The sequence below is a fragment of the Homo sapiens genome, chromosome 9, assembly GCF_000001405.40.
Source record: "Homo sapiens chromosome 9, GRCh38.p14 Primary Assembly".
Lineage (NCBI taxonomy): Eukaryota > Metazoa > Chordata > Mammalia > Primates > Hominidae > Homo > Homo sapiens.
In genome coordinates this window covers 7,740,060-7,811,256 of record NC_000009.12, presented here as the reverse complement: position 1 = coordinate 7,811,256, position 71,197 = coordinate 7,740,060, and the positions used below count along the sequence as shown (strand labels likewise).

Genomic DNA, 71,197 nt, shown 5'->3' with positions numbered 1-71,197 from the left:
ATAACCAAAAATGCTTCCTTCTATTTCCAAATGCCCTCAAGGGTAGTAACCTCAGTTGTGAACCAACTGTATCAGTCAAAATAAGCTAGGTTATGCTGTAGTAACAAATAACTTTAAATCCCAGGAACTTAATACAACAAAAGTTTATTTCTCTCTCACCCTACATATCAAAGCAGGTAATGAGGAGTATCTGCTCATTCTAATTACCAGGGACCAAGGCTGAGGAGGCTTCATTGCAATCTGAACACCTGCAATCACTATGGCAGTGGTGATCACATGAGGGTGTGTTGGAGAGAAGAGACAGCAGAGCAAGGGCATTTCAGCTGCAAATATCAGAAAGAGTCAGCAAAGCATAATTCTTGAAGGTGAAGGGCACACTTTGAGATGCAAAACATTAAGTCCTTAGTTCCATAGACACAGTTTTGTTCCATGAAGAAAAGAAGGTAGAGTTCCACAAGGAAACCCACCAGCCAAAAAGAAGGCATGTACCCAGGAAGCACATGGTTTCTGCAGCAGTGTAGAAGAAAAAAGGCTGAGTTATAAAATCCCAAAGCTGCCTATTATCACTCACTGAGGAGAAAAGAGGGCTATATGAACTCACACACCACTCCCTGAACTACAGGGAAAATCTCAGCCTGCTTGAAACTTGGTTCTGTCTCTTTCCTGATATAAATCTTCTTTTATAGCTGGGAAATCTCAACCTTTCAAAGATGCTTAATTTTAAAAGGAACCAACACAGGATATTCAAAGGTATACTAAGAAAAAAAAAGGGAAAGAATGAAAGAAATAAGAAACACAAATGGTAGATTCATAATAACATCCAGAAAAATATTGTCATGGAGCATATAAACATCATGACCAAACATTTCTCCCTGAATTTTAAAAACGCAAGGAAGCAATCAGGTTTATGAAGCAAGAACTCAAAGCACAAACAAAAGAACTCAGAATGAGATGATTAGACAGCAGGAGACAATAAAATATGAGTTGTCAGAGCTCAATAAACACAGTGGAAGAAAAAAATTAAGCCATCTCAGTTATAAGGGCAAAAATGGAGAAATATGAAGGAAAACAGACACTTGTACAAGCATATTAAGAAGCAAAAAGAAAGTAAATGAAATGAATTAGTGAGAAAATGAAAGAAGATATAACAGTGTACATAATTGGAATCCTTAAAGAAAAAAAACATATAACGAATGTTTAAAGTGCATGCCCAGGTTGGCGACAGTACAGGAAGAAGTGATGTGACTGTTATGCCCCTGGGCCCATGCCAGGCTCTGAGTGCAGGGGACAGGGGCTATGGCATGCCACGCTCCCTTGTTACTCCCTTTTCCTGTACCAATGCTACAACCTACCACTCTCAGGCCACCGCTCACCCCAAAGTCTATGGAAGTAATGAGGATTCCCAAGGGAGACATACTTTTCTGAACCTATGAGCTGACAGGGTCTGGACAGACATGTTTATCACTGGAATTACAAGGAGACCATCACATAAAACAGCTACTGCTCATTCTGGAAAGAGAAAAGACAAAACCTTGTGAACGTATGAAAATCTAGCAGAATATGGACAAAAATGTAGCTCCTCATCTGCAATCTCTTTCTTCTTTAGAAATGGAGGCCCACGACAGAGACACCTGCAGAAATTTAGGGAGGTCTTTTAGAGTGACCTATTTTTTTTTTGCATCAGCAACAGAATAAGCTAGGAGAAACATGTATTAGAAGCAAAGCTCCAAAAGGTGGCAAAACACTTATAAATGCACACACAATAAAAAGTGTTTATCTAAGGAGGCATATGGAGCTCCTTGAGGCTAAGAATGAAAGAGTATGGAAAAAAAAATAAACAACCAAAGACTTAAAAGGCCAGTCTTCAAAAAAGATCCAATAAAAAAGGAGCCATAGGTAGATACTGAATTTGTAGAAAAACATCAGAGTTACAGATCTCGTCACCACATTTAGAAACTTCAACAACCTCATTAACAGCAGAGGTTTGCAACAACTATAGGCAAAGCCAAGGAACTCTAATACCCAGTTTTCTCTTTAATTTTCCATCTCAAAACTTCCCTGCTTAGAGAAATTCTTAAAGGAATATTCTTCTTGAGCATATTTGGAAAGGACCTCTAATTAAGTAAAATGGAAGGGCATACAAGAGGAAGGGAGGAGAGATAATATAGTTCATACACAACAACAGCACATGGAAAACTACCATGACAGGAATACTCCAAGAAGTGCATCATCTGTCAGTATTTCAGGAGAAATGGCAGATTCATGACTTTAGGAAACAGTCACCGTGAAATATGAGGCATAACCAATTCATTGACTCAAGCTAAGGTGTTCAGATTTGCTAGACATTAAACTCAGAAATTCAGCTTATCCTATTATAAAACAAATGACTACGGAAATACCTTTTCAAGAAGCAATTATTTTTCTTTACTCAGGGTTATAAATTTATAAAATATGTTTTATGTAATAATTAATCTATAATGTCATAAAAGATAGCTCAACATCAAATTTTAATATGCAAGCCTAAGGCTCTCTGTATTCATTTTATTATGCAAATTTTCTTAATTTATATGAGATGTATAAGTTACATACCTTTCCAGATGAAATTATATGTACCACACTTTGCACTAGTTTAATATAAAGATGATATTAAGACTAACAGAACCCTTTCAACTTCTATTTTATAAGGAAAGAAACAAATGATTAATTCTGCTCTTTTTTAATGATCAGTCTACATAATTAATCAGGATGCTTTGTAAATTTAACTTTATTGTTTGTCATATAGTGCATTGTTTAAAATTATTCAATAAATTGTCCTTTGTAATGATGAATGAGTAGAAGTAATGCGAGTTAGCTGTATTTGGTTATAAGAAAGTAATAAAATAATTGTGTTTTTAAGAAGATATAATTCAGATAAACATTCCTGAAATAAGTGATAAGAATCTATTTATATAGAAAGGGTATTGCTTATGCCTGGGAAAACTGAACTAGAATAGTCAGCAAAGATTTTACTGGACAATTTAAGGAAGGAAGGAAGGAAAAAACAAAAGTGAGGGAAGGAAAAGAAAATCATTTGGGCATTCAGGCAAAAAGATCTAGTCACTTACATCAGAAAATAAATTGGCCTGGCCTCAGAATTCTCCACAGCAATGTTCAATGTCAGAAAACAGTAGAGGAACACAGAATCCGTAAAGAAAGAAAATGCTGTCCCAAACAGTTAGATATACTTTGCTGTCTGAGCCTAGGTTTCTGAGTGCAGTCTTGAGACAATAGTTTAATCAAGTGCATTTATTATTAGTTTCCTGCAGCCACTGTAACAAATTGCCACAAACTTGGTGGCTTGAAACAACAAAGTATGTTCTCTCACTATTCTGGAGGCCAGAGTTCAAAATCAGAATTGCTGAGCTGAAATCAAGGTGTCAACAGGGTCAAGTTCCCTCTGGAGGGTCTTGGGAAATGTTGTTCCTTGGTTCTTCCGGCTTCTGGTGACTGCCAGCATTCCTTGATTTGTGGCTGCCTCAGTCCAGTCTCTGCTTCTGGGGTCACACTATATTCTGTGTATAATTGTTCTCTGTGTGTCTCTTATAAGGATACCTGTGACTGCATTTAGGCCTGACCAGAAAATCCATCACAACCAACCCATCTCCAGATCCTTAATCACATCTGCAATGATCCATTTCCATATAAGCTAACATTTACAGATTCCACACTGATTAAATAAATTAATAGATTAAAAGAATTGCTGGGTACTGTCTTTTCTACTTAATACAAACAAACTTATTTTATGGGGGTGGGCAGAGTATTGCTCTGTCACTCAGGCTGAAATGCAGTGGCACAATCATAGCTCACTGCAGCCTCAAACTCCTGGGCTCAAACAATCCTCCTACCTCAACCTCCTGAGTAGCTAGCACTACAGGCATGCATCACAATGCCCGGCTAATTTTTTCATTTTTTCATAGAAATGGGGTCCTGCTGTGTTTCTCAGCCTGGTCTTGAACCCCTGGCTTCAAGGGATACTCTCTCCTTAGCCTCCCAAAGTGCTGATATGACAGGTGTGAACCATCGTATCTGACCAATAAAAACAAACTCGCAAACTACTATGAAATTGATAATATTCCAGAGATGTATAATTTGTAAAAACAAACTGCTAACAGAAAATTTAAACAGCTTTCCAAAATAGAAAGGAACCTCTTCAAATAACCTGCTTGCCCCCACAAAGAATAAAGTGACTGAACTAGACAATTTAACAGGGAAATTCTGCCAAAACTTTTAAAAAGCAGATAATGTTTAAACTGTTCCAGAATCCAGGAAAAAGGAGTATCTCCAAATTCTTTTTATGAAGTAGACATAATAGTGATCACCTAAATCAGCAGATTGTGTGCACACACACACACACACACACACACACACACACACACAAAACTATCAGTCATATTTCAGAGGTTCATCAGAATGCATGCATAATTCAATATTAGGATTTCTGGAAATCATGAGCCTTTTTATAGTTAAACTACAATCAATCAGAAGATACAGCAGAAGGAAAAATCCCTACTTTCAGTAACAACACAAAAGATAAAATGTCTGAAATAAAATGTGTGAGATCATTATGAAAAGACTTTAAAATGCTACAGAGGAATACAAAAGACATGAATGAAAGAAAAAGCATTCCATGTCCTTGGATAAGATGACCCCACATCATAAAGATGTCATTTCTTCCTAAATTAGCCTACAATTTTAATATAAGCCTAATAAAGATGTCATCATCTTTTGTTATAATAATCAAGCTGAGTCAAAAGTGCATGTGGAAAAATAAACAAGCAAAAATAGCCAAGAAAAGTCTGGAAGAGAAGATACGGGCAAACCAGTCTCCAAGTATTAACACGTTATAGAGATTTGGCAATTAATGTGATATTGGCATAAGAACTAATAGGCAGATCATGGAATAGAATATGAAGTCCAGTGATAAACGTAAATATATATATATATGGATGTATATATAGATAAATACATATATAATATAGACATATATACATAAATATATATAAACATATATTTACATATATGGTATTTTTGAAAAATAGCATTTAATTTTTTAAAATGTTATTTATTGATTGATTTTTAATTAAGTTTTTTAATAGAGACAGCATTTCACTATGTTGCCCAGGCTGGAGTGCAGTGGCTATTCCTAGGCATGATCATAGTGCGCTACAGTCTCTCTGATCCTCCCACCTCAGCCTCTCGGGTAGCTGCAACTATGGGCTAAAAGTGGCATTTTAAATAGGTAGTAAAAAGGTGGATTACTTAATAAATAATACTGAGACAACTGGGTAGCCTCTGAGGGGAAAAGTCTGATTCTATTATCGACACATAATAACAGGATAAATTTCAAATGTATTAAATTTTTAAGCATTAAAAAAAGGCTGAAATACTGGAGAAACCATAGATGGTGGAGGGCCTTTCTAAACATGACATGAAACTTAGAAGCTATAAAAGGAAAGATCGACTCAAGTATATGTTTAATAAAATATGCATAGTAAAAAGCAAAACAAAGTCAAAAGACAAATATCAAATTGGGAGAAAAATATGCCTACTTACATCACAGACAAAAGGTTAACTCATCTAATATGTAGAGTCCTGAGAAGTCAATGAGAAAAAGGCAATCTAATGGAAAAATGGATAAAATATGTTGACAGTTCACAGAAAAATAAATATGAGTTGCCCCTAAACATACTTAAGAAGCTCACTCATAATAAAAAAAGGAAAATGAAACCATTTTTCATATATTAGATTGGCAGAGATCAAAGATCAATGATTCAATTTTAAATAACAGTGTGAAGAAACAGGTCTTCTTGTACTTGCTGGTGAGAGGGTAAACTGGCACGATTTCTATGGAGGACAATTTGGTACTATCCACCACGCTTATAATTACCATACATATCTTTAGAATATGTCCTATTCTAAGATATACTCATATGTTTTTGATATGATGTATACACAAACTTATTTATTGTGACACTATCTATAGTAGCAAGAGAGTGGAAGCAGTCTAAATGTCCATTAGTGCCCACTGATATGAGGGCACTCATATAGTATGCTCATAAAATGGAATACTATAGACCCACACAAAAGCATAAAGAAGTTCTTTACATATTGGCTGATATGCAGTGAACTCTAAAATCATTGGAGAAAAAAAACGCACATAAGCAAACATCTCTGAAAAGACACACAAGAAACTAGTAACACACACTGTCAGGGAAGGAGAACTGGGTGGCTGACAGACAGGAGTGTGAAGCACACTTTCAGTATGTACAGTTTTACATCTTTTGCACTTTTTATATTTATAAATAAATCACGAGATCTTGTGAGTCAAAAGTGCTAAAATGAACTATAGACATAACAAATAGTAAAAGAAATAAACACAATGAAGAAGAAAATGAGGTAAAGTTAGCTTTCAACCTTCTACTAGTTTCCTTCCCTTAAAGACTTCTTCCAATTACAATGCTTGCTTTCATCAGCATCTTCCCTTATTCTCAGGCCCTTCTGTTTCATTGATCTCAAGAGGTGTGTTAATGCTTCCAGTAATTTTCCAATCAAAATTATGTGAGTCCATCTCAATTGCAACATGTGCTATGTAGTTTTAGGATACATAGGCTCTGCAGAAGCCATTGTTGAATTTTGGAGGGATATAACAATCAAATAGCAGCAAAGCCTGAAATAGTTCATTTGAGATAATCATAAGAGAACAAACCCATCTTTTGGAAGGTACTTGAAAGGAACACAAATTAAAATAAAATCTTGCCTGTTGTTCGGATATAGTGTTACAGGGCTATTTTAATACTATTTATTTGGAGAATTAATGATGTTCTCTCCTGATGGAAGATAAGCTTTTAGATAAAACATGAATAAATAAAATCACATGTCAAATAACCATGGTATCCATGGAGATGCACAAGTCCATATATTGTGATGTGAGAAAATATTGAAATTTCTTATTTCTATTATTTTACCTCATGCTTATAATATATAATGCGGTATATTAATATATAATTTATAAATAAGAAACATGCATAAATGATAGTGTGTGCTCAATCTTTTTTATCTATAGGGTTATCAGTCAAAATGTCTGGCAACAATCGCGAAACGATGAGTTTGTTCCTATATAAATACGAAGAAATTACATAACTATAAAGTGTTGTTATCAGGCAGTAAGAAGCAGAAGCCACAATTGTGAATTTCTAAATGAAATACTATTGAATTCATTTGGTATGGCACTTAGTGCAATGCCATCTGAAGAGAGATTCCTAATAAGTAGTTGGATTTTCAAGTCAGGAAAAACTGTTAGAGACCAACTAGTCCAAATCTTATTTTACACATGATTTACCTGAGGTCCAGAGAAGATAAATAATATTTTCTATGTCACATGGGTGGCCCACAGTAATAAAGTAAGGTATCGAACCCAAATCTCCCAAACTCCTTTGTCTTCCTACTACGTGCACACATGCACATACACACACACACACACACACACACACACACACACACACCTTTCTATAGATATAAATATACATAGAGATATGTATATCTATATGTCTCTCTCTCATATATGTGTGTGTATATATAAAGATCCTCCCTAATTATATGTGCCATATAACATATATATAAATAGAGAGCATCTTTGAAGTTAAGCAGTAGGCCAACCCAGTATTCTCACTACTTTATTTTATCCTCATATATCCATATCTTTATTTTTTCCTTTTTTTAGCCTTCCTAAAAATCACATCGCATTTCAGAACATGGAATAGAATGTGTTTATCTTGTTAATTTTTAAAGGCAATCTAAAGGAAAAAAGTTTAAATCCAAAGTTATCCCTATATTCACCCATCTCCTCTAAGAGAAACAAACTCAAAACTCTAAATGTCATTATTTCTTGCTAGTAATTCTCTGAGAACCACCCAACATAAGAAATATGTACTCAAAACCCAAAGAAAATGAAAGGTGATATGAGTTGGGAGTTGATGATACAGAAGTTTAATTGCAAAGACAGTATCATAAGTAAAACATCATTCTTAAGAGATAAGAAAGTAAACCGGCAAAAACAGATTCTGTATCAATTCCTCATATCTATTAGCCTGATTTTGGGGTTGAATTTTTCCAAGGCTCTCAAAAAAACAATGCCATGACTATGACATAATTCAGACCATGTCTTTAAGAAAGAAGCTAAAGAGAAATAAAAAGTATTTATCCAGGTAATTCAAACCAATTTTTAACATCTTGATCACATTTGTGTAGTCTCTTCACAATATGTACAGGTAGTGTTTAAGATATTTGACTGTATCCACAGACACTGGTTTCAACTGTGGCTATGGCAGTTAGCCAGTTTTGTCATATGTTGGGAAAACTTCATCTGCCATGTTGAGTCATGAAGATTAAATGGCATCATGCAGTTAGTTGCTTAGCAAAGGACAGGCATGTCTTATTTCACTATGCTTCACTTTACTGTAAATGGCAGATATTGTATATTTTACAAATAGAAAGTTATGTGGCAACCCTGTGTAGAGCAAGCCTATTAGCATAATTTTTCAAACAGTATGTGCTCACTCATGTCTGTATCACATTTTGGTAATTCTTGTAATATTTCAAACTTTTCCATTACTATTATATCTGTTATGGTGATCTGTGATCAGTGATATTTGATGTTACTATTGGAATAATTTTAGGGCAGAATGAACCACACCCATAGAAGATGGTGAACTTAATAAAAATGTGTGTTTTGACTGCTCCACCCACCAACCATTGCCCTCTCTACTTCTCCTCTGCATTTGCTGAGATGCAAAAATATTGAAATTAGGCCAACTAATAACATGACAATGGCCTCTAAGTGTTCAAGTGAAAGGAAGAGTCAAACTTCTCTCAACTTAAGTCAAAATGCAGAAATGATTATTACTAAGGAAGGCATGTCGAAAACTGGGATAGGCCGGAATGTAGGCCAAACAGCCAAGTTGTAAATACAAAGAAAAAGGAAGTTAAAAGTGCTACTCTAGTGAACACACCAATGATTAGAAAGTAAAACAGCCATATTGCTGATATGGAAAAAGTTTCAGTCATCCGGATAGAAGATCAAATCAGCCACAACATTCCCTTAAATCAAAGCCTAATCCAGAGCAAGACCTCAACTCTCCTTAATTCTACGAAGGCTGAGGGAGGTGAGAAAGCTGCAGAAGAAAAGTTGGAAGTTAGTAGACATTGGTTCATGTGGTTAAAAAAAAATAAGCTGTCTTCATAACATAAAAGTGCAAGGTGAAGCAGCAAGTGCTGATGTAAAAGCTGCAGCAAGTTATCAAAGAGATGTAGCTTAGATAATTGATAACAGATAATCAGTATAGATGAAGCAGCATTCTATTAATAAAAGATGCCATCTAAGACTTTCATAACTAGAGAGGACAAGTCAATGCTTGGTTTCACGCTTCAAATCTGACTTTCTTGTTAGAATCTAATATAGCTGATGACTTTAAATTGAAGCCAGTCCTCATTTACCTTTCTGGAAATCCTAGCATCCTTAAGAATTATGCTAAGGATACTCTGCCTGTGCTTTATAATTTGAACAACAAAGCCTGATGACAGCACATCTGTTTACAGCATGGTTTACTGAATATTTTAAGTTCATTGTTGAGACTTCTTGCTCAGAAAAAAGATTCCTTTCAAAATATTACTGCTCATTGACAATGTACCTAGTTACTCAAGAGCTTTAATGGAAATGTACAAAGAGATTAGCATTTTCATAACTGCTAACACAACATCCATTCTGCAGCCTATAGATAAAGAAGTAATTCTGACTTTCAAGTTTTATTATATAAGAGATACATTTTGTAAGGCTCTTGCAGCCTTACAATCAGAGATAATGATTTCTCTGATGAATCTGGTTAAAGTAAATTGAAAACCTTCTGGGAAAGATTCACCATTCTGATGCCATTAAGAATATCTGTGACTCATGGGAGGAGATCAAAATATCCCTAACTGGATATTGGAAGAAATTGATTCCAATCTTTATGAACAACTAAGAAGGGTTCAAGATTTCAGATGAGGGAAGTAACAGCAGATGTGGTGGAAATAGCAAGAGAACTAGAATTAGAAGTGGAGCCTGATGATGTGACTGAATTGCCACAATCTCATGATAAAACTTGAACAGATGAGGGGTTACTTCCTATGGATGAAGAAAGTGGTTTTTTGAGACGGAATCTACTCCTGGTGAAGATGCTATGAACATTGTCAAAATGTTGGATAAAGGGCTCCAATTTTGAAAGACGTTATATAGTGGTTATTAAAATGCTATAAAACGGCATTGCATGTTGCAAAAAAATCTTTCGTAAAAGGAAGAGTCAATTCTTGCAGAAAATTTCATTATTGTCTTATTTTAAGAAATTGGCACAGTTACCCCAACCTTCAGCAACCACTACCTTGATCAGTCAGCAGCCATCACCATCAAGGCCAGACCCTCCACCAGCAAAAAGATTAGAAGTGGCCAGGTGCGGTGGCTCATGCCTGTAATCCCAGCACTTTGAGAGGCCAAGGCAGGTGGATTACCTGAGGTCAGGAGTTTGAGAATAGCCTAGCCAACATGGTGAAACCCCGTCTCTACTAAAAATACAAAAAAATTAGCCAGGCGTGGTGGCAGGCATCTGTAATCCAAGCTACTCGAGAGGCTGAGGCAGGAGAATCACTTGAACCCGGGAGGCGGAAGTTGCAGTGAGCCGAGATTGTGCCATTGCACTGGGCAGTCTGGGCAACAAGAGCAAAACTCCACCTCAAAAAAAAAAAAAAAAAAAAGATTAGGATTTACTGAAGGCTAAGGTAATCGTTACCATTTTTTGGGCAAGATGTTTTTTAAATTAAGATATATATACTGTTTTTTAGACACAATGCTACTGCACATTTAATAGACTACAGTATAAACAACTTTTATATGCACGGAGAAACCAAAAAAAAATTGCATGGCTTGCTTTATCGAGATATTTGCTGTATTGTGTTGGTCTAGAACCAAACCTGCAATCGCTATGGTATGTCTGTATCTAGCACATGATTATGCACATATAAAACCCAACTCCTTGATTCACAGGCCTCTGGATAGGAGATATGACATGCCCAAGGTCTCGCAGTTCATGTGAGGCAGGAAACTTAAGAGAGCCAGACTTCTTTAAGGAGACTGAAAGGTGATTCATTTAGTGAGTAGCGATTACAGAATTTCTAAAACAGTGGGGGCGGGGGGGGCGGCGGGGAGGAGGGCTGGAATTGTCCTCCAGCGCATACAAGGTTGTTGCTGCCAGAGAAATCCAGCAGGAAAGAGCAGCATTCTTTCACCTTTTCCGCCTCTGAAGCGGAGGAGAACTTCATTTCCCAGCAGCCCTTAAGATTCCTCCGCGCACTGCGCTAGCGTCCCGGCATTCTGCTTTCCGGCGCTCTGCCTTCCGGTGCGTCGTTTACGCCAGTTTGAACCAAAGACGCCCAAGGTTGAGGCCGAGTTCCAGAGCATGGGGTCTCGGTTGTCCCAGCCTTTTGAGTCCTATATCACTGCGCCTCCCGGTACCGCCGCCGCGCCCGCCAAACCTGCGCCCCCAGCTACACCCGGAGCGCCGACCTCCCCAGCAGAACACCGCCTGTTGAAGACCTGCTGGAGCTGTCGCGTGCTTTCTGGGTTGGGGCTGATGGGGGCGGGCGGGTACGTGTACTGGGTGGCACGGAAGCCCATGAAGATGGGATACCCCCCGAGTCCATGGACCATTACGCAGATGGTCATCGGCCTCAGTGAGAATCAAGGCACAGCACTTGGGCGGGTTGGGTATCTGCGGGGTAGAGGAAGGAAACGGAGCAGCCACGTGGGCGGGGAGGCGGGGAGGCGGGGTGCTGCCGCTGGTCAGGTGGTGGGGGCACCTCAAACAAGGTGGGAGAGGAAGTTGTTGGAACGCCTTTCTTTTTTTTTTTTTAATTTTAAGTTAGTATTTCTTGAGAACCCTTATTAGACTCAGCCCTTTTAATTCTCAGAATAGCTGTTAGAAGTAGGTATGATTATAGTATTTACTGTGGAGCAAACCGAGGCAACGAGGAGTATTGTGTTCATGGTCAGGAAATGACAGTCACTTGATCCCAGGTATATCAGATCTCAAAGCCCATACTTTTTCTCCAGGTCCTGGAGAAAGCCTGAGCGAGGGCCCTTGACCTTAATTTAAGAAATTTGCCTTGAATCCCAGATCTTTAGACGTGGATTCTAAGCTCACCTACTTGGTACACCTGGGTAATGTGGCCCACAGCCCCGTTCTGTGATCGTCAAGATGTCATCCAATCAAACGTCATGATTTTTTTAGCTTTCAAACCGATTGTCAGTGAATAGAATTTTAGGTTTCTAACTGTCTTACCTTCTTGATCCTGTATAGGTAAATTCTCCTACAGGATATTCTTTTTTTTCCTGATTTTTTTTTCTTTTTCTGTGCTTCACTTGCCTTATAAGAAAGATACAATGGTAATATATCCTCCAGAAGTGTTGTGAGGGTTAAATAAGATGGCGTATATGTGAAACACTTGGTAAATTTAAATGCAGCATAAAGGTAAGGTATTGTTGTTTTTTTTCTAGGCATTGCCACCTGGGGTATCGTTGTCATGGCAGACCCCAAAGGGAAGGCCTACCGCGTTGTTTGAAAGTACCACCAGTGAATCTGTCTTCTGTCTCTGTCCCTTTCCCCGTGACACACACAGCAGGCATGGAATTTAATGGGTGTTCTGGACAGACACTTGTACATGGACAGACATCACTACTGTGGATACTACAAGACTGAGAAGAAAATCGTATGTTGTCATTCTCTGGCTATGGAGTGTTTGTGGCCTTCACAGATTTCACAGGAACCAATAAATCCCTCAGAGAAGTAAACAGGTTCTTTGTCTTATCTGGGGAAGGAAAGTATAACTTATATTTAAATATAATTGCTTAATTAAGCATTATATATAAACATAATAGTATGTCTTATATAATTGCATGTCATATTATATATAATAAACATAAATATGTTTAGTTATATAGTTAGTATAATTTTTAAAACTTTTAAATACAGCATATGGTAAACCAACGGGAAAATTAGCTATTTTACTTCATTATTTTAAAGAGTTCTTTTTATTTCTTTCATAATTGGATCAACAACTGTTAACCTAACCCTGGGTGGGCATCATGCAATATATAGAAGTACGTGAAATTTTCTGTGTATGAATTGCTGATACTTTGCAAGGCATTTTCAAATCCATCACCTTATGAGAGCTTCACAGCTAGTCTGAGGTAGTTACTTCATTGGAGGTAAAACTTAAAACACAAGAAAGAGCCCACATGATTTGCCTAGGGTCATTCAGTAAGTCCGTGATGGAGCTAGAACTTGTTCTTGTCAGTTTTTTGTTCTAGTCTTCCCTTTCATGGAGGCAAGAATAACCATTATGAAACAGTTAGATAATCATAAAAATCAGCATACAATAAAAGACTTAAATGTCACAAGAAAAATTCAAAACCTTTAGCTAAAAAAAAAAAAGATCTTTTGATTCTTTTTCCACAAGCACTAGATATGTTTCTGTGATGATTTTGAGATAAGTACTCAAAATTACATAGTTCATTTCTAAGAGAAGGCCATGTTTTCTACCTATTGGGTTTTTCTACCCTGAGATACTATGGCTTCTTTGTAAAGGTATATAAAGTGTTTTTCAAAGCGGAAAGATACTGTTAAATTCAGCTGCTAATCATAGTGTATTTGTTTGGAATGACATGTTGAGCAGGTAGTACCTTTACGGCTGTTGCTTTTTGCAGCATTATGTGGAAGTGCCTAAGTCTATTTAGCCTCACAGATGACTTTAGAATCTTGTATTTTCTACATCAGAGTTCATAGCGGGGATGGTGCTACATATATCTATGCAACTGAAAAAGAAAACATTTCAAACCTAAAGTACGCAACAAGATATTATTTATATGAAATCCATAGCTCAGTTATGCTATGTTCATGAATAGAGAAGTTTTAAGTTGGAAGGGACCATGGATGACCCAAAGCAGATACATATGGTCATTCATATACCTAAAATACCTACAAAGACAAGTTGTTCCCTGGTTTAAAAGGCAGTCTGTTCTATTGATGGACTGCTTTAGTCCCTGAACATTTTCTTTGGTTAAACCAAAAACACATAAACCTAACTTGGTCTTGGCTTGATCTACTGGGTAAATAATAACTCTTAAATATATATACAGTTGACCCTTGGACAACACAGGAGTTAAGAGCGCTGAACATTTGCTCAGTGGAGAATCTGCATATAACCTGACTCCTCAAAAACTTAATTAGTAGTTAGTTTACAATTGACTGGAAGCCTTATTGATAACATAAAGCAGTTGATTAACACATTTTTTGTGTTGTATGTATTATATTCCGTATTCTTACAAGAAGGTAAGCTAGAGAAAAAAAAAATGTTATTAAGGAAGTAATATATTCACTATTCGTTAGGTAGAAGTGAATCATCCTAAAGGTCTTCATCCTCATCTTCACGCTGAGTAGTCTGAGGAGCAAGAGGAGTTGGTCTTTCTGTCCCAGTGGCAGAGGTGGAAGAAAATCCACAGATACGTGGACCTGCGCAGTTCAAACCTGTGTTGTTTGGGTCAACTGTATTGTAATAGCATTTTAATGTTTTTCTCAGACTTTTACGAGTATGAATCTGAGCTTTTTCTGAATAAACCTGCCTGCTCACCATTAATAATGCCAAAGTGTGTTTGGTTCTTTCCATCTTGGAATAATTTAACTAAGTATGGGCAAAATATTGTTCTACCATGTCTATAATGTGGGAAGAAGCAAAAGGAAAATCTGCATTTGTTAAAAGTTTTTTTTTTTTTCTTTTGAAGTATACTCCAAAATCTGATTTCTGCCAGTGCTAACCCAGACATCCTAGTTTGTTTTAGGGATGAGTCTGATCTTCTCAGAGAGGTTTCAGAGACAGAGACATCGTCTTAATCCTTCAATACAGAAAGTTCACTTACTGCCCCCAATATCTTTCCTTTTGTTGAAGCTGAGGTGGAGTAAGCAGGATAAATGGGCTCAAGAATCAATGGATTATAACTCAGTCATGTAAGAACACCAGCTTAATTATGATTTACAGACTTTAGAATCCCTTTACAGCATGGAAAAGAGAGTTTATAAAGTCTCATCATTACCTATAGCAAAGAAGGAGACAAGAGACAAAGTACAAAAAGTAATTTAAAATGCACTTATACATTTCTCTAGGATCCAGAGACCAAAATGTGAATGTACATGTGAACATTGGCTTTTATCAGTGTCCAAGATATCGTTAACTCAAGCTATATATAGTGAGTATAAACTTTGATATCTCGAGATATTCAAGAAATCATTACACCATCTTTTGTTCCTATTGTGTATTGTATTGACTAGTCTGGAATAGTGTGATCAGCTAGCAAAATGAACATATTAAAGGACCCACATATAGATTGACCCTCAAGGATCTGGGTAAGATAGGGGAAGGGGATGGGAGATCTCTTTTTTTTTCCCTAGGCCAGTTGCGGAGACAGCTGTTGTTGACAGCCCTGGAGTGTCCCAAATGCAGAGCAGTCTCAAAAGTTTCTGGAGCTTTACCTGGCTGAGACCAGTGCAGAGACAGCTGTTTCTGGTGGCCCTGGAAGTTAGCATCTCAACCATGATTTGTACTTCAGCTCCACCCTTAGCTTAGCATTTGCTGCTTGCTTCTTTTTATTAATGGTTTCTCAGCCTGGCTGTGTCTAAGCTAGGAGGCTCCTGAAAGAAGCCAGTTGATTTGACAACATAAAATACATGCTCTTTAATTAAATATGTTTAGGGCAAGTATATGTTCACATATCCCCTCAAACCAGGCTTGGCCTCAACTGATTTATTGCCAGGACTACATTGATCAAACTGACATTTCTTAAACAATAGTAAACAATTTTAGTTGAAAAGCTGTTTTTTTTTTTTTTTTTTTTTAAGTGACAAATTCTTGTCTTGACCCAATGATTATGTAGGTGTTAGGGGCACAGACTTAAAGGTGAAAGACCCATAATTACACATCATTCTAAAATGCATATCTCTTGGACTTTGAGGTATTCGCAACTTGTCATTCAAATATAAATGGAATGTAGAGAAATAGCCAGAGGGTCAAATGTTAAATCCAGCCATGCCACTAAAAATCACTGCTCAGTCCTGTGACTGAACTTGCAGGGGCTTCAGGAATGTGGTAGGAGGGTCTTGAGATGGTCCCTGTCTCCAGCCCCTTGGGGTACACACACCTCCCAGTTACTCAAATCAAACACCATTCTAGGTGCTGGCTGTGAAGGGATTTTGCAGGTGTAATTAAGGTACCACATCAGATGACCATAAAATGGATTATCTAGAAGGACTAATCATATAAGCCCAATAAATCTCTGTCTGGAAGTCAGAGACAGAAGTCAGATTAGAAGCATGAGAAGGATTTAGTGCTCCAGAAGTTCTTTGCTGGCCCGTAGAGAAAAAGTTCACATCTATGTTGTGAACTGCCTCTGGGGGCCATGTGGTAAAGAACTGCAGGCAGCCTGAAGATGCTGACAGTAGCCCCCAACTGACAGCCAGAAGGAAAATGAGGACCTCAATTTTACAACTGCAAGGAAATGAATTGCTGCCTGTGACCTGTGAACTTGCATGAGGGCCCTATGAGAACCAAGAACCACTGCTCCGACCAGCAGCTTGGCTTCAGTCTGGTAAGACCCTAAGCTGAGTATCAGTCATGTGAAACCGAGATAAATTTATGTGAAGTTGCTGAGTTTGTGATATTTTTGTGTCTCAGCAATAGAAAACTAATATAAGGAATTAGAGGTGTTTTGTGGTGTTTTAGTCATAGTAGGTGACGTGTCAGACTAAATACCATTCTGTGTATTCAGGAAGTAGCAAGAAAAAGCCATTTATTTGAATAGCATTTGTCTTCCCAGTAACTAACTTCACTTGTTCTTTTACTGGTGGTTTTCTTGGATAGTTTTAATGTGTGTTTTTAGTTGTTTTCTGCTTTCTAGCACAGTTGTTCCACTGATAAGTAAATATATTAAAAATTACAGCACCCTTTTTATATGCCAAGTATTATGCTAAATATTTTACCTGAATTGTTTTATTTAATCCTCAGCAACCCTGTTTTATAGATTAGATGACTGAGACCTGAAGGAGTTAAGAATTTGCCCAAAGAAGGTCTTAGGCCAATGAACCAGTAGTGGCTCAGCTAAGAACACCAATTAGAAACATATGTTGTTACAGTTGTTTTCTTAGCGTCCATTCTCAAAATATTCAAGTTTCAAAATTAGAAATTTTGCATTTTGATTTTCACTTTTTTCTGGTTATCCCTTAGTATCATTAATCTCTTGGTTTCCTTTCTTTATAATTGAGGTTATATCACTTATCACTGTGACAGCAATGTAAATATTAATCCAGGAGAAGACATTCAACTCATCTCCCTAAGCTCATTCCCTTCGAAGACATTACCCCAATCTCTATCCTGACATTGCACCATTCTCCTGAACCTCCAACTGTATTTCCCAGTCACAGCAGGACATTTCTTCTTGTCTGTCCTCAGACATCAGAGTCCCAACGTGTCCCAAATGAACCTTTAATATCTCCCTCCAACCTATTTCTTTTTTATTTCTTATCTCTATTAATAGTCTTTCCACTTCATCAGCTGGCCAAGCTAGAAACCATGGAATTATCTATGACTCCCTCCTTACCCTCATTCTTTACTTCTGACCTGTTAACACGCCCTGGTTATTTTAACTTTCTAATCGTCACTTCTGTCCATTCCCATTGCTATTGTTTTGGACCAGTTACCATCATTTCTCATGTAGATTGCTATAATAGATTCTTAATTCCTCCTTGCTTCCAGGAAACCCTCTCATCTACTCTCCACTATAGCCCAAGCTACTTGAAAACATGTTCCTGCTTAAAACCATTCAGTATCTTTGCTGCATACAAGATGAATCCCAAACACTTTGGCAGATCATGAAATGCCTTTCATCTTCAGCTCCATAACTTTCTGTCTTAATTGTCTTCCACTCCTCGACATCTGTTCCGTACAGCCAATGTTTCTGCCACTTACTTAAGCCAGTTCTCCCTAAAATGTCATTCTTTATGCCTTTACACATGCTATTCCTTCAAGCTGGAATATCTTTTTGTCCCTGCATTATATGGAGAAATCCCACTTGTCCTTCAAGGCCCAGACTGAGTGTTGCCTTTCCGGTGAAGCCTTCCGTGAAATAGTTCCACTTCAGTTACTTTGATTCTGGTGCAACCATTAACTTTCTGCAGAATTCTATCACTGCACTTAAATGTTTGCCCAGTAATTGCTTATTTATGCATCTGTCCCTCCCCAGTGATTGTGAACTCCTCAAGAAGAGGATTGTGCTTTTGTCATCTTCATGTTTCCCATCCCCAGCACCAACATGTGAGGCTTTCAGTTGATGATACTCAATAAATATTTGATGACTGAGTGAATAAACAACTGAACAAATGAATGAGAAGAGAAAGAAATGTTTGTCCCATTTGGTAACTTTAGGATATCTCAGTGGTTATCAAGGTTTGGTCCCTGGACTAGCAGCAGCATCATTACCTGATAACTTATGAAACTTCCACCTTCTCAGCCCATTGACATTTACTACTGAATCAGAAGCCCTGGGGGTAGAACCCACCAATTTGTATTGTAACAAGCCCTCCAGGCTTAAGAAAGTTTGGTGAACCTCAGGCATAGCTGAAACTGACTGACCTTTGTACAGTGGATCTTAATTATAACATAATGGAAAGAAGATCTGATTGGCGCCATGGAACCCAGCTTCTAATCCTAGTTCTGCCACCAGCTCCTAATATGCTCTTGGGCAAGTCACTTAGCATTTAACAACATAAATTTTACCCTCTGTGAAGTCAGAAGATCAGAACAGATAATTTCTAAATTCTCTTTCAGCACTAAAGTCCTCTCTTCCCATAATCTCTGTTTAAAGAAGTAGATACACTTTCTTAGATTCCAAAAGACAGAGATAGCAATGAGGAATTCATAGAAAATTGAAATAGCACCCTGCAGTAATCCTGCAAAGCTGCAGCAGATTAGACTATTACCCAGTCAAGTCCACTCCCTAACATCTTGCAGCTGCAATGCCTGATGCTTAACAGGAATTTAGCAGTCTTCACCCCAGTTAGTGCACCTAGCCAACCAAACAACCCTACTGGGTGGGAAGAGGTCTTTCCTGACCCGTTCCTGATTAGATCATGCCTGCAGCACGAAGTGTGATTACTCTCTTCTAAGGAATATGGCTGTGCTTTGGTCAAGGACAGGCAGAGATAAACATCCAGACCCATTGAGTTTAGAGTGCAGGCGTATAACTCCACTCATTATCATAGCCGTGTAGACATAACATAGAGAAGCTCACCACCATAGCCATAGCATAGGGAAGGCTCATCACTTGGCTCTAAGCCACTATTGTCTGTAAAAGATATAATTACCCTGTTGACACTGTACAGGTGCACTTCTCGCCCAGAGAAAGAGAGCACCAGAGCTGTCCATCTTTGCAGATGACAAAGGAGGGAGCCAGAACAGAGCTCAGCTTGCTCATGCCCAGAGAGAGAGAAAGAGTTAAGCTGCTGACCCTGACGGGAGAGCCGGTTGTGCAGCTGTGTGTGGGGGCTGCCGGACTAAGCAGCTGAGAAAAGGTGGACAGTGTGGGAGAGCTAGTGTGAGTAAGCTGCTGATGAGAGAGCTGCTGAATAAAACTACACTTCACCTGTTCATAGCCCCCTGAGTGTTTTTTCACAGTCAGGTTCCAGCCCATGCTGACTGTTCTCAGTTATCTGACCATCTGCCCACTCCCCTCGAACCTCATCATGATCTGGAACCTGACCCCAAGCAGGACATTTGGCATAGTCGTGAACCTGACAATTGGCAACGTTGGCAGGATGAAGTGAGTGGGTCTTCAGCCCCCGAGGGCTCCTGGGTCGGCTTCTGGGACCCCTTCTCACCTCGTGGCATGGTTACCTGTGGAGTGGGCATCTTCCCGTTGTTTATGGCACTAGTTCCTCAGTCCCACCAATGGCCTTCTGCCTCCCAGAGGGCTGCCATATCAGTAGTCCCTTCATGTATGTGGCATCCCACATTTGGGGTGAGAACAGCAGCTAGAGAGCCACTCCCTAACATCTTGCAGCATGGGCTATGGTACCCGGTGGCAGAGGTGCTGCTTGGATGTGCCCCAGTGGAAATGTGGGAGGCAGTGGGCGGGTCTCCCGCAAATGTGGAGAAAGCACTGAAGCAGCTGGAAGCACACAGCACAGAGAAGGAAAGCACCTTCGCCAGGAGAGTTGGATGGGCATTTCTGACTGCACTGCGGGAAGTACATGCTCAGTCCCACAGGTAAGAGACCTCCCAGTGCAAGCTTCACACCTACGGGCCCAAGTGCACAGCTTGGAACAGGACCTGAGGATGGGGGATCTCCAGGCACAAGCAGGGCACTTGGAGGCCCAGATAAACAGCTTGGAACAGGACTTAGCAACAGCTGTTGGCGTGACCTTAAGCCTGTCCTCCTGGCCGGACACTCTTGTTTGGTCTGATGCCAAAGAGAAGGAGGCTCCCCCACTGTGGGCTCACCCTGTGATCCATCAAAAGGTAGAACATAAGCAGCTGATATGACCCCAGGGGAGAGCCCAGGGACCCCCCAAAGTGGTAGAACACACCTCTTATAGTGCTTATACCTGCACTGAGTTGCAGCAGTTAGGTAAACAGTGCAGGCCGCACCCAGGGGAACCCCTCCCTACCTGAATGCTCTGTCTCCGGGACAAAGGAACTGATAGCATTTCTTGCTCTGCCTCTGAGATGGAGAAACTGGCTTCTATCACAAGTCATCCCTCCTTTCATCAGCGGCTGCAGCCATGCCAATGGTACGAGGACAAGGTGACCACACATTAATTGAGTGGCTGATAGCAGCCATACGGACTGTTTGGAATGATGCCAAAAAGATACCAGAAACAGTGAGTAAACGGCAATCATATACTGATTTGGTGCAGATACTCCAGGAGATGGGTATGTGGCAGGCTATGTTTGATCTGAATACCCGGAGGCCAAATGATGAACGCTTTACCTCCCACATGAGGGATCTTGTGCTGGGCTCAGTGCCCCAGAGAGCTTTTGGTTCTCTAGCTGCTGTTCTCACCCCGTATGTGAGGCGCCATATACATGAAGTGACTAATGCTATGGCAGCCCTCGGGGAGACAGAAAGGCATTGGCAGGACCTGGGAACCCATGCCATAAAGAAAGGGAAGGTGCCCCCTCTGTGGGTAACCACCCCACAAGATGAGAAGGAACCCCAGCAGGTAAACTGCATGCAGATGTGTATTGATTTAATTGCAGCTGGGGTTGCTCGGGAGAAAATTGACAGGCAACCCAATGGAATGCTGTTGGTTCTGTGAAGGCAGTTGTCCCCAGAGCAGCAATTCCAGAGAATGCCTAAGGTGGGACGGTGAAGCAATGTTGTTCAAACTACTCCCACCTGGATCCTGCAACTCAAGGACTATTTGCAGACAAGTGAATATATGGAGGCTTTCTCGTTTGATTAGGGAACTGGCCGAGGTGCCTGGCTCAGCGGAGGGTACCAGACAACTGGAGGCTCTACGTGGAGCTGGCAATCCACTGGTCCCCCACTAATGTACAGCAGGTCCTAGCACTGGTAGATACTGGTGCAGACTGCAGTATAGTTTATGGAAACCCGGATAAGTTTCTGGGCAAAGCTGCATTTATTGACGGTTATGGGGGCCAGTCAGTGAAGGTGAAACCTGTGTCTCTGCATCTTGGCGTTGGCCACTTGGCTCCCTGCCTGTACACTGTGTATGTTTCTCCTATACCTGAATATATTCTGGGGGTGGACATTTTGCATAGTCTGGACTTACACACTGCGGTTGGAGAATTCAGACTAAGAATTCATGTATTAAAACTGGTACTGTGTGGACATTCGCATCACCAGTCCCAAGTTCTGCCACAACCCTGATGGGTTACCTCCACTCATCAATACCATTTGCCAGAGATAACTGAGACTATTAAGAGGTTAGAGGAGGTGCAAATAGTGTGTGGCACCCATATTCCCTACAATTCCCCAGTATGGCCAGTCAGAAAGCCTGATGGGACTTGGCAGATGACAGTGGATTATTGGGAACTGAAATAAGTAACACCCCCTCCACGTGCAGCTGGACCTTCCATCGTGGACTTGATGGACTTGACAATAGAGCTGGGACAGTAGCACTTTGTGATGGGACTTGGCTAATGCATTCTTCTCCATTGACATCGCTCCAGAGAGCCAGGCAGAGTTTGCCTTCATGGGAGGGCAACAATGGACTTTCACAGTGTTGCTGCAGGGCTATATGCATAGCCCCACCATGTTTCATGATCTCATTGATGATGTTATGCTAACCTTTGATTCTGTTGCAGGTTTAGAAGTGGCAATGACCCTCTTGCCTGGGATTGGGATGACGAAGCTGAGACAGCATGTCTGGTAACCAAGCGGGCTATTTAGCAGGTACAAACCCTAAGGGTAGTTGACCAGGGGTGCCCATTTAACGTAAATGTGCATATGACCATGGATAGTTTCTGTTAGGGCCCATAGCAGTGCACAGAGCATCTGAGTATGCCAATAGGCTTTTGGTCCCAACTATGGACGGGAGCTGAGCTCTGGTAGTCCTTAATAGAGAAGTGATTAGTAATATGGGATGGGTGTATTCATAGATAACCACCCCCCGGACTGGGAAAGCAGTTAGTAACTGCATATGCTGCCCTTCAGGCTCATAAGAGCACTGCAGGACAGGCTGCAGTCGTGCAGATGGCTTACCCAATAGCGAGGTGGATGTGCTCATGGGTAACAACCTCCGAGACTGGGACAGCACAGACATCCACTTTAGCAAAGTGGGGCGCCTACTTAGAACAGCAGAGTACTGTAAGTACAAGTCCCTTAGCAGCAAAGTTACAAGAGGTTTTAGGGCCTATAGTCCTAATGTAAGATAAGGCCATGGGGCCTACGGCACCCCTAGACCCTGAGCCATCACTGTTTAAGGAAGGGCACACTCCCATTCCTAATGACACATGTTATATAGATAGGTCTAGCCAGAGTACTGCTGCTGCCTAGATTGCTGCTGCAGGCCAGCCTAATACTGTCACTATATGGTTTGATAACAAGTGTGGGCAAAGTAGCTAATAAGTTAAACTCAGGGCAGTGTAGATAATGATCACCAAGGAGGTGACACCTATGGTAATCTGCAGCAATAGCTGGGTAGTTTATTGAGGCTTAACCTTGTGATTAACTACCTGAAAGTTACAGAATTAGCTAGTCACTGACCCATATAGGGCCAGGCCATGTGGCCAGATCTATGAGAGGAAAGATGACCTCCTCCAACCAGGTATGGGGACGAATGGTAATCTGTTATTGCCTGCCCCAACACCCCTAAAGGTAGGGAAACAGATAACCCTGGTGTTGGCCATGGACCCTCCAAGCCCCTCATTGCAGATGGTTGGCTATTGTAGCCCCTTGTGGGGGAGGATCTGCAGTGTAATTTACATGTTACTCCTTGGGTGTTTAATGTGTGGCCTCCACAATTAACCATTCATAGGGAAACAGTCGGGGAAGGGACCCTCCTCTGGGGGACATACGTACTGTCCGTGTGGCCTGTCATAAGCTCTGCTGTGACTTTGGCATGGGTATAGGACCCAAAAGAACCATGGGGAGCTGATAAGGTGTGGTACCATTGCCCAGGGCAGAAGCCCTTGGCAGCTGCATTGTCAGCTAGAGATAAAAGTTGGCTTGTATTTGGCCTAAGGGACATGATTTACCCTTGTTAGTACCTATGCTTGCTTTGTCGTTCTGGCTGTAGGTTGGCATGTCCAGCAGCATCATGGACTGGGCCCAGACCTATACCAAGGTGACCAATGTCTCCAACTGTTGGATCTGCACCACCCTTCCAGCAGCAGCTGCAGACAGCTTGCCCTGGCACATGCATTCAGCTTCTGTGAAGAACTGGACGTGGCTAGAGACTTCGGGTCGCACGGACAATGGGTGGGAGGCAATATGGTGAGCTTTGGACAGGGAGTGTCGCAAAACCCATGGCAAGCCTGCCCCCTGGCTGACTCGAACTGTCCATGATGGATAGGGCTGGCTAATGGGAGAACACATGGTGCCCCCATTGTAGGTACCACGATGTACAGACCAGCACTGGGGTAAAGTCACTGTGGGATCGTTGCCTGCTGAGATTTGTGCAAACATAACATTTGTCGCTACACCAAGGGTGTGGTGGAACAAGTGGCCATACCAAGGCCGGGCCCCCATGGAATTTATGCCTCCTGGGAGCTTATGGTCTGTGGGGATACCGGATGGCCATATCTGCCAGTCAAATGGACTGGACATTGTACCTGGGGGTAGCCCTATGTCCCTGTCACCATGCTTCCCACATTGCCTAATCACCTGCATAACTGGGAGGTGCTGTGTTCCCACTTTTTGTGAGTGCGGCAGGCCCCCAGTGGTTCTATCCCTTAATAATAACTATCACTGAAGTAGGTGTTATTCCTGTAGAAATGCAAGTTATAGTCCTTGCAGAGCACACAGCTCCGGCCCTGAATTACACCCAAGTTGCTCTCCATTTGCTAACTAATAAGGTTAATCAGATCAGGAAGGTGGTGCAGCAAAACTGTATGGCCGCACACATAGTTACAACTGCCCAAGGTGGCACCTGTGCCCTTGCAGGGACACAGTGTTGTACATTTATCCCTAACAACCACCATAACATAACAGCAGCCTTACAAGGGGTGTCACAGGAGATTAAGGTGATTGAACACCTTACCGAGGACCCCCTGCAGAGATAGTGGGTGCCTCTGGGGCTCTGGCCTACATTGGGCTCTAATAATCATGGGTAGCACATCAGGAATATTAGTGGTAGGTTGTTGCTCTCTGTGGCCTATGGGTCCAAGGTGCTGCCCTATGCACACAGATCTGCACTAGAAGAACTCCCTCAGCCTAGGGGGTGGAATGTAAGGCCTGTGGGCCAAGCCTGTTTATCAAACTATGTGCCCAAAACTTATATATAAAGCCTGTGTGTGTATATCAAGCCTATGTACCCAAAGTTTATGTGTATAACCTGCGTATCCAAGGCCTATGTCTCCCTCGGCCTAGGGGATAGAGTGTAAGGAACATGGCTGTGCTTTGGTCAAGCATAGGCTGAGGTAAACATCCAGAATGACTCAGCGAGTTTAGAGTGCAGGCTTATAACTTCACTTGTTATCATAGCCATGTAGACATAACATAGAGAAGCTCACCACCATAGCCATAACATAGGGAAGGCTCATCACTTGGCTCTAAGCCACTATTGCCTGTAAAAGGTATAATTTCCCTGTAGACATTGTACAGGCATGCTTGCACTCAGAGAAAGAGCCAGAGCTGTCCATCTTTGCAGATGGACAGGAAAAAGTTGGGACACAGACCTCGCTCATGCCCAGTGAGAAAGAAAGAGTTAAGCTGCTGACCCTGAAGGGAGAGCCGGCCACACAGCTATGTGTGGGAGCCGCTGGACTAAGCAGCTGAGACAAGGTGGATAGTGTGAGAGAGCTAGTGTGAGTAAGCTGCTGCTGAGAGAAATGCTGAATAAAACTACCTTTCACCTGTTTACGGGCCCCCGAGTGCCCTTTCAGCTATCTGCCCATCCGCCCACTCCCCTCGAACCTCAGCGTGGGCTGGAAACTGACCCCAAATAGGATATTTGGCGTAGTCATGAAACGGCCCCTCTCCTGGCCTGCATAACTGCCCAGACATTCAAAAGAAATATGGGAAGTCAAAGGAAAGGTTGGGATTGGTGGTGGTGGGATGGTGTGCGTGTGTGTGTGTGGGGCGGGGGGGGGGGGGGGGGGGTCCCTTTCTATTTCCAAACAGCCTAAATAGGAAAATACTTCCTTCAGTTTCACTCTTCATAATACTGGTTTAGTGATGTGAATTAAACACTATATATTGTGTAGGCTGTGTCTAAAATAACAAACCTTAGCAAAGGGAAAGATGCTATCAGTGAATAGGCAAAGCAAACCAATAAAAATGCACATTATTTCTTGTGCCTGGAGGTATTAAATAATATATATATTTTAAATGGCATGCACTTGTATGTGAAGCTGAGTGGGTACAGTAAAGCCCACAGGTGGCTTCATCATTATAATGGTCAACTACAGAAATGGCCCCTAAGCCAGGGATCAGGAGTCAGACCTAGCTAAGGCCCTAGATTCTGATCATGTCATCATCAAAAAAGTTCTCAATGACCAGAAGAAATCTGGTCTCATTTCCTTAAAGGAAACTACCATTGTCAGGTACCTCACACGCATTGTATTGATTCAATTCAGCATGCACTTATAAGCCCTTGTTTTATGCCAGTGTTAAAATAAGTAACTGGGAGGCCATTAGGACGAGACAGCTCCAGCGCTTTGGGTTCCTATGTAAGCAAACGAAAACTCAAATCAGTGTGACCGATCATATCCCAGCAAAATGAAACTGAAGTTTAACCAATCAGAAACTGCCAATTAACCTCTAACGAGGGACTTTCCACTTTAACCAATCAAACATTTTCTTTGTCTTTCTTCCCTGAACACCTAGTAAAAATTTGCCTCTTGTTCCTCCTAGGTAGAGCCTACACTACTAATGATTTGGCACTGCCTAATTCATCAATTGCTGTCTACTCAAATAAACTCTTTAAAATCTTAATATGTCAAAGTTTACCTTTTAACACCAGGCACTCTGCCAGGTGTGTTAAGAATATTCTAGGGCCCCTGCTCCAGAAGTTGATAGCCTAGTTTGGGAGACAGACACACTAAAAGGTGATTGTGATATAAATAAGTATTCTACACAGGGTACATGGGAGCAAGAAGAAGGGATATTTTCATTATTAAACAGGGACAAAAATCAAATCTGACATCTAACACACAGCAAAGCCCAATCACCATGAGACAACCTTTTGACCTATCCCTAGGGGTGGGTTGATAGCCCACCTACCAGGAGGATGAATGAAGCAGACCCATATCAACAAGATGGGCTACTAACACTCATACTTTGGGCATTCCATCAAACAGAAACTTGAGGAATTTTCAGAGTTCCATGACTTGGGGTTGCTTTAAGCAGCATGCTGTGCAGCCACGCTTAGAACTGTGTGACAGAGAACTGCAAAATGCCTGTCAAAAGCCTTGACAAGTGAAAGACAGGCAAATTGGGGGGAAAGCTCACTCTCCATCCTCACCAGCCTGTGAACACCTGCTAGTGATGGAGCAAGCTGAGAGACACATTGGCACATGTTGGCAGCACTAGCAGATTTGCCCCACCTCATGATTTAGTGAAAACATGATCCTTTCTCTGTGGCTTCCACTCCACAAACCCATTTGTTTCTTTTGCTGTACGTATTAGATTGGTGTGAAAGTAATTGTGGTTTTGCCATTACGTTCAATGGCAGAAACCGCAATTACTTGTGCACCAACCTAATAGACGTAAGAGGGAGAGGCAAGTAAAGTCTTCAAGCAGGTTTTACTGTGGCTGAATAAGGGGATGCTAGAACTTCTGGTGGCATTCTCTTTTAGATGATGAAAATTATACTAATCCCATTTGTAGAGAATGTTTTAATCAACAAGGCACTTTCACTCATTTATATGCCTGGCTTTACAGCAACCCAGGAGAGAAGGTGGATCATCTTCCATAGTTCCCATTTTACAGATGAAGAGATGGAGGTAGTTTCATATGGTTCAGGGACTGTGCAGTCACCTAGGAAGCAGCAGATTTCATCATATGAGCTCAGATACGTGGCACCTTTGCAGGATACTCTTCATACTGGTTCTCAAAGAATTAAATGAGATGTGTCTACTGTAATCTTCTGGGTAGGAAGCAGAAATTTGGACCTCTCCTAAAGCAACACAAATTCAGTTTGTCTCCCTCAGAAGGAAACACACTGACTGTTTTTGGAAGCCTGAGGTTCAGAGGGCCTAGAGTGATTCAGGCAATAGTGATGCTGTTTGAATCAGGAAACTGTCCCTAAACAAGTTAAGTTTTCTGAGCCTCAGCTTCCTAATTTATAAAATGTGCATTGCCCTACCCACCATATTTTGTGGGAACTGAATGGGTATTTAGAGACTGTGATGTACTAGGCAGTAAATAAATGCTCACCAGTATCTTTGTTTTAATAGTTTAATGTGTCATCAGTCCTCTTGCTAGCTGACTGAGAACTCAGAATCTGGATGTGTGGAGGAGCTGGTATACTAGTATCTGTGCGATTGGGTGGTTTTGGTCACATCAGGCATCACAGGCAGATGCCAGGAAGGCAGAATGTAAACAAATTAAAAACCTGCACATTGCTCAAGGCATGTTTCTTGTTTGCAGTTTGGCTCAGTTCATCCCATTTTCTAACTTTAAAATGTTTCACTTAGAAATATAACTTTAAAATAAATAGCAAATGAATAATAAAAAAGAGAAAAAGTCTGTCTAGAAAAAAAGTTTTCTTCTGAGGGGCTCCAGAGTTGGCACTACAAAAGTGCCAGCTGCCAGTTTGTTTTATTATTGCTGGGTTTAAATATATCCATGGCTGAGGGGGAGGAGGGCAATTGACAGCAGCTCTGGCTTCCTGCTGTGCTTGACACTTATTTCACCAAGTTGACTGTGGGACTGACATACTTTCCTTTGGCACAAGTTCTGAATGAAGCCCCTGCGTTGGACACAATCACCACCATTTATGAGTGTCTGCTTCCTCAGCTGGAAAATGGGTGATCTTACCTGTCTTGCCCGTCTCACAGCTTTTTAATGAAGATCAAATAGGATAACTGGATATGTAAGTCTTTTAAACAATTCATAAAACCTTACCAGTTGGTGTTACCCACTTCTCTCATCCAGTTGAACCTTTTCAAAAGTATGCAGTGCAACTCTTAGAAAACGGAATTACAGGCTAGGCATGGTGGCTCATGCCTGTAATCCCAGCACTTTGGGAGGCCGAGGTGGGCAGATCACCTGAGGTCAGGAGTTCAAGACCAGCCTGGCAAACATGGTGAAACCCCGTCTCTACTAAAAATACAAAAATTAGCCGCGCGTGGTGGTGGGTGCCTGTAATCCCAGCTACTTGGGAGGTTGAGGCAGGAGAATGGCTTGAGCCTGGGAGACAGAGGTTGCAGTGAGCTGAGATCATGCCACTGTACTCCAGCCTGGGCAGTTGAGCAAGACTCTATCTCAAAAAGAAAAAAAGAAAAGAAAATGGAGTTACACATCACATGGTGCTGTTAGACATTCCAAAGCCAGGATCTTCTGTGAAATATTAGAGATTGTTTCTTCTCTGCAACCAGTTTAGCTCTTCAGAAACACTACTGAGGTACTGATCCTCGAATAAACATCATGCTCTCTTGGAACTTGCAAGAGACTTTCAGCTTTGAATCCTTTGAATCAGAAGATAAAACATCAAGTCTGCTCCTTCTTCCTCCAGACAGTTTGATTGTTCACACGACTGTTCTTTGACTCCTCTTCCCTTTCCTCTTACCCTTGAGGTGAAATATGATAGCTCCTTCCATTAGGATTCTATCCAGATCCCCAGCTGTTGAGGGGCATAGCTGCTCCTTTTCTTAACAAATGGAGTCAAGTGGAATATCCCACCTGGGCTCAGTTGGCTACAAGATATTTCAGGTGCAGGTTGGTGACATATTACTTACTCTGTAAAGCCCTAGGTGAACTTGACGCCAGTTGACACTGATATCATTTCTCTAACTCAACTTTCTCCCAGGGTCAAAGCCTGCTAAGACACTCTAGCTGACATTCTCTTTCTGTACATTTGTACTTTAGTTGAAACATCATGCCAGGTTCAGGGCTTTTATTTTTATAGTTCATAAAATTCTGCTGATTTTCAAATTACTATTAGGTCTGTTTTTATATTCAGGATTTTCTCCTACTGAATTTAGCTTCCACTTGTTTCCTTGAATGTACGCACACATATATACATATATACAGGGAAAAAAGAAGGAGCAGAAGTTCAGGCTTCATGTCTCAGGTGTGTCAAGGGGGATCTTGGATCACCTTTGACCAATGATAATGATAATTTTAATAAATCAATGACAATGATTCTCAAATTTACATTTCTAGACCCAATCTCTTGACATCACTGCTTAGATGCCTAATATGTATCTTGAATTTAACATATCTAAAACTGAACTCTGGTTTTCTACTTTTTCACTTCCAGAATTTGCTTTGTCTTCCTGCCCCATCTTAAGAAGAGGCATCTCCATCCTCCCAGGTGCTCAGGTCAAAAGGCTTGGAATTATCCTTGATTCTTCTCTTTCTCTCACACTTCACAACTAACCCCTCAGCAAATCCTCTTAGCTCTAACTTCAGACTATTCCTAACATCTGACCCCAGGTCACCACTTATCAGCCTCCTTCAAGCCATCGCCAGCCTTTGCCTGAATTATCATAATCCTCTCCTGACTGCTCTTTCTGCTTTTTCTCTTGCATCCCCTACAGTTTCAGCCCACAAAGCAGCCAGAATGATCAGTTCAAATGTAAACTGGATCTCCTCACCCTCTTTCCTAAAAACTTCCAGTGGCCAGTCTTTTTCTATCACGTTCAGAATAGATTTCAAGTTTTTTATTCTGGCCTTGGAGGACTTACATAATTGAACCCTGGATACTTCTCTGATCTCATTTCACATGCTTTCCCTCTTGCTCACAGTGTTCCAACCACACGTCCTGCTGTCTCTCAAACAGGAATAGCCTCTTCTCACTCAGTCTCCACACTTACTGTTTCCTCTGCCTGGAACTTCTCCCTTGACTTAGTCATGGTGCTTGTCCCTCACATAAGTCAGGCATCTGCTCAAACTCCCTTAGAGGGTTTGCCATTATATCCAGAAGAGCTCCTACTTCCAATCCTATTACTGTTTCTTTACCATACTCTGTTTTCCTAGCACCTATCACTACCTGACATTCCACTCAAATACATACACACCCATCCTCACTCGTCGATTAAATGTAAATGTCGCAAGGACAGAAACTGTGTATTTTGCTTACGTCTTTATCCCCACTGTCTACAACAATGTCATGTATTCAGTAGGAATGCAATGAATAAGTGTAAATGAATGAAAGCATGCAAGCTCTGGGCCTGTTTCTTTTCTGTAAAATAAAGGTTTCGACCAGATGATCTCTAAGATTACCACTAACTTTAAAAGCCCATAATTCCTTGTTTTATTTTTTGGTTTATGAGCCTACTTTACTGTCCATGGAAAAACAACTGTGGCAGAAAAGTCGCATATGAGGCAATGAGATGTTGGAGTCAAATACCAACACTATCATAACTGTTGAGGACATGATCTCAAATTTTCTTCTGATTAAACTTCTCATTTCCTAAAATTCATATTACTAAAGAAAATAAATTAGTAGAGTTAATGCCTCAGGTGCAAGGAACCCGGGTTTGCCAAGTTGAGCAAACCAAGACTTAGGTGAGATCTGGAGGTTCAAGGCTGCCCTTCCCATGTCCAGGGATCTTTATACATGTAGCCATATAGGCAAGGACCTTCTCAGATTGTTCTGAAGTCCCAATTTGTAGGTGCTACCCAAGCAGTGTACTGTAATCAAATTGAGAAATCTGATTCTGATTACCTGTCCCAGCACATTCCATGGGTGTAGACAAGTCATAAATTATCTGAACTTCATCTATTGAGAGGATCAATGGAGTTAATGAAATAGCTTCATGCAAAAATTGACCTCTGTATTTAAGGGGAAGAAAAAGTGAAAGAGAGAGAGAGGCCTCTTTCGTGATGTTCATTTTTTCTACAAGCCCTTTCTGGCCACCTGTCAGTATGAAGAAGCTTGGAGTCAGTTTAGAATAAGCCCAGTCTTAGTCTTTACTAATGGACAAGAGGTGTTTCTAAACATCCTTATTCTTAGTCGGGTATCACATAGAATACCAAGCATGTACAAATTGTTCTTTACTTTTGATTCAATAAATGTCCAGAGGTTAGAGTTTTTGGGTAGCTTCTCATATCTCAGGGTTGCCCTCCACTTCCACCCTCTGAGTCACTAGGAATTCAAAACCCTCTTTGTATAGCCATTGTCTATTTGACCCTTCTGTATTTCTTTCCCTGGGGCCTTCCTCATCTTCTCAAGTCTCTGGGACAAGTTAGTGGTTACTTTTGGGGTGTGTAGGAGAGAGAAGTACTTAAGATCCTATAAATGGAGGATTGGAAAGACAATGGAACAGTTTTATGCTGTCAAAATAAATCCCTTCTTTGCATAGCTAGAGTGTCTGCTTCTTTCCTCATGTGATTTGAGCAAATTCCTCTTTCTGCTCTCCTGATTTTAGAGTGTCTCATTCCCAGGAAGGAGGAAAAATGGGAGAGAGAAATCAGTTTATCAAATTAAAATTAACAAAATAAGATGGAGGAGCGTTCAGAGGGGACTTGCTCATAAAATGGGTTTTTGGGAAAACCAAAAGGGTGGTAGGCAACAGCGACAAAAAACGTTGCTGGGGATGAAATATTAGAGCCTGGCATTCTCTTTCCCATACTATAACCTGGAATGCCTGTATAAATTTAGATTTTTTTTTTTTTTCAGATGGAATCTCACTCTGTTGCACAGGCTGGAGTGCAGTGGTGCGATCTCTGCTCATTGCAAGCTCCACCTCCTGGGCTCACACCATTCTCCTGCCTCAGCCTCCTGAGTAGCTGGGACTACAGGCACCTGCCACCATGCCCAGCTAATATATATATTTGTATTTTTAGTAAAGACGGGGTTTCACCATGTTAGCCAGGATATTCTTGATCTCATGACCTCGTGATCTGCCCACCTCAGCCTCCCAAAGTGCTGGGATTACAGGCGTGAGCCACCGCGCCTGGCCTAAATTTAGATTTTATATATTAGCTCAGAGTTCTACCTGAGGATGGCTCAGGTATCTGGCTCTGCTTTGGAAAGCTGTAAGTGAGAGATATATACAGCAAATGAAAGAGATCAGCCCTTGAATGGCAGCTCTGTTGCCAAAATTACAGCCAAGTTTAAACCACAGGTTCATGAGATGTATTGCTCTGAACTGAAAAGAAAAATCTACCAGTGCATGTCTGAGCACCTGAGATTAGAAAGCAAGCACAAACCATTGTGCTCAGCATCCCAACTATAGTCCTAAAATATAATGTCAGGCAGAGTGGGGAGCCATAAAATGTGAAGTCAAAAGGCTGACTGAGTTGTCAATAGAAGGTTCATTACTAACTCTGATGTGCTCCTTGGCATTTATCCAGACAATCTGAGGCTATGACATTAACATGTGGTTCTTTATGTGAATCTGAGCCTTGCTGCTTCCCCAGAAAGAAGTGGGAGTGAGGGAAAAAAAAAACCTAACATATTTTAATTTCTTCTTCGGTTTTATTAAAAGCCCAGCAATAGTTTTAGATGTATATGAAGGATACTTTCAAATATAAAAGTGTAGGATTTTTTGTTGTATCATTCATATATTTGTAATGATAAATTTTTGTCATCATTTTCAGATACTTTTTAAATAAATCTGCATGTGCATCTTCAAAAAGATTTAAATGGCTGTTTAAATGACTGGGAAAAGGTGAATCATTCCCTAATACCACTGAGGGTTATTGAATTTAAAGGAAAAGATAAAATGATTTCTGATTTCTATAACAGAGCAATCCAATGGTCTTTTCCAATTGAGAAGAGCAACTTCTAAACATATATCTGTATCTAAGGTTTGGACTGCTTTTTGACAACACACAACATAAATCCTGCCTTGGAAATAATTGCCTGGGATGGTGCCAAGTTACCAGGTCATTCAAATCGATGCTGTGCGCTACTGCACACTTAAAATTATTTACACTGCTCTTATCCTAACTACAATGTATTCCCTCTCACTAATGCGGTGGAGAGCAATTTACTCCAGAATACCAAAGTCCTTCTGATTTCATTTTTGCTCCCACATCTGCTGCTGTGAGCCCAAGTCCTAGAAATAAAACCAAATAAAAAAGCACTTGGAAGCTTTGGGGAAGGTGGGTTTTAAAGTAAACATCAAGGAAATCTTCAAATTTCTGTTTCTGACACTTTGTTCTAATTAACTTTAATGGTTGGTTGCAGTTGTTCCTTTTTCCTCCTCCTCTCCCTCCCTCTCTTCTTCCTTCTTTTCTTTTTTTTAATTCTATGGCACTTTTAGTTTGAAATGGAACTGTGGTCTGTGGCTCATGTTACTTATACCATTGAAGTCTTGGGTTGTTACAGAAAGGTAAGAGAGTTTTGATTAGCTAGAACTGAAAAGATTCACAAACTCTAGAAGATAGCAAACATCAATGTTCTGTTTAAATCTCAGTTGTTTTATTATCAACCGTTTATGTTACATATACACTTCTGAAAAGCTATTGAAAGTTCTTAGTTGTATTTTTTATATTTTTACCAAGAAAAGTAGGGGTAGTTAAAATCTGATTAAGAAGACAGACACTATAGATTGTGGGTAACTAGTAAATATTTTAATACTTCCCCATTATTGCAAGCCAACAAGCTGTAGGTGGCAGAGCAGGAAGACTGAAAGCACCTATGTCCCTGACACTTTTAACCTAATGAAAGCATTCCTTTAAAACTCCTATAGAAAAAAAAAAAGTACCCTTAGCCTATCAGCGAGTATGTGGAGGTCAACAAGCTTCACAGGAGGTTGAAGGACCTTTGTAAGAACAATGATCAACTGCAGTGTCATCAGCCTCCTGCCCAACGTCCTCAACTCTACCCTGAATGACTTGTAACCAATTTCTTTGGACAGGAAGATATGACCAAATGAGAACCACATTTCACTCTCTCACAAGACATGGAGGGTAAAAGGCGGACCTGTTGAAAGCCTCAGATGCAGAGGACAACACAAGGCTAGCAAGAGAAAGGATTCCCCGCTTGCAGGGTGGACTGTTGGAACCTGAAGCATGAAAGGGGAACCAAATTGAGCTCTGGGTTTGGGAAGTTGAGAGCAGAAAACTGCAGCATCCTGGAGAGCTGCCTCTATCAGTAGTAGAGGGGTAGAAGTCCCCAAATGCACCAGTGACAGTGTCAGAACAATAGTACTGCAAATCTGAGGGAGAAGAGGTCACATAGGAACCACATGAGGACACATGTGAGGTACCCCCAAAGACTTCCTGGATGCTTCAGGAGGAATTCGAGGGTGGGGTTGCTGGGTGTCCAGACACAGCTGTTGTTTTGTTAACTTTATTGAATGCCTGGACTGTTTTAACAAGGGGAAACAAGAATGTTTGTTATCAAGCAGTCACTTTCATTTTGGTTAGAATAGAATACTGGTATGTAGAGATGTAGAGAGAAACTCTTTAGTAGGTGGCACTTTTAGTTTGAAATGGAACTAAATATACTGGTTAACAGTATATTGATGAGGTTTTCTTTTTCTTTTTTTTTTAGGTGGAGTTCATTAATATTGCCTACTCATAACACAATGAATGAATACATACATTACAAAGTTAGATTGGTTACCCATTAAAATATTTCTGAAATGTTGTTTCTGAAGCATTAGTGTGCCTGAGACTCACCTAGGGTCCTTATTATAATTTCTGAATTCTAGAGTCTGCAGGTTCTCATTATGAAGGTCTGGGATAAAACTCAGGAATCTGCATTTTTAACAAGCTCCCCAGGTGGCTCTAATATAGGTGACCCATGAACCACATTATAAGAAGCTCTGCTCTAAGAATTCTGCATTAAAGTACAGATATTATAAATAAAAACTTGTAGCTTCCCCTCCAAGAAGGCTTTGCACTTGAAATATTGTTCCACTCTTAGGAATGAGGTTGATACTGAATAGTCCTCCTGGGTCTACAACCAGTCCATGAGTTGTGATTTAGCCACCCAAGAACTATTATATTGCCATTATTTTTCTTCATGGAGTTTCCTTAAACTGTATAGAAGGAATTTGTTGTTGTTGTTTTTGGGGAAGGGGGGATAATAAGAAATATGGAAGATGAGTCCCACTTGATATTTCCTCCCTCACTACAAGTGGAAGCATAAGAGGAGGTCAAAACTCCACCATCCTTGAGACCAAGAAGCAAAGTATTGATTTGTGATTTTCTGCGAGCAGAGTTGCTATTCACTGTTGCATTTCCAGCACCTACCTGTGATGTTGCTTTACCTATTACCTTATGCATAACAGGATCTTGCTAAATGTCTGTCAAACATTAGTTGACTTGGGGCAGTTTCCAGTCTGAACTTAAAAAATGCTAAGACAGTGACTGATACATCTTTAATTCTTAGCTCCTAACTTCTTATGGCAGATTAAGTAATTGATTAATTTATTTTGCTCACCATTGTGTATGGTAGACACTAAAAGAGTTTGTTGAATGATTGAATGAATGTATGAATATATACAGACCCTAAAATTTATAATACTTTCTTACTTGATATTGGGTTCTCAAAATAGTTTTTTTTAAGCAACAGAACTTTCCATTCACAGGAAAACTCAGGCAGGACCCTTCTAGATAAGAGAGAGAAAAGCAAAGTTGAGACACTGGGGATCGAAGATTGTTCTTTGCTTCTCCACCATCCTTCAGCAACAAATAGTTCCTGGACCTACTTTAAAGAATTTCTCTCTATAGGACAAAATATTCATTTGTGCTGAAAACCTAATTAAAGCAACATGTACATAAGTAGTTGATATTTTTTCATCCGTTTTCATTTTCTGCTTTATCCACACCCCTTAATATCTTAGCCTTACTGGAATGCGTGCCATAGTAAAGAAAAAAGGTCTTCCCATTTTCTAATAGTTATATTTCTAAGTAGCATTATTCCTTTCTATAGATCACATCCTATCTGTGAGAGTTTGCCTAATGACAAGGAGGAACAGAGAAGGGCAGGAGTGTGTAAAAGAATAGAATTCATGACAACTGAGCTTCTTTTTTGTGCCTCTCATGTGCTGGCCATCATGGAGGCCCTTCATAGACAATTTTGTTAAACTAATTTCATCCTCATTTCTGAGATAGATGTATTATCCCTATTTTTAAAAGGAGGCTTAAGAAAATTAAGTCACTGGGCCAAGACCACATAAATGGTAAGTGGTAGGGCAAGGTACATTTATAATCACATTGGAGTTTCCCAAGGTATGCCCAGGTATGCCAATTCAGAGTGTCCCAAAGAAACTGAAAGTTGCTTGATCCCACAGGCTTGGCAAATACCGTACTAAACAACATAAAGGGGATGTACTCTGTATAGTACTTCTCTGTGTCATGAATATAATGTTGTTGATTTTTCATTTTCCAAGACAGTAACAGGTAAGGAGAGCAAAAACTTCTATTAATTTTTAAAAGAGTACCTCCTGGAATCAGTGTTTAGTAGATTCACTTTGGGAAATAAACACTACACCAAACCATGTCACTCCCAAAAAAGAAAGGATTTGATCAATCTAGAGCCAGTGGAATGACATGATCACAATCTGCCAAAATATGATTCGGGCCAGGTGGCCAGGAACACATCAAACATGCTCGGCCATTCTGAGTATAAGTAAGGCGTCTTTATTGATTTTCTCTGGTTGCTCGACAGCCTGAGCCCATGGGTGATGTAGGGCTGCAAATCCCATCAAATCCACAGGAACTTTTAGACACACTGTGTCTGTCTCCTATGCTACAGTGCTACAGTGATATGGTGAACCCTTCTTGGGTTTATATGTTGATTGTAACCTTGGATAACATGCCACTGCAATTTCTAGCTTTCTGTCTGATCAAAGGGCCCTACTGAGAAAAATAAAAAGTGAAAAGCCAATGGAATTTTCCTTCTCTCTGATGCATGTTTATGTTTTTTGATAGTTATTTTTGCTAAATATGTAGTTTTGTTATATCATAATTATTATATTGAAAAAGTAACTTCTTATAACTCTTTTCTGTTGAAAATTCTGGTAAAAATTTCAAACAGTATAAAAGCACATTTAATTTAAAAAAACTCTGCATTCCAATTCGTTAGACCTGTCTTCTTTTCCAAAGTCAGCCACTGAGACCAGTTTCCTGGAAATTCTTTCGGATGTATATACAGATATATATATATATATATGAGTATGTCTATGGATCTTTTTTGCAGGGAGATACCTATGCTGAGAGTTATTATACACAGTGCTATGTTCCTAATGTTTTAAATATTTTCTAAATGAAGATGTTCTTCGTGTAATGCATTCTACCTCAATTAAAACACGAAGTTTGACTAACTGGATTGATCTTTTTAAGAAATACAGCCATATTTTTAATCCATTAAATGATGCGTCTTACAACCCAACCATTCTGTAACACTATGACACCATTCTCTTATCTGAGCATTAATCTTCAGGGAAATACAAAATTGTGTGATTTTACTACTTGTATATTCTGTGCTGTTCAACATAGTAGCCAACAGCCACTTGTAGCTAGGCTGAATTGGAATGTGCTATAAATGTAAAATACACAGTGGATTTTGAAGACTTGGAATGAGAAAGACTGTAAAAATATCTAAATAATGTTTACATTGGTTTCATATTAAAATTATTTTTGGATATATGGGGTTAAGTAAAATGTAATATTAAAATTAATTTCATCTGTTTCTTTTTAATTATTTAATGTGACTACTAAAAATTTAAAATAACATATGAGCTTACATTATGTTTCCATTAAACAGCATAATAGAAATATGAAGAACTAAGTAAGTGCATGCTGGAAGTGTTGCTTGCCTGTTGCAGTTCTCATAGCTCTGAAACTCCATTTGTATTCTTTTCTAGAATAGATATTAAGCTGAGGATGACTCAACATTTATAAGTGGTTGGTTTCAATATGGCTGTTGAAATAAATTATTCTTGTTTGCATCTGAAGATTACCACCTAGTCCAAGAAGCCATGGAGAGTGGTGGAAAAAGGATCATAATTTGTGTATAAGGCTTGAATTCAAATACTGACCATGGACATGCCATTTAACCTCAATTTTCTCACCTATAAACTAAGAATAGTGTTAGCAAGCCACCAGTCCAGTGTTATAAGCATCAAATGAAAAGCAAATAATTTAATGAATTATTAATTACCCTTTAATAGTTTATTGAATAAGTGTATTAAAAAAAACCCTATGACTATTAGAAGTTTACATTTAGAAGCTTCTTAAGAAACCACTAGGTCTAACACACTTATGCCCATCCTTCACACACCTCTGCCTTATTTTACAGATGAGGAAACCCAGCTTATGCTTAATCTGGGAAGGTTAAAACCAACCGTAATTAGTTGGTTAATAGTTGGCTTAGGATTAGAATCTGGGACTGATTTACTCATTTGTTCAGTGAGCACCTAAGTGACTTTCAATTCATTCATTCATTTATTCTGCACATTCTTCCCCATTGTCTATTATGGACCAGGACTACGGAAGATTCTACTGATAAAAACAGCCAACATTCATTGATTGCATACTAGCACTGCACATGTTCTGTAACGTTGATTGCATACTAGCACTGGACATGTTCTGTAACATTTTGTTTAATTCAATGACCCTTAAGATAGGTGTTCTCAGAATCTATTTACAAAATGAGAAACCTAGGCTCTATAAGGTTAAGTAAACTCTGCAAGTGACAGAGTATAGATTTCAGCTGTTCTCTGTGACTTAAAAGCCCCTGCTGTCAATTCCTGTGCTTCTTTCCCAAAGGGGCTCAAGAGTTGGCAAGGAAGGCAGTCAGGTAGACAATAAAGCAAAGTGTAGTGTGTTTCATTCTATAAAGATAAGTAAAGTTTCTCAAGGACCCCAGAGAAAGTTTGAATTGTCCTCTGCTTCTCCCCCAGTATTTCCCATCCCAGTAAGTGGCATCCCATACATCCAGTCCATTTAAACTCTCTTAGTCACCCTCACACCCCCCAAGTCAATTCCAGCTCCACTGGGTATCCCTCACTCTTCTTTTCACCAGTAATGTCACTGCTGGCATCATGTTCCTACCTCCCTCCCACCCTTGCCAACCCCCACCGTCATTCTATGCCTGGAATATTAAAATGTCTACTAATTAGCTGCGGATCTTCTTTTGCCCTCCCTACACAGGTCTTTCTCCATCAGGCAACTAGAGTGATCATTCTAAGTTGTAAATCTGATTATGCCTTTCCCCTGAGTCAAACCTCTAGGTGGTTTCATTTGGACTTTAGAATAAAAGCTACGTTCTGTACATCCCTACCCACCCCCCAATTTTCTCCCCCAACTTCCCTTTTATGCAACTTTCCCTTGTTTGCTTTGCTTTAGTCTCATTGGCTTCCTTTTAGTTTCCAGAGCAAGCCAAGCTTTTTACCTTCCAGAGACTGTGCACATGCTTTTGACAGGGTGTCCTTGTCTTAGCTTTTTTATAAAGCTGACTCCTCATCTTGTAGGCTCAGCTCAAATGTGAACTCTACAGGCAGAACTTTGCTTGCACCTCTAAGTACATTCTCACTGTTTTCTATCCTCACAGCATTTTTGTTAAATTGAAAATACATATTCATTTATTTAGTGATGTGTTTATTAGATTCATTAGGCTGCAAGCTCTGTGAGAGTAGGAATCATGGGACTCTAGCTGCCCTCTGAATACCCAGTACTTAGCCTTGTGCCTGACACATAGAAGTTCAGCCAATGTTTGCAGACTAAATGAATAACTAATTCTTATTGGAAGGATGGTGAAGATGTCCCTAAAACGCACATCAGTCATCCCCACTTTTCCATGTTTGTTTGAATAGCTACAATTCTCTTGCTTTCATGCTCCTGCTAGAAAAATTATAGGTAGCTCCTCATGCAGTTTCCCAGAATTGGAAAAGGAAATGTGCAATGCTTGTAATGCTCACCGTTTGGGTGATTTGCCTTCTATATAGTCCTGCAGCCATGCATTATGGATGGTTCTGTTAAGTAAAAACTGCCAGAGAAATGAATCAGCAAGAGCTGGAAGCGTGCTGCCACCAACCAGACACAGCTGTTTTCCTGGATCTATTCAGTTCTTACTCCCTGGCCACCTAATTCAACCAATCATTTTCTGGAGAGAATAGCACAGTAGTTGGTATAAAATAAGACACAATTTTCTCCCAGAAACAAACAGGATCTGAGTGTTTGAGTTGGATTTTTACTTCACTATAGTTGTTTATTCCAAATCTAGGAGTTACATGCTAACTCTTTTGCCAAAACTCTAGCACAGTAAAGATCTAGAGCTGTTGATTGTTACTGTTTAACAACATGTAATTTTTATAGTCTGCTATCTACTTTCTAGATTCTCTACCAGGATAAGTGAGCTGAGATTGGAGAAAATAGAATGAAAGCCAATATTTGAGTACCTGTTGGTGATAAAGAAATTTGCTAAAAATAGTTACACATTGCTTATTTCACCTTCAGAAGAATATACTGTTGTGCAAATATGATCATTACCATTTTATCCCCATCTTGCTTTGACAAAGCAGAGAATTTAATTAACTCACCCAAAGTCACACAACTAGTCAAAAGCATACCTGGAATTTGAAATCATATCTCTCTTTCTCTGAAACCCAGTTTCTCTGAGAAAAAAGTAAACCACAAATTTATTTGGGATTTTTGATCAACCAACTTGTTCAAATTTTGATCAGGGAGATGCTGGAATTCTGGCCCTGAGTGGTATTTCTGGAACATTTGGGTAGCAGCTGTGAAACATTCATGCCTCTCTTCATCCAGGAATGAAAATAAATCAGGTAAATTTTAATATGGAAGCTAGTTTGAAAAATTATGACATATTTTACCCTTATTTATTCAAGACTTTCTTTCTTTCTGGGTTTTGGAAAAGTGCTGATTTCTCAGGGAGCAGTATTTAACAAATGATTGGCCTAGGAAGAAGAGATTCACAGATGGGGCATCCAGCACAGAGCCATAATGGCAGTGGATCAGTGCACACCGTCCAGACTTAGAAAAAGCTCCACAAACTATTTAAAAAGCTTTCCCATGGATTCACTGTCTGCTACAAATACTTCTTAGCTCCAGTGATCCCCAAACAGCTGCCCAACAGGCCAAACTTTCAACAAATTTCATGGTTCTTATGTCTGATCAGACACCATGTGTCTGATAACATGAAGGAGAGGTGGAAGTGACCTTTCCCCAAGAGAAAATGATGCCAGGCATTAACTCCTATAGACAATGGGTATCCAAAACAGAGGACAGGTGCTTAATTCGGATAGCATTAGGTTCCAGTACCTAGCCAGGTGCTGTGTGTGGTATCCTACCATGGTTACTTAGTTTCTCAGGACTCAGATCTCCCCAACTATGAAATGGGAGTGATGATCATTTCCTACCATTGTGATGAAGAACAGATGGGATGGTGAAGGGAAAGTACCTGGTACAAAAGATACAACACATCTCTGTCCATTCCCTTCCTCCTTCCTACATGGGCAACACTCAGTGCCTTGTACCTTTCATAGTTCCTGCCTGCTCAAGCTCCTTGTTGAGCTTCATGTCCAGTGCTCTGATTATACCATCCCTTTTCATTATCTATTTGAAGAATCTGGCATTGCAAGGGATCCAAAGGTATTTTTAAAACTCAAGTACCACACCCAGACTCCAATTAATATTAGAAGCAGAGAGTGCAGTCTGTGAATTTTGGCAGCTCATCACCTGCATTCTTTGTGTCTCTTCTATATATATATTAAAAAAAAGCTGGAGGCATCATGCTACCTGATTTCAAACTATACTACAAGCCTACCATAACCAAAACAGCATGGTACTGGTACCAAAACAGAGATATAGACCAATGAAACAGAACAGAGCCCTCGGAAATAATACCACACTTCTACAACCATCTGATCTTTGACAAACCTGACAAAAACAAGAAAGGGGAAAGGATTCCCTATCTAATAAATGGTGCTGGGAAACCTGGCTAGCTATATGTAGAAATCAGAAACTGGATCCCTTCCTTACACCTCATACAAAAATTAATTCAAGACGGATTAAATACTTAAATCTTAGACCTAAAACCATAAAAACCCTAGAAGAAAATCTAGGCAATATCATTCAGGACACAGGCATGGGCAAGGACTTCATGTCTAAAACACCAAAAGCAATGGCAACAAAAGCCAAAATTGACAAATGGGATCTAATTAAACTAAAGAGCTTCTGCACAGCAAAAGAAACTACCATCAGAGTGAACAGGCAACCTACAGAATGGGAGAAAAATTTTGCGAACTACTCATCTGACAAAGGGTTAATATCCAGAATCTACAAAGAACTTCAACAAATTTACAAGAAAAAATCAAACAACCCCATCAAAAAGTGGGCAAAGGATATGAACAAACACTTCTCAAAAGAAGACATTTATGCAGCCAACAGAAACATGAAAAAATGCTCAGCATCAATGGCCATCAGATAAATGCAAATCAAAACCACAATGAGATACCATTTCACACCAGTTAGAATGAAAATCATTAAAAAGTCAGGAAACAACAGGTGCTGGAGAGGATGTGGAGAAATAGGAACACTTTTACACTGTTGGTGGGACTGTAAACTACTTCAACCACTGTGGAAAACAGTGTGGCCATTCCTCAAGGATCTAGAACTAGACATACCATTTGACCCAGCCATCCCATTACTGGGTATATACCCAAAGGATTAAAAATCATGCTGCTATAAAGGCACATGCACACGTATGTTTATTGTGGCACTATTCACAATAGCAAAGACTTGGAACCAACCCAAATGTCCATCAATGATAGACTGGATTAAGAAAATATGGCACATATACACCATGGAATACTATGCAGCCATAAAAAGGGATGAGTTCATGTCCTTTTTAGGGACATGGATGAAGCTGGAAACCATCATTCTTAGCAAACTATCGCAAGGACAAAAAAACAAACAGCATGTTCTCACTCATAGGTGGGAATTGAACAATGAGAACACTTGGACACAGGGTGGGAAACATCACACACAGGGGCCTGTTGTGGGGTGGGAGGAAGGGGGGAGGGATAGCATTAGGAGAAATACCTAATGTAAATGACAAGTTAATGGGTGCAGCATACCAACATGGCACATGTTTAACAAACCTGCACTTTGTGCACATGCACCCTAGAACTTAAAGTATATTAAAAAAAAAAAAAGTTTTCAGAAACAAAAAAAAAAGAGAGACTTTTCAAGGCTGAGGATTTGAGCTCCCTCCAGCCCCTAGTTCTCAGAGTTATTAGATCACTGTGGGTCTCATCTCCCTCCTTTCTAATTCTCCTCCAGTCCTGGAGTTCTGAGCTCCCTGCCACCCTCCCAGGAATACACCACCAGGCTGAAGCTATGTCTGTGTGATATGGGAGACCTTTCCAGTTAAGACCAGCAAGGAGCTTCCCCAGACAGAAGGAGGGACAATTGGCTCAATCCAGGATCCTCTCCTGGGTTCTCTGGGCACAGAGATGGGAAGCAACTTGCCTCAGTAATCCATTGCTGGATCATCCATTCTGTGCCTGGTACAATGTAGGCCCTGGGGATTTAACAGTGAACCAGGCAGGGCCCTTATGGAGGGAAACCCTCCAGCACAAGCCACCCACCCTACTTCCCTGCTCTGTCCCGTCACGCACCAGATCTTCACTGCAGCATTGATTTGAGGGCTATCAGCTTAGTTCTTCCCATCTAATCATGGTAAACTATCCTTTGACCCATCCTATTGGCTCCTAACTGGTGGAGTAATTCTTGTTCTCTCAGTGGTGGTTAGTAATAGCTTCCTGACGTGTTTTCCAAGCTGGTTTCCTAAGAGATATACTAGCCTGTTTGTCTAAATAAAACTTAAACAGTGGTTTGAAAACAGCTAAACGTACTTCTATAGAAACGTTTAGGACCTCTGAGAGTAGCATATACTTTTAATCTCTATTATTTTACTTGTAGTGTTTCCCAAACATATTTGATTTGGCCACTTTTTCTGTTATACAGGCATACCTTGGAGGTACTGCAAGTTCAGTTCCAGACCATGGTAATAAAGCAAATAGCCCAATAAAGTGAGACATACGATTTTTTTGGTCTCCTTGTGTGTACTAAAGTTATTTTTACATAATACTGTAGTCTATTAAGTGTGCGTTATCCTAAAATGTGTATATATTAATTTAAAAAACTCTTATTGCTAGAAAATGTTAATGATCATCTGAACCTTCAGTGAGTGGTAATCTCTTTGTTGGTGAAGGATCGTGCTTCCATGCTGACAGCTGCTGGCTGATCAGGGTGGTAGTTGCTAAAGGCTGAGGTGGCTGTGGCAATTTCTTAATATAAGAAAATAACAAAGTTTGCAACATTGATTGACTCCTCCTTTCATGAAAGATTTTTCTGTAGCATGTGATACTGTTTGATAGCATTTTACCTGCAGAACTTCTTTCAAAATTGGACTCAATCCTTTCAAATCCTGTCACTGCTTTATCAACTAAGTTTTTGTAATAATCTAGATCCTTTGTGATAATTTCAAAAATATTCACAGCATCTTCATCACAAGTAAATTTCACCTTGAGAACCCACTTTCTTTCCTCATCCATTCCATCCACAATTCCTTCTCTGTTCAAGTTTTTTTGTTTGTTTGTTTATTTTTGAGATAGAGTCTTGCTCTGTCACCCAGGCTGGAGTGCAGTGGCATGATCTCAGCTCACTGCAACCTCAGCCTTCTGGGTTCAAGCAATTCTCCTGCTTCAGCCTCCTCAGTAGCTGGGATTACAGGCGCATACCACTACACCTGGCTAAGTCTTGCATTTTTAGTAGAGATGGGGTTCCGCCATATTGGCCAGGCTGGTCTCAAACTCCTGACCTTGTTATCCACCCGCCTTGGCCTCCCAAAGTGCTGGGATTACAGGCATAAGCCACCATGCCTGGCCCTCTGTTCAAGTTTTATCATGAGATTGCAGCAATTCAGTCCAATCTTTAGGCTCAACTTCTAATTCTAGTTCTCTTGCTATTTCCACCACATCTGCAGTGTCTTCCTCCACTAAAGCCTTGTACCCCTCAAGTCATTCATGAGGGTCAGAATCAACTTCTTTCAAACTTCTGTTAATGTTGATATTTTGACCTCCTCCTCCCATGAATCAAAAATGTTCTCTCTGGCATCTAGAATGGTGAATCCTTTCCAGAAGGTTTTCAATTTACTTTGCCCAGGTCCACCAGAGGGGTCACTGTCTATGACAGCTATAGCCTTATGCAATGCATTTTTATAATTATAAAACTTGAGAGTTGAAATTACTCTTTGATCTGTGGGCTACAGAATGGATGTTGTGTTAGCAGACATTAAAAAATAAGCCACGTAAATTTCCTTGTCCATCTTCATCAGAGTTCCTGGGTGACCAGGTATACTGTCTATGAGAAAGAATATTTTGAGAGGAATCCTTCTTCCTGAGCAGTAGGTCTCAACAGTAGGCTAAAAATATTTAGTAAACCATGCTGTAAACAGATGTGCTGTCATCCAGGCATTGTTATTCCATTTAAAAAGCACATGCAGCGACTGGATCAGAGTTAGAAAAGAGGGAGATGAGACCCACAGTGATCTAAGAACTCTGAGAACTAGGGGCTGGTAGGAGCTCAGATCCTCAGCCTGGAAAAGTTTCTTACCTTATAGAAGAGGCACAAATGATGCAGGAAGGTGATGAGCTGCCCAAATTCAGACTCAACTTTAGCATAATTCTTAAGGGTCCCAGAATTTTCAGAATTGTAAATGAACATTAGCTTCAACATGTAAACTGAAAAGTATCTGAGACAGGTCTCGATCAATTTAGAAGTTTATTTTTCCATGGATAAGGACATGCCCAGGAAAAAAGAACACAGAACCACAGGAACAATCTATGGTCCATGCCTTTTCCAAAGATGATTTTGAGGGCTTCAATATTTAAAGGGGGAAAGCAGGCTGGAAGGGAAAGAGGTACAGTACAGTTGCATTACTGAATCCATATCTTGTAAGGATTCAGGTAGGCAGAATAGTAAATTATGTAAGTGAACACAGAGTAGCTACCTGTGGCAATATCTGGCCTTTTACCTTTGCCTACCTGCTTAGGAACAAAAGGAAAGGCAGTTACTTGCACGGCTCAGCTTTCAGCTTAATTTTTCCTTTTGGCATAATGAATTGGGGTCTCAAGATTTTATTTTCCTTTCACAATTAAAAAAGTCACCAGCTACATTAGCCCTTAACAAGAGTCAGCCTGTCCCTTGACATCTTAAAGCCGGGTATCAACTTCTCTTTTCTAGCTATGAAAGTCCTAGATGGCATCTTCTTCCAGAAGGCTGTTTTGTTTGTAATGAAAATGTGTTGTTTAGTGTAGCCACCATCATTAATGATCTTGGCTAGATCTTCTGGAAAACTTACAGCTTCTACATCAGTACTTGCTGCTTCACCTTGCATTTTACATTATGGAGATGGTTTCATTCTTTAAATCTTATGAACCCACCTTTGCTGGCTTCAAACTTCATTCTGTAGCTGACTTCTCTTAGCCTTCATAGAGTTGATGAGACTTAGGGCCTTGCTCTGGATTAGGTTTTGTTGTGGCTGGTTTAATCATCTGTCCAGACCACTTAGATTTTCTCCACATCAGCAGTAAGGCTGTTTTGCTTTCTTATTGTACATGTGTTTACTGGAGTTGCACTTTTAATTTCCTTAAATAACTTTTCCTTTTTATTCAAAATTTGGCTAACTCTGGCATAAAAGCCTAACTCAGCTTTTAACGTGCCTTCCTTATTAGTCATTTCTAGCTCTTGATTTAAAGTGAGAGAATGTAAGACTCTTACTTTTTCACTTGAACACTTAGAGGCCATTGTAGCTTATTGTTGTTGTTGTTGTTGTTGTTGAGACAGTCTCATTCTGTCGCCCAGGCTGGAGTGCAGTGGCGCAATCTCAGCTCACTGCAACCTCCACCTCCCGGGTTCAAGCGATTTTCGTGCCTCAGCCTCCTGAGTAGCTGGGATTACAGGAAGGCACCACCATACCTGTCTAATTTTTGTATTTTTAGTAGAGACGGGGTTTCACCATGTTGGCCAGGCTGGTCTCAAACTCCTGACCTCGTGATCTGCCTGCCTCGGCCTCCCAAAGTGCTGGGATTACAGGTATGAGTCACTGTGCCTGACGTTTGTAGGTTATTAATTGGCCTAACTTCATTATTGTTGTGTTTCAGGGGATAGGAAGGTCTGAAGAAACGGAGAGACACAGGGTAATGGCAGGTCAGTGGAGCAGTCAAAATACACACAACCTTGATTGATTACATTCAGCGTCTTGTATGGGCACAATTCATGCTTCCTTGAAACAATTACAGTAGTAACCACAAAGATCACTGATCACAGATCAGCAGAATCATTACAGTAATAATGGAAAAGTTTGAAATATTGTACGAATGGCCAAAACGTGAGCAAGAGACATGAGGTTAGCAGATGCTATTGAAAAAAATGGGTCCTATAGATTTGTTAGGCATAGAGTTACCACAAACCTTCAATGTGTAAAAAATGCAACGTCTTTGAAGCAAGTATAGTGGAGCATAAAAAAAGGAAGTGAGCCCTTATCTTGCCTATCAACATCCCCAAATTTTTATTTTCTGAAAACCCATTTTCAGAAAAGATAGTATGTAACTAAAGAATGAATGCCAGTCTTTGCACTTCCAGGGGATTTGATCTTGAGAGACAGAGACAGACTACTCTCTGGAGATGCCTGCAGTGGTGGTCTCCATGACCCTTATTTTGCTCTCCCTCTTTCTCTCTCTCACTTTCCTCACTTCCGATTCCTGGAATCATCTTGCTAAATCCTTTCCTCAGGCTCTGATTTTGCATAAATCCTAGTTGAGACGACTTGAAACATAAAACATTCTGATACACAGTATAACCCAAATCTGCCATTATGCTAACTACACTCCTAGGATTTTATATATTTACTGTAAATTTGTTATAATATAGTAAAATGATTTTAATACCAGTTTCCCCATCTACCAATTGGAGGTAATAATAATTTCCACCTCACAGGGGTTTCTGAGGATTTAGGAAGACATTGTATGTTCATGCACTTAGTATAACACCTGCCACATAAAAAGCAATTTAAAATGTTACCAATTACCGACTACTATCATCATTTTTATTAGAAGATTAAGAGTAATGTGATGCATGGGCCTCAATTAACCTTCCTCACTGACTGAAATACTCTTTGGCCTTTCAGGCTGTCCTCAGCATATCCTGCCCCTTCCCACACCCTCACTCCCAATCCCCATACCACATAGAGTCTGTTACAGACAAAATGTATTAAAAACGCCAGATGTGTGCTATATCATGTTACTTGGTTTAACTTTACTTCCCTTCATTCTTTTACCCAACTTTTTGTTTGCATTTATTTTTGCAGAAAAAGAGAAAGCAGAAAGTTGAACAATCTTTGTGAGCACTGAACATCAAACAGTTTTGCAGAAAAAAATAACATTAAATGTTGAGAAAAGATTAAAGAAGAATTAGGTACTGAGTGGGTAAAAGATCAAGAAGAGAGGGTTCATTTCAGTTTAATGGATAGCAGTGAAAGAAGGAACAATAGTAAGACCTAGATAAGAAGATTAAGGACCAGCCAAAATTGGATAAAGGGTCAGAAATTAAATCAGAAATACAGGAAATCAGAGAAGATTTGTAGTTAACTCAGAATGTCAAAGAGGCCTGAAATTGAGCCCATGAAGCTTGTTTCTGGGAGAAAGTAAGAAGCAGTCATAATAGCGTAGGATACCACAGTGAAAAGCGTTTTCAAAGATTATCTAGTTCAATCATTCCATTTTACAATCAAAGAAACTGAGGCCCCAGGTAGAATAGCACATTACTTTCCCAAGACTACATCTAGTAAGTTGGCAACCTGGATTCTAACCCAGAATGCCTTACTTTTAGCTTAGCGATTTTTTTCTACTGTATTATTTCTGATAAAAGACTTTAATGAAAGGGAGTGATTTGATCTAACTGACAAATGAGGCATATGATTAACAAATTAGATCATCTGAGCGTTTAAAAGAATAATCATTAATAAATCTGATTATAAGAAAGACTTACTTGAAATTGTAATCACAAAAAATGGAAACAATATAATTATCATGGTAGTAGGCTTAAATAATAATGTTGCAACTGAATTTAATTTTAAAGAACTAAAAAGTAGTCCTTTAAAAATGATATTCCTAAAGGATTTTGATGACCTCAAAAACTTTATATGATTCTGAAGGAAAAAAACACCCTATAGAAGCAGTATGATTCAATTATTTAGAAAATAGAAATGGGAAAAAAGTTGAGAATTAACATATCATAATATACTAACAGTGGTCGTCATTCTCTGTGTTTTGGTAATGGATAAATTTTATCTTCTTATTTATAGCTTTTGTATTGCCCACATTTTCCACAATAACACATCTGTTACTTTACTAATTAGAATAAAACATTTAACTTTTTTTCCTTTGGAAAACTTACTTGGAAATTATAATGGATCTGATATTACAATTTGAGACCATATTCTATTTCTACTTTCAGAATGAGAACTGGATTCTAGTGTTCATTTATTCCTTCCACATACTACAGATGTAGCTACTTTGTAAAATGACCCCTTACTCTGTACAGTAAGCTTTGGACATCCTAATTTTGATGGCAAGTGATGTAGAGTTCATATTAGAGACCTAACTCATTCATTCACCCTTCATTTATTCAATCAGTACTTACTAAGTACACATTGTTCTCTGATAGGTAATGTATTTGCCCTCAAGAGATAACTCTACTTCTTGAGTAGAGAAGGCAGGCAATGAACAAATGGATCAATTAATTTTAAAACACATGGTATGATAAAATAGAAATAAACAGAGGGATGTGATAGAATGCAGTGTACAAAGGTGTCTATCCCGCCTGGCCTCTAGCAGATGCTGTGCTGCATCACCCTGATCCCCTTCAGGACTTGAGGTCCCAGCTGCTGCAATGTTGGCTTCCATGGGCTCACAGCTGAATCACTCTGGGAATTGTCCTTGGCTGAAGGAAGCTACTTCACTCCCGTGACTCCCCATTCCCAGGGGGCAGCTTGCATCTGATGCCTGGTTGATAGGACACTGGATGCCAAATACAGGACAATTCTGAAAGCCTATCCCACTCCTGAGCTCCCTGTGAGATTGGCTGAGGCCTCTGTTGTGAGTACATCAAAGCTCAACTTCTCTCTCTGCCCAATCCTACTTCCCTTACTCTTTCACAAGTATTATTCCCAAGGGCATTTCCCAATCAACTTTCTGCAAACACATCAGCATGTCAGAATCAGCTGCCCAAGGAACTGAAAACAGCCTTTTCTCAGAGAAAAAAAATATGATCTGAAATCTGAAGGATGAGAAAGACCCAGCCAAAGGCAAAATCCTTGAAGCAAGAGGGACTTGTGAATTTCAAGGAAAAGAAAGAAAGCCAATATGGCTGTCTTACCCAACTTTACGCAGCTGGAGAGCAGTGAAATCAGGATGCAAATCTGGGTTTGGATGACACTAAAGTCTATGTCCTTCTTGACAAATTATGAGCTTCCCCCAGATAATAAATACCTTTGTTGTGTTAAATACAAGTACAGTCGGCCCTCTGTATCTGTGGTTCTGCATTGTTTGGATTCAAACAAACTCACATCAAAAATATTTGGGAAAAAATAATAAATGATTGTGTCTGTACTGAATATGTACAGATTTTATTACTACCTAAACAATACAGTATAACAACTATACATAGAGCATTTACATTGTATTAGGTTAAATTACAGTATTCTAGAGATGACTTAAAGTATCCAGGAGGATGTGAGTAAGTTAAGTGCAAATACTACACCATTTAATATCAGAGACTTGAGCATCCATGGATTTTGGTATCCAAGGGGGTCCTAGAACCAATCAATCCCCCATGGATATGAGGCATGACTGTATTCTGCTTTAATTATAAAACATTAGCTCTGCCAATATAATCACCAAGTTGTAAGTCCTTTGAACTGGCTCCTCAAATATCTCTGTGGCTTTCTTCTAAAAGTGTAATTATTTTAAGTATCTTAGTAGTTTAAGTATATCCTATTAAATGTTCTTTCAGATTATCCGCATATGCCAGTAGGAAGCATTTGAAAATCATGAATACATCACTAATTCTACCTGCATACTGGTTAAATACATGTATAAGTATATAGCAACTGTATTAGGGTTTTGCCTTAGTCATGTTATTAATTTAAAAATTAACCCTAGTTTTATTTTCTCATCCTGGAAAATACATTTCATAAATATTTTCATGGTGCACCTGAAATCGTTAAGCAAATTTGCTATTGGAGCTCATAAAAAGGCCACTTATCTAAATTTAACAAAATAATACAATAAAAACTGAGGTATTTTGAGCTCTAACAGTCTTCTCTCTGCCTTCAGTGGCCTGGCATAATTTATCTGAATTCATTAATTCATTCATTTACCCATGCAGCAAACATTTTATTTATTCTACAATATTAATTTGTCACAGTTTGTATGTCAGGCACTGTGCTGATCATTTGGAATATACTATACAATTCCCTTTTCTTGGGGAATCAAAATGTAATAAGAGGTGTGGGCAGGAAGATTCATCACAAAGCACAGCCATGAGTGTAGTTACAAGGTGAGTGCTTGGAAGACACAGAACATGATTCTGTGAGCTCTCATAACAAAGGAACCTAATCTGGACCTGGAATGGAAAGAGTGAGGTAGGAGGTGATGGGTGTTGCATGCATTAGAGTAAGGCAGAAGCAGAGAAGCCTTTCTTAAGAAAGTGGAATATGAACTGAGAGCTTAGATTATGAGGGCCAAAGTAGGAAAACTTCCTTTAGCAGGAGGGAACATAGCATATTTAAGGATCTGAAAGAAGCCAATGTACTTGAGCTTTGAGAAATGAGCAAAGAGGAAGATAAAGCTGGAGAAGCAGACAGGGGTAAGAGGTGGGGGATGTATAATCCATGTTGAGAGCTTTAATTTTCTTTATTTATGTTTTTGCATAGCAATAAAAAGCCATCCAACTCCTCAAGTTCCAGGTCTCATATCAGCTTCTAGGTTTACAAAAGCAAATAAAATAGGCCACTTCATAGCCCAGTGGAGAATTATGGATAATTAAATAATAATCATAGCACAGAATGGAAAATACTATGATGGAGACAAGTGAAGTGTTCAATGGGAATGCTACGGAGTGCACGTAACTCATACTGGGAATCAGGGCAGGCTTCCTGGAGGAACCCATACCCAAAATGAGTCTCAAGAATATGTATCCTACATACATGACTGCCCACCCCTATAGCCCTACCCAAACACAGATATGTTGGGCAAAGTGTAGGCTGTGGCCTCAGACTCGTGGTTTTGCTGTTGTCTACATGACTGGTCCCTGTGGAATCAAACTGGCAAAGATCATAGCATTCTTTTGCAAGGCCTGGTGCCACCAGGAGACCTCTCCTAAAAGGTATGTCTTTACTGAGTCTCTACTATGCATAAGCCAGCGACTGGTCTCAGCATCAGAAACATGACAAATACGAACCCACTAATACACATGGTTGTCATCGCACAGAAGTTTTGCAAAATAATAAGGAATTCTGGCTAAGTTGGAGCTTAGAATCATAGACATGTCCCAAGTGGGAGTTGGGGATACCTCTTTGCCCAAGTATTTATTTGGAAAAAGGAAAAAAGCTTTGTTGGTTTGTTTTTTTCAAAGAGCACTAGAGGAGAGATGATGCCAGTGGAGGAGAGGTATGGTATCTCTTCTTCCTGGGGGACAGAAATTTATTTGATTAATTGCTTATTTGTTTCAGTTAAGATGAAGGGAGGAAGAAGTGTGGCCAGAACCTGGAAGAGTGTTTGGAAGATGTGTAAGACCTTGGGCATAAGCAAAACTGGTTCAGGCCCTAAGTAAGCAAGTGTGAAATTGAGTTAAGGAAAAAAGGACTTTCTTACCACCACCCATACTTAGCCTAGGTCTCAAAGCAGTCATGACACCCCGAGGACTCAGCAAGTCTTCCAGAGGAGAAGGTCTGGGCCCAGTGAAACAGCAGGAGTGCATGCAGCACACAGCACTGGTAGACAGGCCACAATTCTCCCAGATGCCCAGCAAGTAGTTTGGTCAGGTCTAATGCAAGCATGAGTGAACTTGTCCTTGCACGTGTGTGAGCTGCTTCTTTCTCCTTAGTTCTCTCAGAAATAACCAGTAGAGTATTCTGGGTGCTGACAGCCAAGGCCCTGCAATGATCAGGTAGGAGCCACAATTAATCCAAATCTGGGCATCAACATTCATACGTCAGCATTTATATTCAGAAGATAATGGAGTCAAAGATGTTCCATTTATTTCAGATTGGCTTGCACAGAGCTAAGCTCTGAGAGGAGAAGAAATAGAGCAACTAACACATTTTTGGCTAACCTGCTGGAAAACTTTGGACAAATCATTTTGCCTTGTTGGGCTTCAGCATTCTCAAATATTAAATGGGATAAAAGGTGGAAAAAAATTAATAATCCTTAATCCAGTAAGCAAAAGGCTCAAAGCAAAGTGTGGGTTCAACTTTGGTAAAGTATGTCTAAGAATCATTGGATTGATCAAAGTCTGAAGCCCTCAGCTTTCAGTAAACAAGAAAATTTCCTTCTGATGTAAGTTCCATTTATCTGGCTTCGTTTCTATGGGAATCCCTACACTCCACTGTCTTCCTGTCCTGACCCTCAGTTCTGTAGCAGTTCTGAGCCTCACCTCTAGCAACAGTGGGCTTAAAATAAATCTTTAAAGCCTGCTTTCACCAAGTAGACATCTACTCTAAATTCCTCAATGGCTGCTTTGACATTTGTGATGCTTCCATAACTTTAAAAGTATGGATTTGCAAGGTGTAATGAGGCTATTTCAGACATCAGAGAAGGAAACCAATAAAACTTGGTGACTGATGAGGTCTGGTGACTAGTATAGGGGTGAGTCTATTAATTGAAAAAATGGTGGTGCTGTTTAAAATGGAAGTTGAAACAGAGCAACAGAGAGCTGGTTTAGAGGTAAAGGAAATGACTCATCTTGAGACCTACTGAGTCTGAGATGCCAGCAAGACAAAGGCTTGGGGGTTTCCCACAATTGAAGCATAGAAGAAAGCCAAAGGTTTACAGGGAAAGCAAAAGAATAGAATAATATTTATTGAGCACTTACTATATACCATTCCTGAACTAGACATGCTACAGCAGTGTTCTAAGTTAATTCTCACAATGAAGTAAGAATACTCATTTCATTTTATAGATAGGGAAATCAAAATTGGGGGAAATTGAGTCACTGGCCCAATGTCACACATCTTAAAAGACCTGGACTTGAACACAGATCACTTTGACATCAAAATGTTTACAATTTTCACTGCACTGTGCCTCCCTTGTTAGGGCAAAAGAACAAAGCTGGAACCTGAATCTTGATGATTTCTGTGTGTGATGTTTGGTTTGTGCTTTAAGCATCTAGTTTTATAGTCCCTGCTATGTAAAAATAAAATACTATTTATGTTTTATTTTGACACGCAGCTGAGTATCATCATTCCAGTTTTTGAGACATGAAAGGTTTGAGCTCACTTTGGAAGCTAGGATCCTTGTTTTCCATTTGGGAACCAGTGGGATGCTGAAATTAGGGCCTAAACATCCCCTTGAAGCTGGCTAGCTTCTCTTGGTTCTTTAGAGCATCTTTATATTTTGCAGCTAGCCTAGTGACCAAGGGCAGAAAACCAAGGAAGGACCCCAGAACCAAGGGCTAGGGAAACTTGTTCCTGTGGTGCTGGCTGCCGGAAAGACCACCCCAGCATGAGAACAGCCCAAACCTGCTCATGTTGGTCTCCCCTTGTCTAAGAGTTTGAAGATAATGAAATTGCTTTGGGGTTTGTGCTTTCCACTAAGACCCCTATGCCTGAAACAGAGCTGCTTAGGCCACTATAGCTAGCTGGGAAGAGCTCCTGCTGGCCCTTGCTTGCTCTCCCTGGCTTGGGGGCAGCCACATCTCCGTTTCGGTCATTTGTTTCAAGTTTTCTGAAAATGGAAATCTTGGATCCAAGATAGTGCAGAATCTCCCTCTTTCAGATGCGTTTTTCTCACAGATAAGATAGCTGTTACAATTGAGATGTAAATCACATCTCCATGGCTTGCTTCTTAGGGAAGGCAGTGGAAACCCACTAACGTAAATAGAACATAATGTCCAGTTTGTATCAAGTTGTCTTCACAGCTTTGGCTGGTGGAACAGTTCTACTGAGGCCCACGAAGATATGCTTTGGAAGAGGTTATATGGTGCTTTACAAGGTAAGGCACAGTACAAAAATGGGCCATTTTCTGATGGCTGCCCCTATAAAGGAGTTCTGCGAACTAGACGGTGGAACAAAATAAGATACTCTCTTCCTAATCAAGCCAAGTCATTTGTCTCAAATGCCAGAGATTAACATGAATGCCAGGACAGCCACGCCCCATCCCCTGGCAGACCGCAAGTGCTCTCCCTTAAGCTCAGAGTCCCTCCAAATTCTTTCATTTGCATTTTCTGGGTTTGTCTCTCTTTCAAAACCCTCTCCTGTTTGTCAGATTAACCCCTGTACTAAATCCTTCTCATAGACTTGGCTCAGGTATCACCTTCTTTGAAAATCGTTGACCTCTCCAATCCAGGCTCCTTCAATATAATCCTTTTTGGTGTTTTAGCACCTCCTGTATCTTTGTAATACTGATGGTATTATGTTGGTGCAAAAGTAATTGCAGTTTTGCCATTACTTTTAATGGCAAATTACTTTTAAATTACTTTTAATGACAAAACCGCAATTACTTTTGCACTAACCTAATATTTACTATGTCGTTCTGTAAGTGTCTTTTTATGTTTCTGTTCTTCCTGTTGGGTTAGAAATGAGCTAGTTGCTACTCAAACATATTTTCCTTCTTCCTCCTGGGCACAGTGGGGGACTATACCTCCCAGGCTTTTTCAGTTAGATAAGATCATATGTTGATGAGATGGGACAAGCAGGAGATGGTGGCATCTTCCACATTCTCTCTCTTCCTTTGTCTGCTGACCAGATGTGGAGAGAGTGAAGGGCTCCAAGGTTCTAAGGATGGTGAAGCCATAAAAACAAAGTCTTGGTCCTTAAAAGCCTGATTGAGAGAGTGTCCCTTACTGCTGACGTATGTTATACTGGGACTTGAGCAAGAAACTAACGGCTAAAATATCTAGGATGGTTTTACAACAGCTAGTCTGCTCTGAGTTATGCTTTCTTACTTAACTATAGGCTCCTGGAGGGACCATATCTTATGAGTTCAGTAGCTAGCAGAGTGCCTAAAAAATAGCAGACACTCAATATTGAGGAATAAAAGCATCTTGCATTTACTTTGTTGATCAAGTTTCTCACAAGAAAAGTTATCAAGTTAAATCATTTTTATTTGTAATTGCATTGATAGTTTTTTATAAACTAACCAAAAACTTTACTTTTATTCTTGCCACGAGATCTCTTACTATGATTCTGTACACTGTGAACCTAAGTTTAAGTAGTAAGTTGAGTTGGTATAGGCAATAGAATAAGGCCCTAGAATGTAATTATCAAGGTCTCCTTCCAGATTGGTGTCCATCCATTAATCAATACTCCTTGGATATTCAACAAGCAATTAAACTAGCAATTATTTAGCCAGCAATTAAACTAGCTAAACCTACTATTATTAGAGTGCACATTTTCCATTTTGTTAGCAAGAAAATCTTTGATGCCTTGATAAATTTAGCTTCCTCATTTCTATAGCATTCCCCTAATTCAGAAAGTGTTTTCCCCTCTGTGAAAAAATTTTCTATTGTCCATATCCACTGCCCTACCACCTTTCTCATTGTCTGTGATTTCTCAAAGATGACAAACAGTGGTCCCACAATCACATTAGACAATTCCTTTACTCCCTACAGAGGTAATTCACCTGCATTTGACAACTTGAACTAAATTCAAGAAACTAGGCAATGTCTTATAATTGGTCTCCAATTCTCTCTTAAAAAAAAAGTCTGGTTTATGCTTTACAATTGAAGAGGCCTGGCAGCTCTTCACTCCTTGTTAACTCAACATTATTTGCAGCCAGGCAGGGGTCTTGTCTCTCCCTCCCTCCCAAAATCTCCTCCTTTTTTATTTTCTTCTTTCTTTTAAATTGAGGTGAATTCACATGACATATGATTAACAATTTAATACACTGAATTAAGCGTATGATTCAGTGGCATTTATACATTCACAATAGTGTGCAGCACCACCACTCTCTAGTTTCAAAATCTTTTCATGACCAGGCGTGGTGGCTCACGCCTGTAATCCCAACACTTTGGGAGGCCAAGGCAGGAGGATCTGCTTCTGTCCAGGAGCTTGAGACCACGTTGAGCAACATAGTGAGATCCCAGCTCTACAAAAAATAAAGAAATAGACGGGCATGATAGTGCATGCCTTTAGTCCCAACTACTCTAGAGGCTGAGGTGGGAGGATTGCTTGATCCTGGGAGGTCAAGGCTGCAGTGAGCCATGCTCATATCACTGCACTCAGCCTAGATGTCAGAGCAAGATCCTGTCTCAAAAAAAGGAAAAAAGTTTTCATTACCCCAGAAGAATGCCCCATACCCATTCAGTAATCCCTCCCTGCTCCCTCCTCCCCCTATCTCCTGGCAACCTCTAATCTGCTTTCTGTTTGCATGCATTTGACTATTCTGGATATATCATATGAAAGGAATTACACAATATACGATCATTTGTGTCTGGCCTTTTTCATTTAGCATAATGTCTCTAACCCTTTTCCCATTTAGAAAAAAAAAGTGAAGCTCGCTGTGAGTGCTCATTCAATTTTACACAAACATGCTCTTTGAGGCTGAAGCAAATCTGACTGATTTTCAACGCGAAAATAAAACATAAAAACTGTTCTTGGAGTTATTTCTAAACAAAAATAACATCAGAATTGTCTGAATCATCAGAATCGTCTATTTCTGAAAAATTGGATTTATCAAATGAATCTTTGGCTAACTGTTGGAAAATGATGTTAACTTCATCCATAGGAATGCAACATTTTCTAGGATTTGACATTTTCAGCCATCAAAGTACTACTATATTTTGTAAATGGGAATACCACTACTAAAAACAGAATGCTATAAGTAGGATGATGTCTTTTGTTTCCAAAGTCAATATACTAGAGCAATGCAAAAATAATAACAAAAGCAGGATAGTTCATGGCAAAGTTATCTTGGGGTAAACGCTGTGGCTGCAAGTGCCTTCTGCGAGTATTCTCGGGGCAAACAGGAAAGTTCATCCAAGTTGTGCCATATGTCAATATATCATTTTTAAAAGTTACTTTATTTTTAAATTGACAAATGACAAATTGTATATATTTATGGTTTACAATGTAATGTTTTAATATTTCACTATTTGTATGGCTGAATCATATTCTATTTTATGTATATAACACTATTTATTTATCCAGTCATTCTTTTATGGACACCTGAGTTGTTTCCATTTTTTCCTATTAATGAATAACGCTAATATAGACATTCATATACAAGTTGCTGTGTGGGCATATGTTTTCATGTCTCTTACATATATACGTAGGAGTGCAGTTGCTGGGTCATATGGTAATTATTATGTTTAACTTTTTGAAGAATCTTCAAACTTTTTCTCAAAGTGGCTGCATGATTTTACATTCTTGCTAGCAATGTAAAACATTTCTATTCCTCCATATCTACACCAACAATTATTTTCTTTTTTGTTTTTAAAATTATACATATTTTAATTTTCATTTTTGTTTTTATTATTTTAAATTATTTACATATTTATTAATAGTATGATTATTTTTAGCCTTTCTAGTAGGTATAAAGTGGTATCTCATTGTGGTTTAAGGGATTTATTTTTCTTTTCTGTGTTTTTGAGACAGAGTCTCACTCTGTCACCCAGGCTGAAACTCAGTGGCTTAATCATGGCTCACTGCAGCCTCAACCTTCAGGGCTCAAGTGATCCTCCCACCCCAGTCTCCCAAAAAGCTGGGACTATAGGCACAGGCCACCATACCTGGCTACTTTTTGTATTTTTTGTAGGGATGGGGTTTCACCATGTTGCCCAGACTGATCTCAAACTTTGTGGTTTTGATTTTCACTTCCTTAATTATCAATGATGTTGGACATTTTTTCATATGGTCATTGACCATTTGTATATCTTCTTTAGAGAAAAGTCTCTTCAGATCCTTTGTCCACTTTTTAAATTGGGTTGTTCATCTTTTGTTGTTGAGAGCTGTAGATTTCATTTATATTTGGGTATTAAGCCCTTCTTACATATATGATTTGCTAATATTTTCTCCTGTCCTGTAGGTTTTCATGTTTTTGATAATGTCCTTTGATGCACAAAAGGTTTTAACTTTTATAAAGTCTAGTGTATCTATTTCTCTTCTTTGTTGTGTGTTGTTTGTGTTTTTGGTGCCAAATCTAAGAATCCATTGTCATATCCAAGGTCATGAAGATTTACTTGTATGTTTTTTTCTAGTAGCTTTATTGTTTTCACTCTTATATTTAAGCCATTTATCCTATTTGGGTTAGTTTTTGTAATGGAGTGAGGAAGAGTCTAAATTCATTCTTTGGCATGTGCCTTTCCAGTTGTCCCAACACCTTTTGTTGAAGAGACTACTCTCTCCCTGTTGAATGTTGTTGGCATCATTGACTACAGATATTTAGGTTTATTTCTGGATTCTCAATTATATTTCATTGGTCTGTATGTCTATCATTATGCCAGTACCACACTATTTTGATTACCGTAGCTCTGTAGTAAGTTTTGATATTGCGCAGTGTGAGTTGTCCAACTTTATTTTTCTTTTAAAATATTCTTTTGGCTATTCAGGGCCCCTTGGAATTTTACATGCATTTGAAGTTTGGCTTTTCCATATCTGTGAAAAGGCCATTGGAATTTTGGTAGGGATTGCATTGAACCTGTAGATTTCTTTGGGGAATACTGCCATTTTAACAATACTAAGTCCTCCAGTTCATGAACATGAAATGTCTTTCTATTTAATTAGGTCTTTAATTCTTTTGGCAATGCTTTATAGTTTTTATGAAGAATTTTACCTCCCATTTCTAGGTGTTTTATTCTTTTGGATGTTATTGCAAATGGAATTCTTTTCATAATTTCCTTTTTGGATTGTTCATTGCTGGTATACAGAAACACAACTGATTTTTATGTGTTATTCTTGTATCCTGCAACTTTGCTGAATTCATTTATTACCTCTAGTAGTTATTTTGTGAATTCTTTGAGATTTTCTATTTATAGAATCATGTCATCTAAAAATAGATAGTTTTACTTCTTCCTTTCCAATTTGGATGGTTTTTATTTCTTCTCCAACCTAATTGCCCTGGCTAGAACTTTCAGTAAAATATTGAGGAGTAGTGGTAAAAATGAACATTCTTGTCTTGTTCCTGATCTTAGAGAAAAATATTTTAGTCTTTTACTATCAAGTATGTTAACTATGGATTTTTCATAAATGCTATAGAAATTCTCTTTTGCACTTAGTTTGCTAAGAGATTTTTTTTTCCACAAAAGAGTGTTGAATTTTGTCAAATGCTTTCTCCACATCTATTGAAATGCAGGAATTTTTTTTTCCCCTCATTTTGTATTACATTGATTGACTTTATATAGAACCACCCTTGCATTCCTGGGTTAGATCCCAGTTGGTCATGGAATGAAACATACTTTTAATGTGCTGCTAGGTTTAATTTGCTAGTGTTTTGTTGGGGATTTTTGCATCTGTATTCATTAAGGGTATTGCTCTGTAGTTCTTTTCTTGCGGCATCTTGTCTGGCTTTGGTGTCTCTTTTCTACTTGATCAGGTTTTTTTTGCTCTGAAAACACCAGGAAAGGCTCTTTCAGTTGTTTGCAAGTTTTGCAATTCTCATCTCATTCTGGACTTTAGTTGTCCTGAAGTATTGTTTCTATACCTGTCTTTATGATATGCACTTCTTCCCTCCTTCTACACATGCATCTTTATATGTTTTAACTCTTTACTCATCTTTGCACACATTAACTTATCAGAGAGCTTCCTGTGCAGTAACACAGATGTCTCTCATTTCTTTCTCTTCAGGAGCAATCATGACTACTGGCAGTGTTTCCTGTCTTAAAGCTCATCATTCCTCTCTGTACTCCGTGAGGGTGGAAATAAATGTGCTTTGCTAGGCACTGAGCATAATGTGTTGTACAGTCAATGGTAAACACTAAATAAATATTTATCTAATAAGTAAATAGTGACAATATTAATGGAGTTCTTATTATATGCCAGGGACTGTTCTCAGCACTTTTCATGAAGTAGTTCATTTTTTCCCTCCTGCTAACTTAGGAATCAGGTATTATAATTTTCCCACTTGACAGACATGAAAATTGAGGCACAGAAATGTCAAGTAACTTGCCTAATGTCACAAATCTAAGAAGTGGCAGAGACAGCACTCAAATCTAGGCTGTCTGATTTTAGACTCATCCTCTAAATCACTGGTGTCTACTGGAATAGACAGAATAAATGAAGAGGCTCAGGCCATGTGCTTATTCATATATTTACTCTGAACATTTTTTAAGGTTTAGATTTCTAAATATAATGTAAGGCACATAGCTGATTATACCTGCTGTTCTCTGTCTTCACTGTTACAAAACTATGTTCCTGCTTCATTTTCCGTCTTTATTAATTACATCCCAAGCATCCAGTCACTCCGATTTGTATCAGCTCCTTCCTCCTGCACTGGCCTCTTTAAAACCCTATTCAGGATTAGTTACCAAGTTCTGGGAATCAGTGGTTCCAAGTTGGCATGTTAGACTACCCTGTCAATCAGCTGCAAAATAATTTACTATTGCTAATAATAAAATGCCAAAGTTATAAATGATTTACTTTTTGACAAGTATATCAAATAGAGGGGAGTCAAAATCAACTCTATAAGTCATCATTCTCACTCATATAAAGTCTGATTTTTTTTCTTCTAGAGGAATGGATAGAAGTGAGCCCAGCAAGCTGGGAAATGTACATATCACTAAATAGGCCCACAGAATTGAATAGTACAAATGATCTTTATCATGTGTGACAGCCGGACAAAAAGGGTAGACAACTTCTGCTGTGGAATACATCTCCCCTATGTCTCTAAGATTTACATCCTTTTCCTGCCATTTTTTTTTTCCACCACCATGCCTGGTTTAGATTTAGATTAGTTAGCTTCCTAGATGATCTCCCTGTTTCTTATCTCTATCTTCTGTCCCCCACTGTATACTGATTTTCCTAGAGTACTTTGATGCTCCATCACATCCTTTTTCACCCAACAATGTCCTCCAAAGGTATTTGCATCACCCTTAAGGTGTCTCCACCTGCTTTATCTCAAGTGACTCCCTTTCTCCTCCTCTGTATGCCAGATAAACAGGATAACCTTGCTTTTCCAAACTTTCCAGGTCATTCCTCTGAAATTACCTTCCCCTATTTTTTTTTTAAATAAGATTCCTCCTTTTCAAGAGCCAGCTGGAAAGCAAACTCTAAAGTTCTATGTGTACTGACATGCAAAGATCTCCAACATATACTGTTAAGTGCAAATAGCATGTGCAGAAAAGTATGTATAATGTACTACATTTTTAGTAAAAAGTAAAAAATGGAGAAAAGGAAGAATACTTATATCAGCATTTTCTTTTTTGGCTTAGATTTGTAGAAAGGAACTCTGAAAGAACATAAGGGACTTTCTTGTTTGGGTTGGTGGGGCTGGAGATGATGGGAAAAAGAGATGAGAGGGAGGCTTTTCACCAGATACCATAAGTATCAGTCTTGTTCATGAGAAGATATTACCTTAGAAATAAAAATTAATAAGCAATCACCAAAACTAAAGCAACCTCTAAAAGGCATTTCTCAATATCCTGCTCTATGTTCCCAAAGCACATCATATGCAACATTTTCACAGCGTATTTCATATTATGCCTTAGGTTTGAGTTATTTGAGTTTCTTTCTTGAATCTTAAAATATGCTTTAAAGAGTTTAAACAGGCGTCCTGACTTATTCGGTTTTGTTCTCTCATTATGACTAATAACAATGCCGTATATGTGGCTGGTGATTAGGATATTCCTGAACTTGAGGAAAACTGCTTCCCAGCCTCAAAGGTCTGACGCTCAACGGAAACATCTCCTCACTAGTACTAGAGAAGCAATTGACGATGTTTCCTTTCTCAGTATGTTCAGAAGTAAGAGGGATCTTAACAGAAGATAAATGAGTCTTCCGATTCATTGACCCTTTCAGGCTCATTGGCATCATTCATTTGTGCATTCACTCACTCACTCGTTCATTCAATAAGTGTATATTTAGTGCCTAATTTGTGTCAGGCACTGTGCAAAACATTGAGCATCCAGTGATGAGAGAAAAAAGGTACAAGTAAATACAAGATATATTTGTATTATAAATTTAAATCATGACCAGAGCAGGAAGGAAACATGGGTAATGGTAGAGACTGAAGTTTTATTTGCAGGCTTCCCAAGTCCCGCCATGAGCATTCCTCAGCAAAGTGTTTAGTATTCCAAGATTCCTTCCTTTTTTTTCTTTGGCTTAAGAAACAAAAATCCTTGTCTCACAGTTCTGCAGGCTGGGAAATCAAGATCAAGCTGCTGGCAGATCTGGTATCTGGTGAAGGCACTATTGCTGGTTTTCAGATGGCTGTCTTCTTGTTGTTTCTTCACATGGCAGAGAATAAACAGCATGAGCAAGCTCCTGTACCTCATAAGAGCACTATTCTCACTCATGAAGCTTCCATCCTCATCATCTAATTATCTCCAAAGGCCTCGCTTCCTCATACAATCACATTGGATATTAGGATTTTAACATATAAATCCTGGAGAGACACAAACATTCAGTCCATAGCATTTCACCTCTGCCTCTCCCCCAGCAAACTTACATCCTTGCATGCAAAATACTTTCACTTCATCCCAGGAACCCCAAAAGCCTGAACTAGTTCCAGCATCAATTTGAAAGTTTAAAGTTCAAAATCTCCTGTAAGTGAAATATGGATGAGACTTAGGTATGTTTTGTCCTGAGGCAAAATTCTTCTCTGGCTGTGAACTTGTGAAACCAAAGTTCTATTCTTCCAAAATACAACAGTGGGACAGATATATAATAGACATTCCCATTTCAAAAGGGAAAAACAGAAAAGAAGAGGCAACAAGTCCTAAGCAAATTCAAAACCTAGAAAGACAAGCTGCATGAGCACTTACAGGTTGAAAATAATCCTCTTTGGCTTTATGTTCTGCCTTCTGAACTCACTGGGGCAGCAGTCCCACCCCCAGGACCCATTGGGGTGGTGGTCCAGCTTCCTCAACAGCAGAAGTCAAGTGCCCCAGGTTGTGGGTGAACTCACCCCCACACAAGATTACTTTTTGTTCCTCTCACCAATCCATCTTAATTCTTTCAAATATATTTTTATTGATAGCTTTTTTGTTGTTAATTTAAATGAACTTCTTAATGGTGAAATCTTATCTCGTGGGAAAGCATTGTAAATAAGGAAATCTAGACATCTAGAGGGATCCATGTGAAAAAAGATTCAGCTTGAGCAAGTCCTCAGAGTAGCTTCCATTTCTCCTGATTCTCTATAGGATCCCAGGGGTGTCTGACATGATTGTATAGGTGGGGCACCAGTTGCAATCTTTTATATGAGTTACTTATTAGGTATGTCTCAATTTATGGATTTACTTTTAATTAAGCCCCAAACTGGTGAAGATTTGCTTCTTGAATTAAAAAAGAGCTATGACACACACACACAAACACACACAAACCTAGGAATACATCTAATCAAAAAGGTAAAAGATCTCTACAAGGAGAACTACAAAAAACTGCTGAAAGAAGTCATAGATGAGACAAACAAATTGAAAAGCATACCATACTTAAGGATTGAAAGAATCAATATTAAAATGTTCATACTTCCCAAAGCAATCTACGGATTCAATGCTATTCCTACCAAACTACCAACATCATTTTTTCCCACAGAATTTTAAAAAACTACTCTAAAATTCATATGGAGCCAAAAAAGAACCTGAATAGCCATAACAATGCTAAGTTAAAAGAACAAAGCCAGAGGCATCACATTACCTAACTTCTAACTGTACTATAAGGCAACAGTAGCCAAAACAGCATGGTACTGCTACACATACACCAATGGAACAGACTAGAAAATCCGAAGCCACACACCTACAATCATCTGATCTTTGACAAAATCAACAATAGTAAGCAATGGGGAAAGACTCCTTATTTAATAGATGGTGCTGGGATAACTGACTAGCTATATGTAGGAGAATGAAACTGGACCTCTACCTTTAATCATATACAAAAATTAACTCAAGACAGATTAAAGATCTAACTGTAATACCTCAACCTATAAACATCCTAGAAGAAAACCTAGGAAATTCCCTTCAGGCCTTAACAAATAATTTATGTCTAAGACCGCAAAAGAATTGCAACAAAAATAATTCTTTATTTAGTTTTGTTGTTGTTTTTTGTTTTTTGTTTTTGTTTTTGTTTTTGTGAGACAGGGTCTGGCTCTGTTGCCCAGGCTGGAGCAGAGTGGTGTGATTATACCTCACTGCAACATCCACCTCTCAGACTCAAGCCAACCTCCCAACTTAGCCTCCCAAGTAGCTGGGACTATAGGTGCCCACCACCACGCCTGGCTAAGTTTTATATTTTTGTAGAGACGGGGTTTTGCCATGTTGCCCAGACTGGTCTGCAACTCCTGAGCTCAAGTGATCCATCTGCCTTAGCTTCCTAAAGTGGTAGGATTACAGGTGTGAGCCACTGCACCTTGCCAAAAAAACAAAACTTGACAAATAGGAGCTGATTAAACTAAAGGGCTTCTGTACCTCAAAAGAAACTATCAACAAAGTAAACAGACACCATAGAGAATGGGAAGAAATATTCACAAACTATGCATTTGACAAAGGTCTAATATCCAGAATCTGTAAGGAACTGAATTCAGCAACTGAAAACCAAATAACCCCATTAAAAAGTGACTAAAGAACATGACAAGAGACCTCTCAAAAGAAGACATATAAAAGGCCAATGAACATGAAAATATGGTCAAAAATCACCAATCATCAGAGAAATTCAAATCAAAACCACAATGTAATACCATCTCATTCCAGCCAGAATAGATATTAATAGTCAAAAAATAGATGCTGGCAATGCTGTGGAGAAAAGGGAACACTTATACACTGTTGGTGGGAATGTATATTAGTTTAACCACTTTAGAAAGGAGTTTAAAGGTTTCTCAAAGAACTTAAAATGGAACCACCATTTGACTCAGCAATCTCATTACTGGGTATACACCCAAAGGAAAATAAGTCATTCTACCAAAAAGACACATACACTCATATATTTATTGCAGCACTACTCACAAGACAAAGACATAAAATCAACACAGGCGTTCATCAATGGAGGACTGGATAAATGTGGTACATCTACACTGTGGAATACCATGCAGCCAAAAAAAGAATGAAATCATGTCCTTTGCAGCAACATGGATGCAGATGGAGGCCATTATCCTAAGCAAATTAACGCAGGAACAGAAAGCCAAATACTGTGTGTTCTCACTTGTAAGCGGAGACTAAACATTGGGTACACATGGACATAAATATGGAAACAATAAACATTGGGAACTTGTAAATGAGGGAGAAAGGGAGGAAGGCAAGGGATGAAAAACTACCTATTGGGTACTATGCTCATGACATGAACGACAGGAACTTTCATACTCCGAAACTTAGCATCACGCAATATAACTATGTAAAAAACCTACAAATGTACCCCCTGAATCTAAAATAAAAGTTGAATTTATTTAAAAGACAGACAGAGAGAGAGAGAGAAATCGAGCTATGGCTTTATAAGAGATTGTCTGGTAGGAATGGCAGATATCTCTATAAATCTGAGATTTGCAAATCTAGTTGCATAGTAGAATCATCCAGGGATATTTTAAAAGTATTATGCTTCAAACCCACCTCTCATTTACTCTTAATTAATTGGTCTGGAGTGAAAGAAAGGGGGTTTGCAAGGCTGCCCAGCTGATTCTAAGGCACAGTTAAGGCTCAGAACCACTGTTATACAGCAGTTTGTAAGTGGAAGCTTGTGTCCTTGAGGGATTTATGATCTACCACAAGATAGAGTAAAATAAGAAAATAGGAGAAGTTCATATTGACTAAAAACAGTTGAATGAATGGTACAAAGATTCTTAATAGCAACATTTAACATTTGTTGCATTTGTTATAGGCAAAGACCACCTAAAACATTGGCTTTACTTCCCCTTTTTATAAGTTAGACAGTTGAGGCTTGTTCAAGTTAAATGATATGCCCTTGGTTCTGAGACTACTAAGTAAAAGGGAAAGAATTTGATATCATATTTTAGTTCAACTCCCAAATGCAAGCTTTTAAAAACTTGCCATGATGAGGCAAGCATTATGTTAGGCCTTTCACTTACATTATTTAATTTTTAGAATAATGCCAGCATCTTGGTATTATTAAGCAAAATGAAGTTTAGAAAATAACTAAACTTCCCAGGGTGTAGAGCCAGCCCTTTAGCAAGTAATTGGTTCATAATGGGTTTAGTTCTGACATAAGAAAAGGCGTAGAGGGCTTGTTTCCTCTCTCTCTTTCCAACATGTGAGGATACAAGAAAATGGCCATAAACAAGCCAGGAAGAAGGCCCTCAGCAGAACCCAATCATACTGGCATCCCCACCTTGCACTTCCTGCCTCCGGAACTGTGAGAAATAAATGTTTGTTGTCTAAACCACCCATTCTAATTCATTAGAGTAGCCCAAGCTAAGACAGTAACAAAACCAGAATCTAATCCTATGCCTGCCTGATTTCAAAATTATGTTCTTTTGTCCATACAGAACATAAAACTGTAAAAAAAAAAAAAAAAAAAAAAAAAAAAACCCGAAGGGTTTTTTTTTTTTTTCATATGTTACGTGCCCAATAAAAATTTATCTAATGATGATGGCCTTAAAACTAGACTGCTAGAAGTGAATGCAGATGACACTAAGGATGGGGTAGGGTAGGCAAGAAATTGGTGTTCATGAAATGGCAAGGTTTGGTCAGTGAAATGTAAGTTGTCTGGACTTGAGATACTTCATTTATTCAGGACAATAATAAGGAAGAACAAGTCACAATAATGAATTGACAATATAGACAAGAGGAAACAATCAGAACTCTAAAACCCCATCCTTGGGACCCAGAGCAGACTGGTCCCACTCATAAGCATTCTAAATCTAATTAGATTTAAAGAGTTAAAGATGGGAATTTTAGTGGATCTCACCAATTTGTCCTACAGATACGGACATTTCCCAGGTAGTTATCTTGCTTCTTAAACTGGCCTCCCCGCAATTAAGTAGTATATGCCAGGGAGTGCATGACTACATTTACAAATATGTCTGACAAAATAGCATGACTTTAAAAGACAGTATGAGGATTTTAAGTAACTGCTTTCTTTGCAAGGGAATCATTTTGGTAAAAGCTATCAGGAAACACAGAGATAGAGATGCAATTTTCCTTTCTGTGGGCTATCCTTCTGTGAAAAGTTTGTAAAACACTGTTGTCAAAGAGAAGTGGAAGTCTTGTACAAGAAATCAAAATATCAGGTTTGGAAAGGCTGGAAACGTTATCAAATCATGGTCAGCCATGACAAAGTCAGAATAAAGGTTGGGCAAAGTCAAGTGGAGATTTTTCCTTTTGACTTGACTTGAAGAGATTACAGAAAACCCAAAGTTAAGTACAGAAAAATAAAATTAAAAAAAGGCCAAATTCAATGGAATATACAGTCTCCCTCAGTATTCATGTGGTATTGCTTCCAGGACTCTCGTGGATACCAAAGCCTGTAGATGCTCGTGTCTCATGTATAATGGAGTCTTCTTAAATATAATCCATGTACATCCTCTTGTACATTTTAAATCATCTGTAGATTACTGATAGTACCGAATACAATGCCTACGCATCATTTCATCTGTGTGGACTCAGTGTAGTACTCAGCACCACAAAAATTCAAATTTTACATTGTGAGATTCTGTGGAATTTTTTTTCTGAATATTTTGGATCCTCAGGTGGTTGAATCCATGGATGTGGAAACCATGGATATGGAAGGCTGACTACTTGTAATTAAGACTTACGGGTTTTAACTTTGGTCTTTGTGTGTAACTTTGAATATCACTTTTAGTTTCCCCATTCATAAAACAGAGATGGCAATATTTCAAGGCAAAACTATTTCAAGGATTCTATGATGATTAAGGAATAAACTATAAGGCACTTAGTGAATACAAAGTGCTGGAAGATGCAAAGCAATAAAATATCCTGGAAATTGTGTTTGTTTTTACAAACTTGAAACCTGTGGAACCTACTATTTGATTTATCTCTTTGTGAAAGGGAGTAAACGTGATTACAGGAAACCAAAGTGCACAAATTTTTGGATGTATAATAGCAGAAACTTGCCATGTACAGATTTTTCCCACTGGACCTGCGTTTATTTGAATTATTCTCTTGTCACTATTGTACACAAAGAAAGGGTGCTACTTTGTGACTCCACATTATGCTTCTATCAAACACATTCCTCAAGACTGAAGATGACAGCTCCCGTCCTCTCAGGAGACACAACACACTTCTCCATGTCCCTGTGCCCTTGTTCTGTGCTTTCTGAATTTGGGTGACAAGTCCAATGTCAAAAATGCAATGGGGACACATAGAATAAGCTAGCACAGAGGTTGCAAAAACAATGCAAACCGTTTTTTAATTAAAAGAAGTATAGACATATTATGGAATGAAAGGCAGCTTCACAGACACTTTAAAGCTAAAACACGAACATTTCGAAAGAAAAAGCCTTGCTCATGGCAGGCTACACAGGCTGTACTTTGACTACCCCAAAACGTCCACTGTAGAAAGCATCTCAGAGAAGACCCTTTCCAGAGCAGGGGAACAGTAGCAGCTAGGATAGCCATGCCCCTCTCATCTGTTGCCTCCCTGTTGGACTTCTGTACCCCTTCCTGCCTCAGTTGTCTCCTGTGGAAAATGCAGGAAATGAAAGTATATGCCCCTGCAGCCTGACACAGATGATTTTAAAATCAACTGAGATAAAATACATGAAAACGCTTTTAAAGCAGGAAATATCGGACAAATGGTAGTTGTAATTTTTTATTATAGTAGAGTGTAGAGAGTCTTTGTGCTTTACTTAGCACTTAAGCATTTAAATTATAATGTATCAATTTACATATATTAGAACTTCTTAGATTGTTTCAG

General features: G+C 39.4%; 1 protein-coding gene across 3 annotated transcripts, besides 16 other annotated features; it reads left to right on the top strand.

Moving 5' to 3' along the window:
* Positions 11,169-11,715: an enhancer, noted in NCBI's record as "H3K27ac hESC enhancer chr9:7799542-7800088 (GRCh37/hg19 assembly coordinates)". NCBI's record gives its function as "activates a minimal SCP1, AML or CMV promoter by ChIP-STARR-seq in primed H9 embryonic stem cells {active_cell/tissue: H9 hESC(primed)}" and the evidence as "EXISTENCE:reporter gene assay evidence [ECO:0000049][PMID:30033119]".
* DMAC1 (distal membrane arm assembly component 1) lies at positions 11,479-14,757 on the top strand. 3 transcript variants are annotated; one of them, NM_001318059.2, is made up of 2 exons: positions 11,479-11,710; positions 12,620-14,757. In NM_001318059.2, the coding sequence occupies exons 1-2, from the start codon at positions 11,523-11,525 to the stop codon at positions 12,819-12,821; spliced, it is 390 nt and encodes a 129-aa protein (NP_001304988.1). In that variant the 5' UTR covers positions 11,479-11,522; the 3' UTR covers positions 12,822-14,757. The 3 variants fall into 3 exon arrangements, with proteins under 3 accessions (NP_001304988.1, NP_219500.1, NP_001304987.1); NM_033428.3 differs by having other exon boundaries at positions 11,479-11,796; NM_001318058.2 differs by having other exon boundaries at positions 11,479-11,808.
* Positions 46,892-53,365: a meiotic recombination region, noted in NCBI's record as "this region was identified as a recombination hotspot within the HapMap YRI population". NCBI's record gives the evidence for it as "EXISTENCE:nucleotide sequencing assay evidence [ECO:0000219][PMID:20981099]".
* Positions 46,892-53,599: a biological region, named in NCBI's record as "meiotic recombination hotspot U".
* Positions 46,907-53,599: a meiotic recombination region, noted in NCBI's record as "this region was identified as a recombination hotspot within the HapMap CEU population". NCBI's record gives the evidence for it as "EXISTENCE:nucleotide sequencing assay evidence [ECO:0000219][PMID:20981099]".
* Positions 49,093-49,108: a nucleotide motif, noted in NCBI's record as "nucleotide motif; similarity to the predicted 16-mer PRDM9 C-type binding motif, CCNCNNTNNNCNTNNC".
* Positions 50,178-53,377: a meiotic recombination region, noted in NCBI's record as "crossovers mapped in sperm cells of males of European and African ancestries; recombination frequencies vary with PRDM9 genotypes, with PRDM9 A/A > PRDM9 A/N, where N is a non-PRDM9 A allele. Low recombination frequencies are observed with some PRDM9 alleles". NCBI's record gives the evidence for it as "EXISTENCE:DNA detection assay evidence [ECO:0005519][PMID:20818382]".
* Positions 50,328-50,340: a nucleotide motif, noted in NCBI's record as "nucleotide motif; similarity but not exact identity (7/8 nucleotides) to the predicted 13-mer PRDM9 A binding motif (LD hotspot motif), CCNCCNTNNCCNC". NCBI's record gives the evidence for it as "COORDINATES:motif similarity evidence [ECO:0000028][PMID:20818382, PMID:19165926]".
* Positions 50,610-52,572: a meiotic recombination region, noted in NCBI's record as "meiotic double-strand break mapped by DNA meiotic recombinase 1 chromatin immunoprecipitation followed by single-stranded DNA enrichment and sequencing in the germ cells of some male individuals with the PRDM9 A/A and PRDM9 A/B genotypes". NCBI's record gives the evidence for it as "EXISTENCE:chromatin immunoprecipitation-seq evidence [ECO:0000229][PMID:25395542]".
* Positions 50,821-50,841: a nucleotide motif, noted in NCBI's record as "nucleotide motif; similarity but not exact identity (7/8 nucleotides) to the predicted 13-mer PRDM9 A binding motif (LD hotspot motif), CCNCCNTNNCCNC". NCBI's record gives the evidence for it as "COORDINATES:motif similarity evidence [ECO:0000028][PMID:20818382, PMID:19165926]".
* Positions 52,660-52,672: a nucleotide motif, noted in NCBI's record as "nucleotide motif; similarity but not exact identity (7/8 nucleotides) to the predicted 13-mer PRDM9 A binding motif (LD hotspot motif), CCNCCNTNNCCNC". NCBI's record gives the evidence for it as "COORDINATES:motif similarity evidence [ECO:0000028][PMID:20818382, PMID:19165926]".
* Positions 52,837-52,852: a nucleotide motif, noted in NCBI's record as "nucleotide motif; similarity to the predicted 16-mer PRDM9 C-type binding motif, CCNCNNTNNNCNTNNC".
* Positions 52,865-52,880: a nucleotide motif, noted in NCBI's record as "nucleotide motif; similarity to the predicted 16-mer PRDM9 C-type binding motif, CCNCNNTNNNCNTNNC".
* Positions 53,231-53,246: a nucleotide motif, noted in NCBI's record as "nucleotide motif; similarity to the predicted 16-mer PRDM9 C-type binding motif, CCNCNNTNNNCNTNNC".
* Positions 53,907-55,106: an enhancer, noted in NCBI's record as "BRD4-independent group 4 enhancer chr9:7756151-7757350 (GRCh37/hg19 assembly coordinates)". NCBI's record gives its function as "activates an origin of replication core promoter dependent on BRD2, P300/CBP, MED14 and CDK7 cofactors, and independent of BRD4, by STARR-seq in HCT116 cells {active_cell/tissue: HCT116}" and the evidence as "EXISTENCE:reporter gene assay evidence [ECO:0000049][PMID:35650434]".
* Positions 54,833-54,922: an enhancer, noted in NCBI's record as "active region_28212". NCBI's record gives its function as "activates an Ori minimal core promoter by ATAC-STARR-seq in GM12878 lymphoblastoid cells {active_cell/tissue: GM12878}" and the evidence as "EXISTENCE:reporter gene assay evidence [ECO:0000049][PMID:35858748]".
* Positions 55,043-55,092: an enhancer, noted in NCBI's record as "active region_28211". NCBI's record gives its function as "activates an Ori minimal core promoter by ATAC-STARR-seq in GM12878 lymphoblastoid cells {active_cell/tissue: GM12878}" and the evidence as "EXISTENCE:reporter gene assay evidence [ECO:0000049][PMID:35858748]".

Bases quoted from the DNA above. Each gene is read 5' to 3' on its own strand.
- DMAC1 (NM_001318059.2), top strand. From the start codon at position 11,523: ATGGGGTCTCGGTTGTCCCAGCCTTTTGAGTCCTATATCACTGCGCCT. The intron at 11,711-12,619 runs GTACGTGTACTG...TTTTTTTTCTAG, and splicing joins GGGCTGATGGGGGCGGGCGG to GCATTGCCACCTGGGGTATC.